This window comes from Daucus carota, chromosome 8, assembly GCF_001625215.2.
Source record: "Daucus carota subsp. sativus chromosome 8, DH1 v3.0, whole genome shotgun sequence".
NCBI lineage: Eukaryota > Viridiplantae > Streptophyta > Magnoliopsida > Apiales > Apiaceae > Daucus > Daucus carota.
In genome coordinates, this window is record NC_030388.2 from 23,151,572 (window position 1) to 23,211,409 (window position 59,838).

At 34.2% G+C, this 59,838-nt stretch overlaps 5 protein-coding genes and 5 pseudogenes across 7 annotated transcripts; 4 read left to right on the top strand and 6 right to left on the bottom strand.

Annotated features, from left to right (window-relative positions):
- Positions 1-6,776: 6,776 nt before the first annotated feature.
- On the bottom strand, positions 6,777-9,066 carry LOC135148520 (rust resistance kinase Lr10-like; annotated as a pseudogene).
- Positions 9,067-9,260: 194 nt separating this feature from the next.
- On the top strand, positions 9,261-17,294 carry LOC108198380 (rust resistance kinase Lr10-like; annotated as a pseudogene).
- An 87-nt stretch (positions 17,295-17,381) lies between these two features.
- Positions 17,382-20,455, bottom strand: LOC108199373 (rust resistance kinase Lr10). 2 transcript variants are annotated; one of them, XM_017367158.2, is made up of 3 exons: positions 19,209-20,455; positions 18,960-18,995; positions 17,382-18,663 (listed from the first exon to the last, which is right to left on the bottom strand). In XM_017367158.2, exons 1-3 carry the CDS (start codon positions 20,020-20,022, stop codon positions 17,600-17,602), a joined length of 1,914 nt encoding a protein of 637 aa, XP_017222647.1. In that variant the 5' UTR covers positions 20,023-20,455; the 3' UTR covers positions 17,382-17,599. The 2 variants fall into 2 exon arrangements, with proteins under 2 accessions (XP_017222647.1, XP_063939346.1); XM_064083276.1 differs by having other exon boundaries at positions 17,382-18,705; positions 19,209-20,452.
- Positions 20,456-23,400: 2,945 nt separating this feature from the next.
- Positions 23,401-26,047, top strand: LOC108199374 (LEAF RUST 10 DISEASE-RESISTANCE LOCUS RECEPTOR-LIKE PROTEIN KINASE-like 2.3). Its single transcript, XM_017367159.2, has 4 exons — positions 23,401-24,294; positions 24,398-24,439; positions 24,587-24,613; positions 24,729-26,047. The coding sequence occupies exons 1-4, from the start codon at positions 23,484-23,486 to the stop codon at positions 25,763-25,765; spliced, it is 1,917 nt and encodes a 638-aa protein (XP_017222648.1). The 5' UTR covers positions 23,401-23,483; the 3' UTR covers positions 25,766-26,047.
- Positions 26,048-26,919: 872 nt separating this feature from the next.
- Positions 26,920-30,994, bottom strand: LOC108198381 (rust resistance kinase Lr10-like). Its single transcript, XM_064082448.1, has 3 exons — positions 29,961-30,994; positions 29,502-29,528; positions 26,920-28,184 (listed from the first exon to the last, which is right to left on the bottom strand). Exons 1-3 carry the CDS (start codon positions 30,778-30,780, stop codon positions 27,355-27,357), a joined length of 1,677 nt encoding a protein of 558 aa, XP_063938518.1. The 5' UTR covers positions 30,781-30,994; the 3' UTR covers positions 26,920-27,354.
- A 1,185-nt stretch (positions 30,995-32,179) lies between these two features.
- LOC108198382 (protein NRT1/ PTR FAMILY 1.1-like) lies at positions 32,180-33,748 on the bottom strand (annotated as a pseudogene).
- A 3,115-nt stretch (positions 33,749-36,863) lies between these two features.
- Positions 36,864-38,312, top strand: LOC108198383 (rust resistance kinase Lr10-like; annotated as a pseudogene).
- A 41-nt stretch (positions 38,313-38,353) lies between these two features.
- Positions 38,354-42,728, bottom strand: LOC135148521 (rust resistance kinase Lr10-like; annotated as a pseudogene).
- A 7,004-nt stretch (positions 42,729-49,732) lies between these two features.
- Positions 49,733-52,495, bottom strand: LOC108198384 (rust resistance kinase Lr10). 2 transcript variants are annotated; one of them, XM_064082447.1, is made up of 4 exons: positions 51,575-52,495; positions 51,377-51,406; positions 50,130-51,238; positions 49,733-49,923 (listed from the first exon to the last, which is right to left on the bottom strand). In XM_064082447.1, exons 1-3 carry the CDS (start codon positions 52,422-52,424, stop codon positions 50,133-50,135), a joined length of 1,986 nt encoding a protein of 661 aa, XP_063938517.1. In that variant the 5' UTR covers positions 52,425-52,495; the 3' UTR covers positions 49,733-49,923; positions 50,130-50,132. The 2 variants fall into 2 exon arrangements, with proteins under 2 accessions (XP_063938517.1, XP_063938516.1); XM_064082446.1 differs by lacking the exon at positions 49,733-49,923 and having other exon boundaries at positions 49,958-51,238.
- A 1,348-nt stretch (positions 52,496-53,843) lies between these two features.
- Positions 53,844-56,499, top strand: LOC108198775 (rust resistance kinase Lr10). Its single transcript, XM_017366545.2, has 4 exons — positions 53,844-54,835; positions 54,924-54,965; positions 55,087-55,116; positions 55,220-56,499. The coding sequence occupies exons 1-4, from the start codon at positions 54,013-54,015 to the stop codon at positions 56,290-56,292; spliced, it is 1,968 nt and encodes a 655-aa protein (XP_017222034.2). The 5' UTR covers positions 53,844-54,012; the 3' UTR covers positions 56,293-56,499.
- Positions 56,500-59,838: the final 3,339 nt, after the last annotated feature.

The following is a 59,838-nucleotide window of genomic DNA, read 5'->3' on the forward strand; positions in this document are numbered from 1 at the left end:
AGCAAATGTCCGAAGAGGCGGAGGATGACCAAAATTTACAGGTAAATATTATCCCATTATTATTTTCTAAGTAGTAAACAGTAATTACACATTATGATTTCTCAAAATAACGTTGTTGTTGGATACAATGGCAGGACATGGATGCTGAAACAGAAGGCTCGCATAATGTTTCGAAGCAACAAAAAAATTCAGCCAAAACAGACAGACAGAAGAATGACAACGCAGGCGTGATTTCATCACAGAAATCTTCATTCAACCGAGAAAAAGCTATCAAGATTAAGAAGGTTGTGTGGAATTTTAGGCGGTTGCTCTATATATTAATTGTTCACAGTTTAACAGGTTTACATAACATTTGCACAGGAAAAGAATCCGATCAAGGAAAAAAAGACAGTTCGTGCAAGGGAGCAGTCAAAGTTGGCACCCAAAAAAAAAGGAAGGAAGCTAATCGAAGTCATAAGCGAGAGTGAGGATGAAGACATGACATTAAACAGCTACCAACTAAAGAACAAAAAACAGGTAAACTATTAATCATACCTTAAATCTTACATAATCCATTTATCGAACATGAAAACTTCAGCTTAATTTATTAAACAGGGGAGCAAAGGCAGTCAGTAATACTGAGGACTAAGGACGAAAATTGGCGTCTATTCTATTGTATCGTGCTCTGGAAAACCTAAGAAAATAGCTCTTTGACAGATAGTGCCTTCACAAGTTTTCATGCTCTTCTCTATCAAACTTTTGCTACTGTCAGATTAGCTTTAAATTTTGTACTTAACAATTTCAGTACTACGTCTGCAATGTATTTTTCCAGGACCTTTGTCCATCGGTTAATATTATGGACTGTAATATAACCTTAAAACTTTTCCAAAAATCTATCAAGATCTAACAGCATCACATCAACATAAATAATTGATTCACCAACTAAACCGTCCACCATTATTACCACCTCCAATATAGATTGGTAAAAAACATTTTACAAAAACCAGGTTGTGGAAAACATATTCCAGAGAAATGTCTTTATCAGATTTTAACTGTTTGTCCGACCTCACTGCCGGATCTTTCAACTGGAAAATTAAGGTTCGAATCATAAGAAACTGGAAGGGGATTTCAACGTCGGGTGATAGTTGGAAAGGAATAAACCTTCTTTTTCTTGATGATAAGGTTTGAAATATATTTTTTCCTATCATAAATATTTTCTATTATATCATTCTGTGCCAAATACAAATCATAAAAACATATGTTATATTATGCAATTTTTTCATACAGAATTTTAGGATGCATGCTTTTGTGCCCGGAAAGGTTTTTGAAGAGCAGGAAACAAAGCTCAAAGATGGAAATATATGCATCATTTCAAACTTTACCATAAAAGAATACGATTCCTCTGAAAAGTTTAGATGTGTTAACCATGATAAACAAATTATCCTAACCAACTTCACTCAGATTGAAAAAGTAGACCTTGAAGATGGATTGATCCAGAGAAACATGTTTGATTTCTACGATCTTATCCAGTTAGAAAACATTGCAGACCAGAACCTCTATCTTACAGGTGATAATACTATTCTGTGACATATCTTATTTCCTACAAAGTTAATTTCAAACATAAAATACTAAATTCTTTATTCTATTGCATCTCTAGATGTTGTTGGTATCATAGAAAGAGACACACCCATAGGTGATTTGGTAAATCGCTTTGGAAAAAAGCAAAAACAAGTAAAGTTCAACATTGTCGATGGCAGGTAATGATTCGGCCGTAAGGTAGATTATTATACCACACATAATCATAGAAATATAATTTGACAAAATATCTCCTATTTTGAAGAACATCTGTAAATGTTTGTTTTTGGGATGCTATGGCTGAGAAATTCAACGAGGCAATCCAATGTGTTGAAGAGTATCCAACTATAATCATCATAGCAAGTGCAAAAATAACCTCATGGCAACCACCAAGGCAGAATTCAAAGCAATATGAAGTGGCAAATGTGACAGCAACAAAATTCTACATCAATTATGAGGATGAGAGCGTGGCGGTTTTAAGGAAAATGTAAGTTCATTACATATACTCCAACCTATTTGAAATATATATCTAAAAAATTCAATTATGCCGAGCATTTTTTTAAACAGGTATGCACAGGGGAAGTTTTCCAAATACAATTTCGTGAATCACGTTAAGCAAAAAGATGAAACACTTACATTGGCTGATGTGAAGAAACTACCAATAAATTATGCTGAGGTAAAAAGCATACTATTATGTTCATAATCCTTCAGGTTATAATTCTATAACATTTAACAAAAATGTCGTTTTCCAGAAAGAGATTATCTGCAAAGTTAAAATAAAAAAAGTCTTGGAGACGGGAGTATGGTTCCGCTACCACTGCACTTCATGCTACAAAATCATTGAGATGAAGAATGGAACTCTAAAGTGTTATAGATGCTCTGATAGAAATGTGCCAGAACCAGATTTAAGGTATACAATTACTACATAGCTCATAACGTTATATTACGTTTTATACTTTAATATGTCATATATAAACTTCTACTGTCATACAAACTTAATAATGAAAACTATTAAAAAAACAGGTGGGAAATACATGTTCAGGCAGAGGACAAGACTGGAGAGATTGATATACTTCTTCTTGATCGTGAAATCAGGACTATATTCAATTTGGCTGTGATTGACTTCGATGAGGAAGTGAGTGACAGTTAGATTTTATTTCCTATTCAAAACTATTGTTTTATCTGTTTTATACAACATCCATGGTTGCTCTAAAAATAGGTAATACAAAACACGAAAGTACCGCAAATTATAAAGGCCTTGGAAAACCAGCATTTCGCAGTTAAACTGGAGATTAAAGACTCTAATATTTTAAAACAGCTTGGTACATACTACGCTACTGGCATTTATGCATGTCCAACAAACGACACTATAGCTGAAGAAGAACTCCTTACTCCCCAATCAACATTCCCAACGACAGTCACTCAGGTAATAAATAGGAAATGATTACAACATAATTATTTCTCTAAGGCTAATGAAGATATTTATTTATTTCCCACAGGATTCAGGTCCAAGCTATCATATCGAAGATTTCTCCGATCCAAACATCAAAAGCCCAGAGGTTGATAAGAGGCCAAAAAGAAAGAAAAAGCTCACCAAAAAATATTGCGAGTAGATATATGAGACTATTAATCATCTAAAGAGCACATCAAGTTTGAGTCTGTAAGTTTGAAGATATTCATTCCTATCTTATAAGATTATTGATTTACCATGATGTACTAAGATTCAGCAGCAAAGTCTTACCATATTTACATAATTGTTTTGATTAATACTTCAGGAAATTATAGACAATTCAACACAAACAGAGCAAATTAATTTTCCCAGAAAAACATCTAATAAAGATTGTTAAATGCACACGGTTTACCTAGCTATAATTCGTCATCAGAGCATAACCAATCAAAAATAACATCAGACACAAACTAACATATCTTCTAATCATCACACCACAAAGATTTTAATACAACATCACCTTCAAACATGATGCCTATATACCTCACAATTAAATTTAAAATTCGAACCTGCCCTCCTGAAAACACAGATATCGCCAGGCAGCAATCGCAGAGATTTCCACAGCAAAGTCCACCCAGTATGGAGTTCAACCCTGTTAGGTCTCTTCTTCAACAGCACGTTCCAAGAATCATTACCATGCTTTATTTTAATAAATCCATTACAATCAATCTTGGACAAAAGGGACTTGAACTTTGCAGGAATTGTCTGAATATTATTGTTCAATTAACCCGTATCAGTAACAAAACCAAAATCTAACCAAATACTCAGAAGTTCAATAACAAAACTTACCACCCCAAAATCATACTCTAGAAGATGAGATGGCTTCAGTTCAACTTCAAAGAAATCACCAGAATCACCTAAATATTGAAATTAACAAGAACAATAAGATAGTATAAAAAACAATGTAACACTAATAGAGAAACAGTTTCAATTCAATCCTTACTGTTCACATTCTTTGGCATACAGTCTTTTCCAAAAGCATTCACAACAAACAAATCAACTCCAAGGTATGTGAAAACCAGGGGCTCAAAAAATGACAAGTTATAGAACTTATAAACTGGTTGCAGACCAGTTATGGTGCCATCCCCTTTATCATAAATCCCCCCTAAGAAACTGCCGTCGCTGACTTGGAATCTTATTTCACGAGGAATTTGAGATCCATACTTGGAAATAAATTCCTCAGACAATCTCTGAATTGGGATTTTAACTGTTTAGAACCTCTCCGAAAATAACAAAAGGAAAAATATCTTCACATAAGTTAAAAATTATAAACAGTTTACCAAAGGTTCCCACTTGCTTGACAAATTTGGGTAGATTCTAATAAACATGCACTGAAAGGGAGAAGCAATTCCTGAAAACATAAATATATTCAGTACATTATACACACTTAGGACAAATTAAACAAGTTGTAACCACATACCGGATATCCCATGCAAATCATATTTTACATCTAACAGAAACACTTCAAAATTAGGCCCTCCAAGGTACTTGAAATAAAAAAACTGACATTCTTTAGGGAGCAACTTTGACAAAAGAGCATGCATGTCAAAGAAACAGCCATCTTCGGCTGAGAACTTGATTGAAAACCTTTGCTCATCCATTGTCTTAATATTTACAATCTCAGGCAACAAACCCCCAAACCGATCAACAAATCCTCGGGGAAGAAACTGAAAACAAACGATGCATTGGTCTTACTAAAAAACGTAGAGAAAGTAATACAAGTGAGAAAAACATGAGCCAATACCAATTTCTGTGGGAGACTGCCTTTCGGGAAAAATATCAAAGCTTTCAAGAAATCCACAGGATACCTCATTTCAGGTTCCATACCTAAAATCCAAAAAAAAACAAATTACAGGACAACCAGTTGCTTTCAGAAAACAGATTGGAAAACAGTACTTTATTCAACAACATACAAACCCTGAGATTTCTGAAAATAGGTAAAATGAGATTGTTCGGAGAGGAACTTTTACCTAAGTCTGAAGAGAGTATACTCAATCTGGAACAATTGCTTCTGATTTACAACATTAACTGCTGCCAGTTATGGCCCAACAAAGCTGTAAGATTAATCACTCCACTGCGTTACGGCTTCCAAGAATAGTGTTGTAATAAAAGTCAAACTTATTCAACATCAAAACTTTACGCAGATATTTGTAATAACTCTGTTTTATTTTAGAGTAGTGCTAAGTGCACATAATTGTGTACAAAAAATAGGTATGTGGCAAGTGATGTGGTGGGTTTTAATTGGACTGGTTAGTTTAAATGCAGGGGAGGCGTCCAATTAAAATCCGCCATGTGTTATGTACATGTTTTTCTACATAATTATGTGCACCAAGTATTTTCCTTTATTTTATTCATTTCATACATTCCATAAATCATAATCATATGTTTGAGATGAGCTTAAAAACAAAATAGCGACGGAATTTAATACTTTGGTTTCAGCTTCTATTTCATTATTCATTTAGGTTTTATAAATTAACTTCTCAAGCTGTATTTTGCTAAAAGAAAAAAAAAATTCATCTTTTCCCAGAATTTATAAAATTTAATATTAAAAAAAATTTATTTACAAATATAAATAGTCTGTTAAAACAATGCCAACATTATGGGGGCCGTTTGATTTAACTTAAAAGAATTTACTTATTGCTTTTAAGTGATTTCTTGATTAAAAGTGATAAGTAATTTTGTACTTATTAGCAATTTAAGTGTTTGGATAAATTCATTAACATTCACGACTTATTAGGTATAAAAATTGCTAAAATATTATAAAATATCTTTTACAATTTTCATACAAATCATTGTGAACTTAATTTTCAAAAAAAAACACATAAGTCAAAAAAAAAGCTAGCATTTCCAACTTCCAAAAATCCAGCTTACAAATCGACAGAACTGATTATAATTTCTTTAACAAAACACTACGAAATAAGTAGAAGTTGAATTGTAAGATAGAAGCTGGGCTTAAAAGCCCAGCCAAACACCACCTATATTAGCATTCACTTTTGCATACTGTAACAAAATTTAAAGAAACTTTACGTCCCTTAACATGTAATATAAGTAGTTCTACTAATCGCAAAATTTATTTTATTTCTAATATCATTTAAATATATAAGTTTTTGCCAAAAAAATATAATAAATTAAAGCCCGCGGTAGCGGGCACAATCCTAGTTTTATATAATTATTCTTTCAAAATATTAAAAATAAAAATTTAGAATCAATTTTAATTTTATATAATCGTTAAAATATTTTGTTCAATTTTTTTTCCTATATTTTAATACATGTGTCTAAAAATTAGACATTAGTTAAAATGAATATACAAAGTATTATGTCACTTCATTTCAAATAAATGTTTATTTTAAATTTTATGACATATTTTAAAGTATATGAAAAATGACATTGAATTATACTTAAACAAAAATAAAATTGAAAAATGACATAATGTATCATTTTCAAGCATTGATATTGATTATTTTATGTGTCGTCCAATTAAAAGTAGTTATCATTCCCATATTTTATAAAAGCAAATTGCCAAACGTTAAAATATGACATAAAATAATATGGCATAAAATCGTGTCGTCTCCTGCAGGCTACACTTACTATTTGTACAAATTTAAGTAGAGACGACTCACCATCCTAGCAGCTCTCAGTTCGATTCAGAAATATCGTCAAGCTTGCTGCTTTTTTGCTATGATGTTATTTACTTCTTTTTCAATATTTTGGCTTCTCATTTCCGACCCCGTTCAAGCTGATCGAAAACCCATGCTGGAAAATATGCGCTGCTTTTTTCTACACCTACTGAAGTGCGATCCTTTGTTCCAACCACTTCCAGCAACAACATTCCATAGCTATAAACATCTGATTTCGTTGACACTTTTCCGAAATTTCTGGAAAATACTTCTGGTGCAATATAACCTATTGTCCCTCTTGCCATAGTCATGGAGACCATACTTTGTTCTTACACAACTTTGCTAAACCAAAATCTGAGATTTTGGGATTGAAATTTTGGTCCAACAATATGTTGTGAGGTTTAATATCGAAGTGGAGGATTCGCTGGGCACAACCTTGGTGAAGATAAGAGCAATTTTTAGCATCTTTTCCCATCCAAGGAATCCTTCGTTCCTATTTTTCTTAAAGACAAAGTTTTCAAGTGAGTTGTTTGGTTGAAACTCATAAACGAGAGCTCTTCTACAGCCATCAGCGCAGTATCCAACCAGACGAACCATATTGACGTGGTGGACTAGGCCGATTGTACTAACTTCATTTATAAAATCCTCTCCACTTCCTCTGGCACCAAGCTTATCATGTAGGATTTTAACAGCAACAACAACATCATTTGAAAGTTGTCCCTTCCCTTGAACACCGATCTATAGCCGCCTTCCCCTAATTTGACTTAAAGTCGTTGGTGATCTTTCTAATATCAGCATAAGTGTATCGTGAGGGCTTAAGTGCTCTGTAATCCCCCAAAAAGGTTTCGACCTTCCACTAGCATCTTTTCTTTTGTTTATAGGACTTTATAGCATAACACAATGCTACAATCATAAGGAATCCAAAAATGATAGCTCCAACTTTACCTACAATATTAAGAAGATATGTTAGGTTAAGCGACCAGTTCTCACATCCAGGAGTATATGCCAAGAGACCCGGTCTTGGTTTAAGTTTTAGGACAGTTTACTAGGATCATATAAGGATCATTAGGACAGTTTGCTCTTATATCACTACCGAAGGCATGCATATATTTTTGGATCTGTTTCTCCATATACTTATCACAACTATGCGATGATTTACAATTATAATGTCTTCCTTTAGTATTTTGTGTCTGAACTAATGTACTATAGTGCGGAGTCAGTTATCATAACTATGTGATGATTTACAATTAAAATGTTTTTATTTAGCATTTTCTAGTCTCATCTAATGCAACTATAGTGCGGAGTAAGTGTAATTGTGAGTTTAGCAGGGATGAGGATTCACCTGTTATAAGAAGTATATGTGATGAACCTGCAAGAGAAGAAAGACAAAAGTTACTATAACACAGTCGATTAGTTCTGTAATTCACTCTCTCTTTCTCTGCTATAGTTCTATGATCTCAAAGTATTCAGTCTTCCTAGATATATGGTTGTAATAAGCATAGAAATATTTAAAAATTCAAATGCATACCTTTGGGCTCTGTGAAAATCTTGCGTTTTTTTTTTCTGAATTTGCAATACTGTCCTTTGACTTCGCAATCACCACAATCAGGTCCGGACCAAGTCAGCCCTCCCACCGTGTAGGGGACATGAAGGGGACATGAGAAATGTTGTACAACTTGGTGCGAGATGTTAGAGGCACTTCAACAGTGTCCAGGAGAGAACAGATGGCATAGATTTGATGATCATGGCTTCTCAGAGAAGTGACAGTACTTATGATACCGAGAAGGGGTAGATTTATAGTCTGGGCATATCTACTTAAATCACTTGTTGACGAACAATTGTAAAATGTATAGTCATTGCAGCCACGGAGTATCTTACCCCACAGAAGACCGCAAGGCTGGCTGCTCCTGATGAAGATTTAATAGTGCACCTTGATTGTCCTTCAGAATAGACCCCAAGATCTCTTTGAATAGATCTGGTAATTGAGCAAATAGCCACAATACTCCCAGGTATACCTCTAAGAAGTTTCTTTAAAGTAACAAGAGGAACCCATCCGCCACCATAACCCCTATCATCCCCAAGTCCAATAATAGCTGTAGTTCACCTCTAACATGAGCCTGGTGGTCTGCGCAGAGGCAACCCTGGACTAATTACAGACAAAGTTGAGGACGCTGAAAGAGAATTTCCTACACGACTAAGGCTATTAACATGGTTGCCTAAACGGAAAATTCCAGCAGAAGCAGGAATACCAACTCTGTTTGCGGACAGTTGTGTACCTGGACCTGCATTGCTCGGAATTCCCAGACCAACAACACCTGTAAAATTAGGGTCTAAGCCATTCAGTTGTTGAGCAACATGCTCTAGAATGAAGGGGCGAATTGTGGACATGGTGATGGTAACGATCCTCCAGCTAGGCAATTTTAAAGAGAGTGACATATGTGATATGTACAAGTTTCTTGTTAAAAAATATTTAGAAGGAACATGTTGTAAAGAGAAGCATTCACACAGTAGAATGTGCTTCACATCAAGTCATTAGTCTCGAAAGGATACATTCAGTTGTCTAGAGCCCCTTGTTCAAAAGCATGCCAAGTAGTAACAAAAACAGAATATGGCAGCAGGTGGATAATCTCTATAGGGATTTGTTGGAAGAATCAGAAACTGATCATGATGAAGTTGTGGAGGCGAATAAGAGTAATAGTCTAAGTAAGAGCATCCTGAAGGACTGGAATGTATCTCATAGAAGTAATGCAGATCAGAGTCTCGTAAAACTACAGCACAAGTGAGAGTGAAAGAAGAGAAAAAGATTGCAAAGAGAAGGGGATGTATATCAGCGGAAAAGATTAAAGAACTAGAGATGGTGGATGCTTATGATGATGATCATATTATAGACATAGAAGAAGCTCCAAGTTTTATTTGATTGATCCTCCAAGCTATAGAATTACTGTAATGTTTAACTTTGGTGTGTCTGCTTATCATCATCTTCTCACAAGTTCCTAGATTTCATAATGAGTACTCTGTAGATCAACCTGATAAATCACAAGAAAAATCTCTACTTCATATTTTCAAGATGATAAGTTCAACACGGACAAAGATTGATGAACTTGAGCTGAGCATTTCATTTGAGAACCAACTATATAATATAAGCTTGTAAACATAAAATAGGACATAATTTCGTTAATAATAATAAGAAGAAGGTATCCTATCCTTTTCATTTCCAACCTTCTAATCTCAGAATTATGTGTTTTAAAAGTCCTTTTCTTATATATGAGTATCGCATGTTGGCATGTATCTGAACACAGGAATCAGTGAATCACACCAGGTAAGACAAAAATTGACATGCAGATGAAAGGATAAGATTTAGACCTGCACTGTGCACATATCATCGTAAATAGCATGGAGTAAGATAGTAAGGATTGGAACACACAACCTCTCTAACAATGTCAATTGTGTCCTCTACCCACAAGATTTTCCTATCGTAGCTCGAAGAAGATAAGCTTCGTATATAGTTAACATATAGTGAAAAACAAAATATTTGTGCAACTCTGTTTATTCATTTGAATGTCTTCAATCTTCAGTTGTCTAAAAAAGAATCAACACAATCGTTTTAGTTTTGAAAAATTAGTCTTTCATTTTGCGTTTTTTGCGCTGTTTGCTTCAGTGAAGTTGCAATTTGGCATCATACAACTTCTCAAAATCTTGCCATTATGACCACTTGGCATCACAGATTTAGTAGGGATAATCTCATAATTAGCTTGTGTTGATTGATGTCATAATCTTCTCCTAGCATAAGGCCACAATATAAGACTCGTTTTTTGGCATACATATGATCGGATTTCATCTTACAATCTAGATGTTCCAAGTTGGGGAACGTGATCATTCACTGTACATGGTTTTGTTATTGTTTCGCGCAAGCCTGAACCTTAGAAAGAAGGTGAGAGACCAGACACCTTGTCGATAACGGGGACTGTAAAGTCATGCATGTATCATCCTATCATAACTCTAAGAAAATGAACTTCGTATATATGTTCAAGATCCTTTAGACATGCTTAGAATGCATCTTTATATCTATCAGGGTTTCAAACTCCATCGTTTAGTTTAATATCTATCAGGATTTAGATATAGAGAGAGAAAAGGAACAAGTAGCGTCGTAAAATGATCGGGGCGATACTAGGTACCTCTGCTCAAGTATCGGATCATATATTGTTAGCTTATCCAGATTTGGGTCTGTGATCATTTTATACAGATATAAACCCATCCCAGGTAATTCAGATCCGCATCTGAACCGAATATGATCCAGTATCGTATTTTTATTTTTTAACTGAGTAGTTAATGATCCATCGAATATGAGCCGGATATGATCCACTAATATTAAATATCATTATTATTTCAATTATGCAAATAATTATCATTTTGTCCACATGCTGCTCGCTCAATTAAGAAGAGGAAACCAACAGAGCCAAACCAAGATAAAGAGGTTAAATATGTTGATGAATTAATCAAAAGAAAAGACGGTGAGGTAGGAAAGACGAAGTAGTTTAAACTGGAAACATCTCGCAATTGATATATAACTATATAATATGTTTTTTTAACCAACAACCGAGAGAAATAGGTTTAAAAAATTGTTTCCGACAAATAAGACATATACTTTTCACATAAATATGTTAACGAGAAGGAAGTGTTATACTTCAAACACAAAGCAAATGCAGTTAAATAACAAGTCAAGGGAAGAACATTGCAAAATATAGATTAGCCGGGTATAATAGTAAACAAACCTAAAAATAGTACGCTCCTAATACTCTGAAAAAGATAGCAATAGCTCTTACGTGAACAACAATCTGAAATTCTACTTCAAAACTTGAAACCAACACTCCAACAGTTTCACCGATTGAGAACTGGCCTCCCTAAGAATCCAGATTATAAGAAATGTTGCCACAATTTTTGAATCATATATCTCTTCATCACCTTTTCTAACTATATTCAAATATCTTCTATCAAAAGATGTCTCGTTCAGTGCCGATACGAGGTCATATATAATATTTTATAAAAATAATTAATCGATTTATGCTAACTCTTTGAATGATTATATCAAAATCAACTCTAAAATTGTTTTTATATTAGTAACTTTTTCAATACCAAAATGATAACACACAAAATAAAATTTAATATTCATATTTTATGTAATTTTTTACCGTTTCATAATATAAATAAGTCATGTTCACATTCATTAGAATGTTCAATACTAAAATGATAACACATAAAACAATATTTTAATAATCATATTATGTAATTTTTTTACTGTTGCACAACATATAAGTCATGTCAACCTTGATTATAATGTTCAATACCAAAATGACAACACAAAAGAATTTAATATTCAGATTATATAATTTTTTTACCGTTGCACAACATTATCGATAATATTAGTAGTTTCATCTTTTTTCTCAAAATTTTAATAAAATAAATACTCTTTTGGAAAAATGGATCTCTCGTAATCATCAAGACATGACATTTCTTGTTGTTCAAGTCTCCTTTTCATCAAACCTACGAGCTATTATTTTATCAATATGCTCAAACTTGACAAATAGTTTTGCATAACTTAGTACAATCAGCTCTCGTCCCTCTCCAAACGAAAAATCCCCTTTAACTGTAAACCCTGAGGCATATCTTACAGCAAAATTGTCGTCAATCATACCAATAATCTCTCATACAATATATCTATTATCCTCTGATAAAGATATTAAACACAATCAATTCTTTATCACTAAAACACATTTAATTTAAAGATATGTATACACCAATATTCAATTATGAGGTCTTTAACACCCATGTCCAGAGGTCTTTAACACCCATGTCCAGAGTTTTCAAGGGTGAATTTAGGATGTAAATGAAATGAAATGTAACATGTTCGGCATTTGTTTCCGAGTTAAAAAAAAAACATATAAAGTGAAACAACATTAATTCCTGAATTAACAGAAATTCAGTCCCGACCCAAATTCCTATCATGCCTCGTTAGTCTATCTTGTATAAGATCTCAAAAGCATCTTTTACTTCATCAACTGTTCTTATACAATCCAGATATAAAGAAACTACACCTCGCTACATCAAGTCTAAGGTAAGATGCATGCCACTTTTTTCGAAAGAAATAAGACTAAATAATATTTATTTCCAACATCAACACAAGATGCTACAATTAATAAATGAGGAACCTCACCTTGAACTTTAGCATGTAAAATGACTTATCACTAACAATAGCGACCTACTCTCAGCCAGTAAACATTCCGAAAAAAATAAATAGTTTTCAACAGGAAAGTCAGGGACAGAATGAATAGTTTCAGCAATTAGCAGATAAAACAGGTTTTAACAAGTGCTAGAAGGTGTTTGATGAATACTTTAACTATGACATTAATTGTTTGAATCAACCTGCCCGCAGCCCAATCATAGGAACAAATAAATTCTTTTGAGCAAATTTTCAATAAGGTTCCACCATATATACGCTCAGCAGAAAATGATGGCTTGATGCTTTTTTTTCCTGTGAAATATATAACATTATTACAAATATATAGATCATGTGATACGCAATCATGTCATTTAGGATGAAGTTTTCTTTTAAAAAATTTAGACTCAAATGCAAATAGTCATCATATATTGGATAATGTTTGATGAGGAAAGTTTGAAGAACAAGAGGCAAAACAGACGAGAAGAAATGAGTTGTATAACTATAAAAAAGAGCTGCACGTCAGGATAACTTCAGCTGGCAATAATGATACTTTCTCCAACATGCAACTAAACAAGGTTTCAGAGCTAATTTCTCTCTATGTCATACATATTATTTTTATCTTAAAATCGATATAACAAATATACATCAGGCCGAGGGATGATATCAGAGTCTGTCTACGCACAAATGAGTATTTGGCAGAAGGGTAAGAAGAATATATGAAGTTACAAACCTGGAAATCTTTACGACATATTTTGATTCTCGATGCAGTTTCCCTAGCAGCATATTCTCCAGCAGGTGACCAAACAATCTGCAGTGCTGAACCGGAAAACTTAATTTCCCATGCCAAGTCTGTACATATATGGTATTTACCATTTCCAAATACAGCAAATTGCCCATTGGGATTACGCTTTAAGCTCTTGGAGGAAATATAGTATCATGCCGTTACATAGTTGTGAATAAGTGGTCTGTATCTATGATCTTTAAAATTATTATTACGGTCAAGCATTTTACATATAAAGTTTTCTTATATGCATATATATAATATAATGCAACAGGCAAATACCAACCAAAGAAAAATGAAATCCAATCCAAAAACAAAATATGGGTAACTGACTTTAACAAATTAAAAAGAACATATTCAAAATAAATTTTATCTGACACGGGAAGACTACGATACCTTAGTTATGAGTACTGAATACACAATTTATTTATTATTAGACGACCTTGTGAATGAGTATACAAGGATTATATATCAGCAGAGGATAAGTACACAAGGATTATATATCAGCAGAGGATGAGTACACAAATCAATCTGTACAGAAGATTTTATATAATCCTTGTATCACAAGGATAAGAAATTAAGAAGTGTCGCATAAATTAGACATATGAACTTTACCCGTAACGAAAGAATATGAAATAGATGTTAAGCATTGGATTGATGACAGCAAATGAAGATTATGATCGATATGAAAAGAGGATTCACCAAGTTCACATGTAATGAATCTAATGATTCAATATTTTTTCTGTAACTATCTCGATCAATTCTCAGGACTTGTTGATGAACATCTTACAAACTATATATACAAGGACCAACTCACTTGTGTATAGAAATCACAGGTGCCCAACTCCTTAATTGCCAAAGGCAAACTCTCTCCATCAGAAACCTTAAAAGAAAGATGGAAAAGCTTGAAATTTTAATAGGGTGCCTCGTTGAGATATGTACTACAACAGCAAAATTGATCCACTAGGAAATGAGGAGACCTCATGATCTGATTCCACACTAATGTCAGCAGTTTGGATCTTCTTATGTTTTATCCATACAACTTTTCCGCTGATGTCCATACTAGCTGCAGGCTCTTCTCGTCCAATTTTCACCATCACAATCCCCTCAGCAAAACCAATAACAACCCTGTGGAAGAAGAGTAACACAGAGATATTGGTTCGCTTCTGACAGAAATCAGTTTGACACACTCAAACTTGTCAGGCAAGAGAACTGAATATTTTTTTTAATATCACAATCAAGAAAACCACACAGATCAAATCAACTCTAAACTTCAATCTATCACCTCAAGAATTGACTTTTCTACAAGGCTCTCGGAGGAGATGTTGGTTGATAATGCAATATTTGAGGTTTCAAGTAGAGTAATAATCTAGAACTGCAATAATATTGTTAAAGCAACCTATTATCTAACAAGTGATCCCTCTTGTTTACATGAATTGATATTGAACTTGCAATCAGAATTGTTAACCTTGGACATGATTGAATAGTCAGACTACTTAATGTGATTATAATGACCACCAAGAAGCAATGGTGGGTAAGTAAGAAGCAATGGTGAAGGTGGCTTTGGTACAGTATATAAAGGTAAACTTCGAAGTGGAATTGTTGTTGCTGTTGAAGTATGAGTTTATTGCAAAACGCAACCAACTGGATTTCCGAAAAATCACTTTTAGGCATATATTTTATATAATTTCATTTTGCACCCTGTTGGTTCGTTTGACGCGTCACTTTGCACCCCTTCTGTTAAATTTGTCTGTTAAGGTTAAAAATCTCGGGGGTAGTTTGGGAAATTTAAAAAAATTAATTTTAAATAGATTTTATTTAATTTTTTTTGACCCACTAAACGATATTTTTTGAAAAATCTTAAACAACGAAAGTTGTAGGGAACGAAAAGATCTTTTTAAAACAGAAAAAATCAAAATTATTGGAATCTTTTTGTAATTGTTTAATAAATTACAAAAATTTAATATCTTGTAAAAAGTCGTAATGAATTCAATTAATTTTCAATTTCGATGATTTTTTATGATTCGGAAAACACTTTCAATTGCCTATAATTTCAAATTTTATTTCGAAGCTAGAATCAATTAAAACCTATTTTAATTGAATTTAAAACTAAAAAATGAGTTGTATACATTATTTTCAAAATATTTTGAAACATAATATGTGGAAACAACATGAACGAAAGTTATAGGCAATCGAAAGAGTCTTCTGAATCATCAAAAATCATTAAAATCTGAAATTGATTGAATTTATCACGAATTTTTCCAAGATCTCTGATTTTCGTAATTTATTAAAAAATTACATAAAAGATTTCAATAATTTTGAATTTTATTGTTTTAAAAGGATTTTTTTCGTTCTCTACAACTTTTGTTTTTTAAGATTTTTCAAAAAATATCGTTTACAGGATCAAAAAAATTAAATAAAGTCTGGTTAAAATTAATTTTTTAAAATTTCCCAAACTACCCCCGAGACTTTTAACCTTAACAGTCAAACTTAACGGAAGAGGTGTAAAGTGACGCGCCAAACGAACCAAGAAGGTGCAAAGTGCAATTATATAAAGTATATGCCTAAAAGTGATTTTTCGGAAATTCAGTGGGTTGCGTTTTGCATAAAGTATTAAGCAATTCCAGTGGTAGCCGCCACGATTTCACCAATGAAGTTGGTACAATTAATAGGATCCATCATGTTAACATTGTAAAACTTTTTGGCTTTTGCTTTGAGAGCCAAAGGTGTGCTCTAATCTATGAGTTTATGCCTAATAAATCTCTTGATAAATATATTTTGGTTGAAGGAGGAACGACCACTTTAAGTTGTGAAAAAATTTATGAGATTTCATGTGAAGTGGCCTGTGGTATTGTGTATTTACATCGAGGTTCTGACATGCAAATTTTGCACTTTGATATCAAGCCTCATAACATTCTCCTCGACGAAAATTTCAATCCTAAAATATCTGATTTTGGTCTAGCAAAATTACGAGCTACTGATGATAGTATTGTGACTATTTAGAGAGAAAAAAAAAAAAGAAAAAAAAAAGAGAAGTATTGTGACTATGACTGCTGCAAGGGGAACACTGGGATACATGGCTCCGGAGTTATTTTACAAAAATATTGGAGGTGTTTCAAACAAGGCGGATGTCTTCGGAATGTTATTGTTTGGAAATGGTGGGGCAGAGGAAGATTTTGAATCCATTTACGGCCCAAACTGGCCAATTTGACTTCCCTTCATGGATTGATGATCAAATAAGCAAAAAGAATGAGAATAAAATTGAAGATGCTGCTGAGAATGAACAAGAGTTAGTTAGAAAGATGAGTATTTTAGCAATGTGGTGTATACAAATGAAACCAAGTGATCGTCCTTCAATGGACAAAGTTATTGAAATGCTTGAAGGAGACACTGAGGTTTTGGTGATGCCTCCAAACTCTATGATTTATTCGCGTGAGGTGCCAGTCCACAATCAAGAACTCAATCAAATATCTACCGAGTTGATAATCTAGTTATTCGCGGGAGGTGCCAGTCCACAATCAAGAACTCAATCAAATAGCTACCGAGTTGATAATCTGACAGTAAAGGTTATTCGGGGATTATATACTTGATCCTCAAGCTGATGATGTCATTTTATTTCCTTTTTCTAGCCTATATTGAATGTACTAACTAAACTGACTTATACGGTTATACTAAAAGTCAAGTGCTCAAGGATTTCAAGGAAAATAAACAAGAGAAGTATAGTTCTGTGTAAGAGTAAATAAGCTTCTTAGCATTTCATAAATTAAGCGGGCTGTGTTATATGCATCGGATTAAACAGTATTATAGGTTTTCTTTGGCTTCATGAATTATTTCTTTTCAGCGTAGTAGTACAACAATACCATGAAACATCGTGCCATTTCTTAGATTTCTACTTGCACAATGTTACTAGCGGCACCTCATTATCAATCTGCTTCAGAAATAGCTTCAAGCGTGTTGCTGAATGTGGAAACATTTCCTGCAGTGGAAGAGCCAAACGGATTAGGAGGCATGGCTGGGCAATATTCTTCTTGGAGCATTTGAATCACATGTTTCATGGAAGGCCGGTCAGCTGGATGCCAATTTATGCACCAAAGTCCGACAATTGTTAGCTTTTTTGCTATTTCACTATTTACTTCTTCCCGAATCTGAGTTGTCGTTTCCCTGCGGTTATCAAGCTGGTGGAAAACCCATTCTGGAAAATATGCTTCACTGCTGTTTTCTGTTCCTACTAAAGTATTATCCCTTGCTCCAACCATTTCAAGTAGCAACATACCGAAGCTATAAACATCCGATTTGGATGACACTTTCCCGAAGTTTCTGGAAAATACTTCTGGTGCAATATAGCCTATTGTGCCCCTAGCCATAGTCATGGAGACCATACTTTTTCCTTTGGTGCACAACTTTGCTAAACCAAAATCTGAGATTTTTGGATTAAAATTCCGGTCCAACAAGATGTTCTGAGGTTTAATGTCGAAATGGAGGATTGGCTGGGCACAACCTTGATGAAGATACTCAATTCCTTTGGCTATGCCTAAAGCAATATCTTGCATCTTTTCCCATCCCAGGAATCTTTTATTCTGTTTTCCCCTCGAGTAGACATACTTTTCGAGTGAATTGTTGGGTAAATACTCATAAACAAGAGCTCTTCTGTTTCTGTCAGCACAGTATCCCACAAGACGAACCACATTGACATGGTGGACTAGGCCAATTGTCCTAACTTCATTAATAAAATCTTCTCCATTTCCTTTGGCATCAACCTTATCATTTAGGACCTTAACTGCAACAACAACATCATTTGAAAGTTGTCCCTTGAACACCGATCCATAACCTCCCTCCCCTATTTTGACTTTGAATTGATTGCTCATCTTTTTAATATCCGCATAAGAGTGCCTTGAGGGTTTAAGAGCTCTGTAGTCCTTCAAAAACATTTCAATCTTCAACTCGTATCTTTTGTTTCGTTTGTATGACTTGGTAGAAAAATACAGTGCTGCAAAAGTAAACAAAATGAAGAAGATACCTCCAACTATACCTACAAATGATGAGAGGTTAGTATATGTCTATGATGAAACCAAATAGAACTTCTAAATCATCAACGGCCTGTTTAATATAACTCCCAATTTATTTTCTTAGCTCAAAAACTTAAAAATTACTCTGTTTACTAATTAACCGATATAGCATTTTTTGTGACTATTATAAAAAAAGTAAAAAATTACACATCAAATATGTATTCTTGTTCCAAGAAAAATAAAAGGTTGGGGAAAAGCTTTGCGGGATCTCACACACCTGTTTTTGGAAGTTCATGTGACGCAGGACCTCGACCTGCAAAATAAGAAGAGGCCGATCAATAATGATTACTTCTGAAAATCTTTAAATTAAAGAAAATATTATGATAGTTAACAGTTAACACCTAACAGGAAGTTCCACACAATTCTAATAAATTGCTCTAAGCATCACATAACAGAATTGATCATACTTGACTAGTTACTGTTATAATTATTTGGTAAGGTAAAATTAAGAGGACTATATGTATACCTTTGGGGTAGCACTGGGTGACGATGGTACTGTTTTGTTTGAATTTGCAATACTGTCCTTTGGCTTCGCAGTGGCCACAATCAGGTTCGGACCAAGTCAGTTCTGTGACGGTGGTGGAGTCATCAGAAATGTTGTACATCTTGGTGCATGATGTTAAGGGGGAATCCACAGTTCCATAGTCAGAATTGACGACAAAGACTCGATGACCATGGCTACTTAGAGAATCCACGGGTAATGCAACCAAAAGATCTGAAGATCTAGGAGAACTAACTAATTCACTTGTTGATGGACACTTATAAAATGTGTACCCATGTCGAGGATCAGTTAGCTTGTTTCCTGTTGAAGTAAAAGGTTTGAAAGGATATTTGGACTGATATTTGTTATAGTTCTTGTGTGTTCTAGTACTACCGAAAAAAACACCGAATCCATCAAAGCTGAGCTGCCTTGACTTGTAGTCAATATGACTGACAGAAGCTTCGACAGGGAACGAGAGGTAGACACCGGGAAGAGAGGTGTTGACTTGGTATTCATAGGCCATAATCGGAACAAACACACCTGTCCCATATTCGTCGTCGCAGGAGAGTTGAAAGCCAGTTGGGAAGACACACTGATCCTTGTTGTTATGAAGCGCATCTCTGTCTTTCAGATGAAAAGGGAACCTGATTTCAGTTGTGCCACACCATGCCACATTGCACCCATCATTTTGCATCACCGAACCTCCCGGACTAGTGATCATATTACTACAAACAATTACAGCCACCAGGAACTTTACTATATGATGATGATGAATCATTAACATGTTGGAGGAGACCATTATTTCGGATGAGTATCTTTAAGTTTCCTTAGTACTTTTTTTTTTGAGAATGAAGTTTCCTCAGTACGTGTTTCTCCAATTTTGTTTTAAGTTTCCTCTACTTGTTTCTTATACTAGCCATCAAATTTTGGGGTTTTCTCGGTGAATACCAAGTCCTAAATAATTTTTACAAAAATATTATTATTTTTAAAAATATTTTGTAAAAATACAAAATTTTGGAAATATTTATACAAATATAGTGTGCAACCCGTTGTAATCACATGAAAACTATGCTTATAACCAGATGCAACCATACTTGCAACTCCAACGGGTCAACTAACTAAAATAGGATCTAGTTGCAAATTGTATTTTTACAAATATTTTCTAAATAATTACTCCTTCCATCCCCATCAATTGTTTATTGGGGTACGGAGGCTCGGCACGCATTCTAATGCTCTCATAAAATATAGTCTGATAAATTATTTTAAACATTTTTTTTTCTTCTGAATAAAACTTTACTATCCAAACTTTTATAAAAATAAGGAAAATTCAAAAAAAATAAATTAAGGAACTATGTTTTAAATGTCCTTAAAATGCGTGTCGAGCACTGCAAAAAAAGTGTGAAGAAATGAGAGAGACATGGGGAGTAATATTTTAGCAAATATTTTCAAAAGCTAGTAACATCACAAAAAAATTAGAAAAAATGTTAGTTTTGGACTTTCGATAATTCCTTAAAACTTCACGTATTCCAAATGAAAAATGCTTAGTACCCAAAATTTGTTTTCAAATTTTTTTCCCAAATCTATGTGGCAATGTGTGATTGGCTACACTCATACCTATAAATAATAGGATCCCTGTACGCACATAAACCACCCAACTAAAATTCGACACATGTCTGCCACGACATTTAGAAAAAGAATTTGGGGACAAATTTTAGATTTCTAGAATTACTCATTAGTAGCTTATGATTTAACTCACACTAATAATAATACAACCTCCTTACCAAAAAAAAAAAAAAAATACAACCTAACCTCGAATAATCAATTAAATTAATTATCTATTTGCCACACTATTTGGGAGGGATGTTTGGAAACAGGGGTTTGGGTACACTGAGTCAACCCGAACCAATTTTTTCGAATAAAAAATTACCCAACCCAAACCCGATCCGAAATATAAAATTTCCGATCCTAATTGATATTTTCTCAGAGTCGGGTTTGGGTTGTGTCACCCCAACCCTGACCCCTACTACACTCCGCCAATGGGTGTGGAGCCTTCCACTATGAAGAAACATTTGCTTGTTGATTGGTCACACTGGTGCTATGATCAATTTTTGTGGAAAATGAGAATCTTGAACCGAGTCAGTGACCCCCCTTATGGCCCAGATTGTGGAATCTCTCGCTAAAAAGAATCATTGACTTGTCAATGACCTCCTTCTAGTGCTATCTATTGTCTGTGGCCACTTTTGCACTTCAAACTCCACCCAAAAACTGGGCGTTTGTTTAACATTTATAAGTACAGTTTCTGAGATTATAAGTTCAGAGCATTTGTTGTTTGTATAATAAGTCAAGAAGTATTTATAAAATTTAGAAATGCTAATTTTTGTTTCGGAATTTCTACTTATTTTCAAACACTTTAATAATTTATAAGTCTTATTTTGCTTCTAACTTCTATTCCACTTATTTATTTTAATCAAAAAACATTTATTTTAAGTTCACCAAACGGCCTCAACGTCTGATGTGCACCAACGACTTTAATTTCCGGCACCTTAAGCAATACGTTACTCTGTATCTCATTATTTATATAATTGTTTATAGTTATTCTAAAAGCTAACGAAAAAAGATAGACTAATAAAATATTCTAGCATATTATTTATGGATAACTTGAATAAAATATACTCACTCCGTCTCATTTTAGTTGTCACATTTTTATTTTTGTTGGTAAAATTGATTAATTTTTGACCAAAGATTATAAGTCACTCTTTCATTATTTTAAAATACTGAAAATTACATCTTAAAGTAGATTAAAAGTTATTTCCGGTGATATTTTTTTTTATTTTTTCAATTGATAAAATATTAATAAATTTCAGTCAAATTTTGGTCAATTTGACCGGCACAAAACCAAATGTGACAACTAAAATGAGACGGAGGGAGTACATTGTACTACCAGTTATAATTGCAGAACACGTTATGACGTTTAAAAAATAAAATGCTCTCAATAGTTAACAGTTTATATTGTGTGACGGGACTCGACACGTATTCTATTTTTTTAAAAAAATTTCTTTCTTCAGAAAATAATTTGATGCTTAAACTTTTGTGTAGAAAACGAAAATTTTAAAAATATTACTCCTTCCGTCCCATTTTAGTTGTCACGTTTCTATTTTTGTTGGTCAAATTGATTAAGTTTTGACGAAAGATTATAAGTCACTCACTCATTATTTTAATAAACTGAAAATTACATCTTAAAGTAGATTAAAAGTTATTTCCGCTGATATGTTTTTTTTATTTTGTCAATTGATAAAATATTAATAAATTCCAGTCAAACTTCTAACAACTAAAATGTGACGGAAGGAGTATGAAACTATTCTTTAGATGCATCTTTAGCATACATGCTAAACCGTTAAAAAAATGGGTTAATAGGCAAAATGATCACCGAACTCGTGGACAACTTGCAGTTGGGTCACTGAACTCAAAAAGTTTGCAAACGGATTACAAAACTAGATTTAACTTGCAGTCAACTCACTGAACTAATAAAAGGTTGCATTTAGGTCACTGTGCCGTTAAGTATCAGTTGACTTTAACGGAATCCGTTAAAAAAATAAAAAAAACTAAGGAAAAAAAAATAAAAATTGATTTTTTTAAAAAAAATCTGAAAATTTTGAAAAACTATGGAAAAATATTAAAAAAATTTGATTTTTTAAAAAAAACTGAAAACTTAAAAAATTGAGAATTTTGAAAAATCTATAAAAAAATATGGAATTTTTTTAAAAATATGAAAAAATTGAAAAACTTCGAAAAAAATCTAATTTTTTTGAAAGAATAAAAAAAATCTGAAATTCAAAAAAATATATCTAATTTTTTGAAATTAAAAAAATATCAGAATTTTTTGCATATTTGAATTTTTTTGAATTTTTCAAGTGTTTTAAAAAAAATCATATTTTTTTTTTAAAAAAAATCAATTTATATATTTTTTTTTCAAAGTTTTTAATTTTTCTTAACGGATTCCGTTAAAGTCAACTGATACTTAACGGCGTAGTGACCTAAATGCAACTTTGTATTAGTTCAGTGAGTTGACTGCAAGTTAAATCTAGTTATGTGATTCGTTTGCAAACTTTTTGAGTTCGGTGATCCAACTGCAAGTTGGCCATGAGTTCGGTGATCTTTTTACCTATTAACCCTTAAAAAAATTTGTAAAAACTTGAGAGAAACCTTCAGCCGGGATCATAATACTGCTGGTACCGTGTACCTCAAACTTTTAGCCCAGAAATGTCTTCCACGATAATGGTTATAGTGTTGTTTATATCAGTAAGTTGCAGCAGCAGCTACAGCAAATCAGACAATTCTTCTTCATCATCGTCATCTTGTGGAAATATCCACAACATAAGCTGCCCCTTCAGTCTCAAAGGCCATCAACATAATTGTTCGTATCTCATTCGTGAGCTCTCCTGCGAGAATGATCTTGCTTCTATGATATTAGAACAATATACCAATAGTGGCTACTATACCAACCGTGTGTTTTATGTGGAGGCTATCAATTATGAAAAATCTTCTATTCGGATAGTTGATTCAGAACTGGTTCAACAAATTTTTTTATGTTCACCTAATATTGCTCCCTATCGTTTTTCACGTGGTTGGGATTTCCTGGGTAGCAAATTTTATACAGAGTCCCCCATTCCGGAATTTAATACGCCAGTAACATATCTAGACTGCAAAGCTCCTGTCAATTCATCGGCTCGATATTTACCTGTACGCTCTTGCTCATCATCAGCCTCGTCGTACGTTGTTTATGGTTCGATGGATTTATCAGAAGTGGAGAATGATTGTAGGATTCGGTCGACAACTTGGGTGTCATCAGAATGGCCTAGTTTGAATGAAAATTCTTTTTTGGACGATCAAGACAGTCACAGTAGTATCTACGGAACTGAGCTTCCGTTTGATTATCTATACTGCTTAGGTTGCTCTGTTCCTGTTTCTCTATACTCATATTGCTCGAAGCTCCACAATGAAAATTTAAATGTGAACTGTCATTTCTACGGCGATTGTGTTTTCCTGGATCGTAAATTGAGACTAAAATGTGGTAAGAAAGCAAGAAGTATATATTTCTCATTTTTGCATAAGCTTTCCTCTTGTAATCATATATCAGGCGGCCTAACACAATTTTGGATGATGTTTCCTCCTAGGCCTAGCGTACAACCGGCAAATGATCAGATATTGGTTGGACGGTGAGCAATTTCAGTCATTTTACCACTCCATATGATACCTCCGGGCACTCGACTAAACAAGTCTGAGGGGGACGGAGAGAGTATAATTTTGAAGATTCTAAACTTTTTTTGTTCTGTTTTGACATTTTTATGGTTGCTACCGGGCAGATAATCCGTACGTTTTTAAAATCGCATGTAAGAATCTTATAGTCTCCGATTTGTTTTGATATTCTTCTGAAGATCGATGAACATTACTTTTTTTAACTCGATTTGACCCTTTTCTTGTTGGTGATGTTTTATATATATACAGGGAGTCTTCTTGGTGCTAGACAATTGTTTGGAATATCATTAATATTATTTATGGTATATGAATTGAGGAGAAGGCATTTTTTGGCGTATGGCGTCATAGAAGACTTCCTGCAGACTCAAAATAATCTCATGCCTATTAGGTACAGTTATTCAGAAATCAAGAAAATCGCCAATGGATTCGGTGATAAATTGGGGGAAGGTGGCTTTGGCACGGTGTATAAAGGTAAACTGAGAAGTGGCTTTGTTGTGGCTGTAAAAATATTAAGCAATTCTAATGCTAGCGATCATGATTTCATCAATGAAGTTGGTACCATTGGGAGGATTTATCATGTAAACATTGTAAAACTTGTTGGATTTTGCTTTGAGGGTCAAAAACGTGCCCTAATTTATGAGTTTATGCCTAATGGATCTCTTGATAAATACATCTTCTCCGATGGAGGAACAACCACTTTGAGTTGTGAAAAGATTTATGAGATTGCTTGTAAAGTGGCATGCGGTATTGAGTATTTACATCGAGGCTGTGACATTCAGATCTTGCATTTTGATATCAAGCCTCATAACATTCTCCTCGATGAAAATTTTAATCCTAAGATTTCTGATTTTGGCCTTGCAAAATTGCGTGCAACTGATGATAGCATTGTAACTATGACTGCTGCAAGGGGAACAATAGGTTACATGGCTCCGGAGCTGTTTTACAAAAATATTGGAGGTGTTTCGAACAAGGCAGATGTGTATAGTTTCGGGATGTTGCTGCTGGAAATGGCAGGGCAAAGGAAAAATTTGAAGCCAATGGTGGAACAAATTAGCCAGATATACTATCCTTCATGGATCTATGATCAAATAAGCAAAGGAAAGGAGATCGAAATGGAAGATGCCACTGAGGATGAAAGGAAGTTGGCAAAGAAGATGATCATTGTAGCAATGTGGTGCATACAAATGAAACCAAGTGAGCGTCCCACAATGAACAAAGTTATTGAAATGCTTGAAGGAGATTCTGAGCTTTTGGTGATGCCTCCTAAACCTTTAATTTGTCCGTAAGAGATGCCAAGGGAGCAACAAGAATTCCAACTGTCTGCAGACTGATTATCATGTTATTAGTTTGAGGCCTTAAAAGTATGTAATTGCATGTGGGTAATAACTGTGGATGGATCAAATTTCACTTAACGCATACAATAAACCAGAAGAAAGTATAGTTCTGAGCAAGTAGTTCTAGCATTTTAGGGATAGGAGATGGTTCATGTAAGCATCTAGCTTCTACGGACAATAAGCTTATTATTTCTGCCTTTCAGATAAAAAGGGAAGCTAAGTTTAGTTGATCCACTGATGCATTTATTAGTTCTTACAGCAGCACCTTGCAACTTTAGGGTGACTCTTCTACAAAAAACAAATACATCAGAGTTCTTATGATGATCAACCATGACCCTGTTAAAGCTCATGAGTTCTACTACTGGATAAATAGAAATATGGTGCTGAGTGTTATCTACTAACCATAACTGGAATACATACTCATAGCAAGATTATAAACATGATAGAGCCACGTGAATAAGTCATTTACGGACTGAACCAAACAACCATCATCCATCAATGACGCAAAACGAAAGCGTAGGAAATTGAGGGTTAATTTAAGAATCACTCTTACACGAGAAATCCTGGAGCCTATTGAATCCACAAGACCATCCTAAAAAACACAAGGAAGAATTCAATTCACAAGAAAATGACAGAAATTTTTTAAGAGTTATTTTCATTCCGTTGGACAATGGTAATGCAAGGCAGCGGATCAAATACATTATCTTTTTAATCAATCAAATGAAAACAGCACAAATCAGATCAAGTACTCATCAATATTTGTAAAATAAAGTTGATAAGATATGTACATGTATAATTAGCAACAAACTTGATAAAGATAGAGGACAGTGAATGATAAACTGAGCAAGGAAAGGTGTGCTAACGGTAGAATCACAACATTTATCTTTGCTGCAGGTCACTCTCACCAGTTTTCTCTACAGATAATTAATAATAATTAACTAAATCAAACTGCGTTATTTAGTTAACAACAATTAGTAATTTTCTCCCTGTATAAGAGTAGCTCTAGGCTTTATGAATAAGGAAATCGCAAAGCTAAAAGGGGTAAAAGGTATAAACAAAGATGAGCATAGTGAGATATGAGAAAACACTACAGACAGTAAGCCTTCATCTTTATAAATGTAGTGGTGCATCGAATTAAACATCATATGGTGTCATAGCTTTTACATCAGGTACATAATTAGTTGGAATATGCCATAAAATCATGCCATTTCCTAGACTTTCTATTTTGTACAAATTTAAGTAGAGGCAACTCACAATCCTAGGAGCTCTCAGTCTGATTCAGAAATATCTTCAAGCCTGCTGCTAAATGTGGATGCATTTCTTGAGCTTGAACTTGCTGAGTCAAACGGATTAGGAGGTATTGCTGGGCAATCTTCATCTTGGAGCATTTGAATAACGCGTTTCATGGAAGGACGGTCTGCTGGATGCCAATTTATGCACCATAGTCCTACGATAGTAATCTTTTTTGCTATGATGTTATCTACTTCTTTCTCAATATTCTGGCTTCTCATTTCCGACCCCTGTTCAAGCTGATCGAAAACTCATGCTGGAAAATATGCACTGCTTTTTTCTGCACCTACTGAAGTGTGATCCTTTGCTCCAACCATTTCTAGCAACAGCATTCCATAGCTATAAACATCTGATTTCGTTGATACTTTTCCGAAATTCCTGGAAAATACTTCTGGTGCAATATAGCCTATTGTCCCTCTTGCCATAGTCATGGAGATCATACTTTGTTCTTTGTTACACAACTTTGCTAAACCAAAATCTGAGATTTTGGGAGTGAAATTTTGGTCCAACAATATGTTGTGAGGTTTAATATCAAAGTGGAGGATTCGCTGGGCACAACCTTGATGAAGATACTCAATACCCTTGGCTATGCCTAGAGCAATATTTTGCATCTTTTCCCATCCAAGGAATCCTTGGTTCCTATTTTTTCTATAGACAAACTTTTCAAGTGAGTTGTTCGGTTGAAACTCATGAACTAGAGCTCTTCTACAGCCATCAGCGCAGTACCCAACCAGACGAACCACATTGACATGGTGGACTAGGCCGATTGTACCAACTTCATTTATAAAATCCTCTCCACTTCCTTTGGCCCCAAGCTTATCATTTAGTATTTTAACCGCAACAACAACATCATTTGAAATTTGTCCCTTGAACACCGATCCATAGCCTCCTTCCCCTAATTTGACGTTAAATTCATTGGTGATCTTTTTAATATCAGCATAAGTGTATCTTGAGGGCTTAAGTGCTCTGTAGTCCTCCAAAAAGGTTTCGACCTTCAACTGGTATCTTTTCTTCTGTTTAAAGAACTTTATAGCATAGCACAGTGCTACAATTGTAAGCAATCCAAAAATGATAGCTCCGACTTCACGTACAATAAAAAGATATGTTAAGCGACCAGTTCTCACATCCACGAGGATATGTCAAGTGACCCGATCTTAACTTAGGTTTTAGGATGGTTTACTAGGATCGTTAGAAATAATATAATGCACTACTAGAAAGAATTTTCTTGTGTCTGTACATGTGCACACTAACAATCATTTTTTAGGATTAGCTACAATCTAGTTAATAATGATAATTCTTTTATGCACAAAAATCTCTATTGACAAAATTTCACCTAAACAAAAGTAATTGTTAATGTGTGAACATGAGACAGACTAGAAGAAAAATACTTGCCGACTTGTAAATAACAATTAGATTTCTAACACTAAATGAATCATTGCTTCACTGATCATGATGTATGTCATAGAATTTAATAACAACTGGACTCCTAACACTAAATAAGAACATGCTCCTTCCCTACAACTCGTATTTTTGTGTTATTATTATTTAGATCACTTACTTTGTTTCAATGTATCAATTAGATCATCGACAAAATTTTGGTCTCATTTGCATAACTTGTTTCAAATTAAAAAAAAATCATTATAATTTTTTGCGGAGTTAAGTCACAACAAACATTTTTTGTTAAATTATATGATATGAACTTGATTGAAAATTGACATGAAATTGTTGTCACAAGACAATGTGATGATAAAATAATAAAATATCAAATATTTGATAATAGAAATTTATAAAAATAGAGGTCCAATTCAAATAAAAAATAAAGATGAGTAGAAGTTTATATAGTTAGAAAAACTGAAAAAGTTAGAAAGATGTGGTATATCAATATTATAAAAAAACTTCAAATAATCAATTTTTTTCATTTATGAAAATTTTAAAAACCCACTTGATATATTCGAATGGAAAAAGTGATATGATCCAGTTGATAATTAAGCCATATATTTTTAGTTCTATTTCTCGCAAATACTTATTACAATTATGCGATAATTTACGATTGAAAGGTCTTCATTTATGAAGCTATATATTTTTAGATCTATTTCTCGCACATACTTATCACAACTATCCGATGATCTATGTCTTCATTTAGTATTTTGTGTCTGAACTAATATAAGTTGATTATAATACAGAGTAAGTTATCACAACTATATGATAATGCACGATTGAAGTGTTTTCATTTTAATATTTTGTGTATGAACTAATATAAGTATAATGAGGAGTAAGTTATCGCAATTATATTATGATTTACAAGTGAAAGGTCTTTATTTAATATTTTGTGTTCAAGCTAATGTAACTGTAATGTGGAGTAACTGTAATTGTGAGTTTAGCAGGGATGAGTATTCACCTGTTAGAAGAAGTATATGTAATGAACCTGCAAGAGAAGAAAGAGACCAATAATTATTTTAGTAAAACGGCTTTTCTATGGCGTGATTATATACATATTAAGCACCAAATTGTTTCTATTTAACTCATTTTGATTAGCTCGTACTTTTTAATAATGATGGTCCCTCCTCAATATACAATGATCACACCAATCAAAATGAGCTGAATACATAGAATTTGTTTTTTAACATGTGCCATGAGTACAAACTAGACAAGTTGTTAGTAAAATTGAAGAGTAAAGGGAGTTCCATATGTATATGTGAACAGGAAGTCCAACATAATCATGAATAGTTACTATAATTAAGACAGTCGATTAGTTCTGTAATTCACTCTCTCTTTCACTTCTATAATCTCAAAGTGTCAGTCTGCCTAGATATATAATTGTAATAAGCATAGAATTAGTAAAAATTAAAATGCATACCTTTGGGGTAGCACTCGGTGAAAATCTTGCTGTTTCTTCTGAATTTGCAATACTGTCCTTTGACTTCGCAATCACTACAATCAGGTCCGGACCAAGTCAGCCCTCCCACAGTGTAGGGGACATGAGAAATGTTGTACAACTTGGTGCAAGATGTTAGAGGCACTTCAGCAGTGTCCAGGAGAGAACAGATGGCATAGATTTGACGATTATGGCTTCTCAGAGAAGGGACAGTACCTATGATTTCGGGAAAGGATGGATTTATGGAGCGGTGAAATCTACTTAAATCACTTGTTGATGAACAATTGTGATATGTATAGTCATTGCAGCTGTGGACGCGGCCAAATAGTTGAATTTGAATTGATGTGCCGTCAGTTAATACAAAAGGTTTGAAAGTATAATGATTACGATTAGAATGGTTGTTGTGGAAGTGGTAGTAGTTTTGTGTGACAACTACAGATAAAGCTTCAAAATAGAGCTGGCGCGATCTGTAGTCGATAGAAGCAACAGAAGCCTGAACAGAGAATGAAAGGTAGAGTCCGGGAAGAGAGGTACTGGCCTCGTATTCAAACTTTATCGTCGGAGCTAAGACATTTTTGTAAGTTTTATCGCAACTGAGTTGAAAGCCAGATGGGAAGACACAAGGATCCTCAGCACTGTGTTTGAGATGAAAAGGAAAGCGGATATCAGTTTTTCCACACCTTGCTGCCCTGCACTTGCCATTTTCTGTAAAACCTTCTAGCCTTGTTGTGATACTACTGCAAGCTATCACAAATGCAGCCAATTTTAACATCTGATTAGCCATTTCATTAAGATTTACCATCAAGAAAGCAAATAGACATCATGTGCATTATGGATATTTGAATGTGTGGGACTGGGAATGTATTGAAGTGGATCTTATTTATCTATATTAAATTACTAATTCTTTGAAAATGTAAAAGTAGCAAGTAAATTAGTTTCTCGTACTCTTGATAATTTAAAAAATTTAGATAGACCGACTCTATAACAGTCATGTTCAACAGAGATCTCAAATTAATATGAATCGAAGATATTAGTTGTGGCATGATCCACTCTTGAACAAAAAAAAAATTGAAAAGAGAGTATGTTTGAAATATAACATGACACTACTTATCTCAAAATGAGTGTCATGAGATCCGGAACCATATTATTACACCGGCCATATATTTGAAACACCTTACAAATTACAATTATAACATTCGTGAAATTTGAAGTCTTCATAATAATTTACATTATCTTTATTATTCAATACCCGTGAAACCTGATTCTAATTTCTAACTATTATCCAGCCCATCTTCCACTCCCTTGCTTTCTCATCGTCATTGCTCAAGAAACCTTCATTATCCGGTATACAATCAAAAAGTTATACTCTCTCCGTCCCTTTTTAGTTGCCACATTTTTATTTTTGTTAGTCAAATTAATTAATTTTTGACCAAAAATTATAAGTCACTTTTTTATTATTTAAAAAAAATGAAAATTACATCTTAAAGTAAATTAAAAGTTATTTCCGGTAACATGCTTTTTTTATTTTTTCACTTAATAAAATATTAATAAATTTCAGTCAAATTTTAATCAATTTGATCGATACAAATCCAAAAGTACTAACAATTAAAAAGGGACGGAGGGAGTACACACGCAGGCTGCAGGCCTGCAGCCCGCCTTTCATGATTTTTCTGAATTCTTTCTCGATTTTGAACTCTGCGCGCTTAAAAACTTTTTTTGAGTTAATTGCAGAGTGCGTACCTCTAGTTTGAGGCTTGTGCACTTTGTGTACCTCAGTTTTGGTATCTAGCCATGTGTGTACCTCAGCTTTGAAGATGCTTGCACAGTGTGTACTTATGTATGTTTGCAGCTTAACGACGTTAGATTGGAGGGACAGCTGCAGGGTAATTTGACAAAGAAAAAGGGAGGGGCAACGGCTATATGTTTGTATGTGTTATATGCACTCTACTATATGGTCTGTAGTCGGGCTTATGGACCTTCTGTTTGTTGAACAAAAGAATGGAGTGCGTCGCGAGAATGTTGATGATTATGCTACTTCAGGACAAGAATTGTTAAAGAGAAAACCGGCTCAAATAACTGATGAAGGCAATATAGATAAAGAAGTAAGAACCATGAAGAACCAAAGCCACGAGTAACAGTATTACATAGATTCAACTGATCAGACAATGTTGCTGTAAATTCAGATGAATCCTCAATGTTTTCTAGTTCATTATCCTTTCCTGAAGGAACTCTTCTTCTAAAGAAGCAGAACCTTTCGTATCGTCGAGTCTAAAGCCATTCCTTTGTTCAACACAAGGACCGTAAGCCCAACTGCAAACAAGATAGTAGAAGAGGTTTACTGAACTTATGATTGCAAGAAGCCAGTAGTAACTCTCAAAATGTCCCTTGTGTTGATATTACTTGAAGTCCAGCTCTCTTTTCCTCCTTTACTTGAAACATTGTTTACGGTACTCAATATAGCACTAGCTAACAAGTTTGCAAATTAAATGCCATCCCTAGCCCGAACATGGCTGATGCAATGCTGGACATGCTCTTAGGGAATTCTGAATAGTAAAATTCTGTTTGAGCTATTGAGTTGAAAGCCTCGCCTAATCCACTTAAAACATGTTGTGGTACTAACCAATATGCAGACATGTTAACCACACCGCTTGGATTTTCTCTAAAACCTTGTTCGATTGCTTTGGTTCGTCTTATATGTTCCACAATGGCTGAGACAACCATAGCCAAGAATACTATTATCATGTAAAATAATTGAATATAAGAGCAATATCTGTAGAAGTTTCTTATGTAGATACTTTAATGACCAAAGTCGATCACTAAAAAAAATCTTTTGATACCTTAGTTTATCAGTGGGCACAAGTCGTTCTGAATCTTTGAGAGTATACCATGTAATAGTAGAATCTGGAGAAGGAAGTGTCATTCTTCTGTTCTTGTAACAACCGCAATCACTTGCATGAAGATACTAAACAAGTTTGTCTTGACTTTTGGTTTGATATATAAAGAAGATGCAATCAAGAAAAGAGCAGCTGAAAGAAACATGAGAAGGGCTGGAACTCCAAAACCCACTTTCCACCCCAAATGATCTTGAATGTAGACAATGCAAGTGAAAGCAAGCACGACTGCAACAGCTGCGGAAGCGTAATATATACCATCTGAAGAACCGTTCTAGCATCCTTTTATTCATGGGATTGTCCTTGTCATCTATTTGATCAGCCCCAAATGCTAGTGAAGAAGGCCTAACACCACCTGCTCCAATTAACATAAGAACAAAGGACGAGAGCAAAACCAAGTACTGCATTGCAGAAGTATATTCACAGGTCTGGGTTGTAACACATAAACGAGATTCTAGGTTATAAATGAGGAGACAAACAATGTCTTCTGTTGCCGCCAAAGATGAGTAGTAAACAAGAAGCCTCCATTGGAAATGTATGTGCTGCCCTTTGTGAAGTAACGGTGTTAATTATCAGCTGACGGAAGTACACACATTGCAAGCATCTTTAAACTATAGGTACACGGTTTGCTAGATATGAAAGGAAGGGTACACAAAGTGCACAAGCCTCAAAATAGAGGTACACACTATGCAATTTACTTTTTTTCTTTGTTTTCTTCTTCACCTGCCCCCTCGTTTGTGTGTGAGTACAACCTCGCACCTTCTATTGGAGTATTTGTTTATTTCCGGGTTAAATAGCTAATTCATAACTAAGCTGGTTAAAAACTTGCAGTTTGGTGATGTTGTTGAAAAAGCTTACAATCACATAACTTTGCTTCATATAATTTTCAATCGAACGATTGTGTTAACACAAACTTACACGAACGCTTTTAACGTTTTCCGTTAGTGTACCCGATTACCCGACCCGACCCAATCCTATTTACATCTAAATTCAAAATAAAACATAAAACCACGCACGCTTATTATCTCTTACATCAGTTTCTACTTGGGCTTTGAGCGGGAAGCGATGAACTCAGCGGCGATGAACTCGGTGACGATTGAACTCGTCGGCGATTTCTCGGTTCTGTGCATAATGGAGTAAGTTTCCTCCTCTTGTTGATACAAAAAACCCTTTTTATTTTGTATGCATGTATCTATAAACCCTAAATGTATATGTATCTTAGGTGTCTCAAGACTGTTAGAATTGTGTTGTTTTATAATGTTGGGTTTGTTACTCCTGAGTTAACTGGTGTTAGAGAGTACGTGGGTAATGATACAATGTGAATGGGGCTATAAAAGCGTATGGTGCAGGGGTCATTAGGCTACACCTTTATCAAGTGAATGGGGCTGGGGATGATTATGAGTTGTGTGTGAATGCAGGAAAAGGTGTAGGTGAGGAAGAAGTTGGAGGATTTGATCAGGTTGGAGAAGGTGTATGTGATGAAGGAACTGGATGATTTGAGGGTGGAGGTGTAGGTGATGCTTATTATGTTTAGAATTATGTTTTTGCAATATTATTCTTGTTCCGGTGATCTTTTTGAAAGATGACTTATTTCCATTAATGTTTTTAACAGAACTTAAGGGAGTTACTAATATGCAAGTTTTTAAATACTTCATTAGTTGACTGTGAGCTTTTCCAACAACATGACCAAACTGTAAGTTTTAAACCAGCTTCGTAATGAATTAGCTATTTAACCCGTTTATTTCCCATGCCTTGATAATTTATATACTATTTTACTTCTAATGCCCATCCCTAGGCAAGTCTTCCTTCACGTGTTTGTTTGTTTGTTTCTTTGATTTCTTTTTACCAGGCAACTCTCGATGCATGCATAGTAGTTTGTGAAAATAAAGAGAAATATATCAATAATTTAAAAAAATAAAACCAGGAAGGTGGCCGCGAGATCTGAAACATAACTTTGTTCAATTCTCTGTCAGGCTGACCGGTTCAATTTAACATTAATAACTTTTCATATAATCCGGGCTTAAAATAATTTTAGTAAATATTAAGATTTAAAAACTAAAATCTGTTAAATTTTAGAATTGAACCGACCTTGGATGATCCACATCTCAGGGTCAGTCGCGGATGGGTCGGGATTGGGGCATTGGCTAGCCTCCTAGTTCCGCCACACATTCTAATGTGTAAATACAATAAAGTTTCGGAAAATTAATTGTAAAATCCCTGAACTATACGCACCTTTTATCTAGGTCCCTGAACTATAAATGTCAATTCATAAGTAATTCAACTCTTGACTTTTTCCTATCTGGGTCCTTCCGTTAGATTTGGTTTGACGCCGTTAGTTTTTCCAGCGAACTTGGTCGGAAAAGCTCAAATCCGGTGAGCTCGAATTTTTCGACGAGACTAATTTGAACATTAAAAATCACGAAAATTATATGAACATGCTCATAATCACACGGTCTATCAATCTACGTCATTATAATTCGAATAAAAGCTATTAAAATGAAAACTAATATTCAACTCAAAATTCGGAAATTACCAAACTAAATTTTGATGGTATAGATGGATAAGGGATTGAAAAACGAGCAATTTGATTACTCAAGCTTCAAATTTGGATACCGGAATCACCTTCAAAGTTATCTTTGATTCTCATGAACTTAAAGAACTAACGGCGTCAAATCAGATCTAACGGAAGGAGCCAGATAAGAAAAAAATCAAGAGTTGAATTACTTATGAAATAACATTTATAGTTCAGGGACCTACAAAGTGTCTATAGTTCAGGGACTTTAGAATTAATTTTCCCTAAAGTTCCTTGCTTCCGTAAAAAAAGCTCCACTTTCACAACTTCACTCTCATCTTGATAGCAGTACTGATCCTCTGTTCCAAACACAAAAAATGGCGTCCCCATCCGTATTGATCATCATTGCAACGTGGTTGATATCAGTAAGCAGCTGCTGCTGCAGCAATACATTTGCAACCGATAGTTCTTCTTCATCATCATTTTCTTGCGGTAAAATCCATAACATCAGCTGTGCCCTTTTTATCTCAAAGACCATCCACATAATTGTCACAAATTCAGCACTGAGCTATCGTGCCAAAATAATCGTACGTTACTAGAAATGAATGACTCTGTGTTTTATGTGGAGGCCATTAATTACGGAAACTCTTCTATTCGCCTAGTTGATTCAGGGCTAGCTGAAGAAAATATATGTTCCTTGAATCATCCTCTTCATCCTTTCTCAAGCTTAGAAAATATATTCTTTGCATTTTATAATCAGCCTATATCTTCCCCCATTCAAGATTTTAATAAGCCAATAATGTATATAGACTGCCCAGCTTCTGTTAATACCTCAGCTCGATATCTGCCTGCCCCTTCTTGCTCATCATCATCCGTCGTCTCCTCATACGTTGTCATCGGACATATGAAGTCATCAGAAGTAGAGAACAACTGTATGATTCGGAGGACAACTTGGGTGTCATCCGCATGGCCTAATATTAATCAAACATCTTTCTTGAACACTCAAGGCATTCACAATATTTTCTATGGAATTGAGCTTTCTTTCCGTTACTTTAGTTGCCTACATTGTTCATCTTCTAATCCTTCCTTTTCATCCGAATATTGTTTGGGTGTCGGGTGTCCGAGGTGAAAACACAAACCTGCAGTGTCATATCAGTCACTGTGATCAAATCTTTCACATTTCATTCTACTGTGGTAAGAAAAGAAAAATTAGTATGTTTATAATATTTTTCTGCAAGTATGTTCTTGATTAAATGTAAGCTTATATACTATTCATCTACCCTTACACACTATCGGATTATTTATTTCTCTAGGCCTAAGGTTCAACTGGAAATTCATCTCATGGTGGTTCACCGGTGAGTATTTATTTAGATCATTTATGTCCTCCACATGAAATATTCCTACATATATTGTAACTTTCAACCATCTAATCTGTTTTGCTTTTTGCTTTTTTCTGTTACTCCCCGTCAGAACATCGCCAATATGTATATAAGAAGATGGGTAAGATACTACACTCTGCAATAAGTTTAGTTTTGCATATTATTGCAATATAGGATTTCACTTGCTCATTGGTGAATCTTTTTCTAATCTTCACAGGGATTGCTTTTGGTGCAAGATTTTTGTGCGGAATAGCATTTCTATCTGTATTTCTGGCACATAGATTTCGAAGAAGACATATGTCTGTTTATGACACCATTGAAGATTTCCTTCAAGGCCAAAACAACCTCATGCCTATTAGGTTTAGGTACAGTTATTCACATATTAAGAAAATCAACGCTGGATTCAGTGATACATTGGGTGAAGGTGGCTTTGGTACAGTATATAAAGGTAAACTCCGAAGTGGAATTGTTGTAGCTGTTAAAGTATTAAGCAATTCCCGTGCTAGCAGCCACGATTTCATCAATGAAGTTGGTACCATTGGTAGGATCCATCATGTTAACATTGTAAAACTTCTCGGCTTTTGCTTTGAGGGCCAAAAACGTGCTCTAGTCTATGAGTTTATGCCTAATGGATCTCTTGATAAATACATTTTGGTTGAAGGAGGAACGACCACTTTAAGTTGTGAAAAGATTTATGAGATTTCATGTGAAGTAGCATGTGGTATTGAGTATTTACATCGTGGTTGTGACATTCAAATTTTGCACTTTGATATCAAGCCTCATAACATTCTCCTCGACGAGAATTTCAGACCTAAAATATCTGATTTTGGTCTAGCAAAATTACGTGACACTGATGATAGTATCGTGACTATGACTGCTGCAAGGGGAACATTGGGATACATGGCTCCGGAGTTATTTTAAAAAAATATTGGAGGTGTTTCAAATAAGGCGGATGTCTATAGTTTCGGAATGTTATTGTTGGAAATGGCGGGGCAGAGGAAGATTTTGAATCCATTTATGGCCCAAACTGGCCAATTTGACTTCCCTTCATGGATTGATGATCAAATAAGCAAAAAGAATGAGAATAAAATTAAAGATGCTGCTGAGAATGAACAAGAGTTAGTTAGAAAGATGATTATTGTAGCAATGTGGTGTATACAAATGAAACCAAGTGATCGTCCTTCAATGGACAAAGTTATTGAAATGCTTGAAGGAGACACTGAGGTTTTGGTGATGCCTCCAAACTCTATGATTCATTCACGGGAGGTGCCAGTCCACAATCAAGAACTCAATCAATTATCTTCAGAGTTGATAATCTGACACTAAAGGTTATTTGAGGATTATATACTCGACCAAATGTCTTCAGGGCGGATGATGTCATTTCATTTTTCTGAAGCCCTGAAGATTTGTAGTGAAGCAGATGATTTGTAGTGACAATTTTTCAAGCTTCATATCATTTCATTAATTAAGCGGGCAATGTTATATATTTATCCAATGAAACAGTATAATAGGTTTTCTTTGGCTTCATGAATTATTTATTTTCAGCATAGTAGTACAATAATACCATGAAACATCGCCCCATTTCTTAGATTTCTACTTGCACAATGTTACTAGCGGCACCTCATTATCACTCTGCTTCAGAAATAGCTTCAAGCGTGTTGCTGAATGCGGAAACATTTCCTGCAATGGAAGAGTCAAACGGACTAGGAGGCATGGCTGGGCAGCTGGATGCCAATTTATGCACCAAAGTCCTACAATTGTTAGCTTTTTTGCTATATCGCTATTTACTTCTACCTCAATCTGAGTTTCGTTTCCCTACGGTTGTCAAGCTGATGGAAAACCCATTCTGGAAAAAATGCTTCACTGCTGTTTTATGTTCCTACTAAAGTATTATCCCTTGCTCCAACCATTTCAAGCAGCAACATACCGAAGCTATAAATATCTGATTTGGATCACACTTTTCCGAAATTTCCGGAAAAAGAAATGCTACGTCCACAGAATTGGATACATAATTCTGTACAGAATGAGTTGGAGTGTCTGAGGTGTAAAGTTTGTCTGCCACTAACCTCATCTCCCCTCTTATTTCACTTTTGTTTCTTTGTTCTTTATTTATCATTTAACTTTACTTTTCCTACATTACAAAATTCATTTAATTAATTTTTTCTCTTATGTTTTACTTTTTTATATTGTTAATTATTTAATCTCACTCATATTATTTTTAATATCCATTCAATATCTACACTTGAAAAATAATATGAGTGACTCTGGCTAGGGGAGCCATAGTCACAGAGACCATACCTTTTCCTTTGGTGCACAACTTTGCCAAACCAAAATCTGAGATTTTTGGACAAAATTCCGGTCCAACAAGATGTTCTGAGGTTTAATGTCGAAATGGAGGATTGTCTGGCCACAACCTTGATGAAGATACTCAATTCCTTCCGCTATGCCTAAAGCAATATCTTGCATCTTTTCCCATCCCAGGAATCTTTTATTCTGTTTTCCCCTCGAGTAGACATACTCTTCGAGTGAATTGTTGGGTAAATACTCATAAACAAGAGCTCTTCATCTGTTTCCGTCAGCACAGTATCCCACAAGACGAACCACATTGACATGGTGGACTAGGCCAATTGTCCTAACTTCATTAATAAAATCTTCTCCATTTCCTTTGGCATCAACCTTATTATTTAGGACCTTAACTGCAACAACGACATCATTTGAAAGGTGTCCCTTGAACACAGATCCATAACCTCCCTTCCCTATTTTGACTTTGAATTGATTGCTCATCTTTTTAATATCCGCATAAGAGTACCTTGAGGGTTTAAGAGCTCTGTAGTCCTTCAAAAACGTTTCAATCTTAAACTTGTATCATGAGAGGTTATTACATGTCTATGCTGAAACCAAAGAGAACTTCTAAATCATCAACAGCCTGTTTAATATAACTCTCATATATAATTTATTTTCTTAACTCAAAGACTTAAAATTACTCTGTTTACTAATCAACCGATATAGCATTTTTTTAAGACTATTCAACAAAAAAGTAAAAATTTACACATCTAATATGTATTCTTGTTCCAAGAAAAAGAAAAGGTTGGGAAAATTTGTAGATTTAAACATTATTGTTTGACCTCAAGAAGTCATGACTATCGAAATGAGAAGAAGAGTATATACTCCCTCCGTCCCTCGAATTATATACATATGGAATGGATACAGAGATTAAGAAAAGTGTATAAAGTAATGTGAAAGAGAAAAGAAAGTGGGTAAAGTGGTTGGACCCATCAATATTTAATAGATAGATTTGAAAAAGTAGATGAAAGTAGTGGGTGAGTAGAATTTTTCTATTATAATAATATGTTATTTTTAGAAAGTTTTGAAATGTATAGAATTAAGTGGGACATCCAGAAAAAGAAAGTGTATACAAATCAGTGGGACGGAGGGAGTAGAAAGTTTTGCGGGACCTGTTTTTCGAAGTTGGTGCGAAGCAGGACCTCCACCTGCAAAATAAGAAGAGGCCGGTCAATAATGATTACTCCCTCCGTCTCTCTGATTCATATATGTTCACTGTTTGCACGTATTTCGAGGATCCTATAATGTATAGTTTTATAATGTTTTTTAAATATTTTTTTTTAAATAAAAATTTAAACATCAGATTTTATTCGGGGAAGAAAAATTTTAACACAATATAATGGAACTATACTTCAAACGAGCTTTCAAAAGCATGTCAAAAAGTAACATATACAATTGAATGAGACAGAAGGAGTACTTGCGAAAATTTTCAAAATAAAGTAATTATTATGATTGTTAACACCTAACAGGAAGTTCCCCATAATTCTAATAAATTTCTCTAAGCGTCACATAACACGGTTGATCATATATATACATTTTAGGTAGCACATGTTGTCCTTTGTCTTCGCAGTAGCCACAATCAGGTTCGAACCAAGTTAGTGTTAATTGTCAAATTTGAGATACAAATTTGTGTGAGCATTGTTCTGTGCGCACAACGAGTAACGCTTGGAATGCATTCTCTTCTGAGAGATTTTTTTCAAGAGACTTTGAATCACTCAAAATGACTAAAAAATGAATGAGACAGAAGTATTCAAAGTCGGTCTCTTATATTTTGTAAGCTAAGAAACATTCTTACACGTGTTTTAGGTCTATATAGATTTAAACCTATATTAATCTTAAAAATTATTAAACCAAATACCCTTTTCAACTAAAACTCGTAATTTTTTTTATTCTTTACAAACTAAAACAGCAATTACCTTTTTTAACTGAAACATGTTACCTTCTTTACTTTTTCCAACTAAAAACCCCTATTTTCCATGATGCCAGGATCTAATTTATTTTAATTTGCTAATTGCATCTACCATCTACGTATCAAATATCAGCGCATTAAATTTGAACCGTTACGATAGAGATGTGAAATTTAAAGGAATTTTCAGTTTTGTATCAAATATAAAACACAATTGCTTAGCGCATAGATGGAGACTGAAATTTGAAGCCACGAATTACATCCAACTCAAAGTAACTCAGCAAGTAAAGGGATGTGTATTAGTAATTTAAAACATTTACAGACTTATGAGCTATATATTGGAAATTTTATCGTACTGAATACTATTTTCGGTCTAAATTCAGTGGAGACCTCAATTGTTTGGAGTATTGGGGGGAGGGGAGGAGACCAGTGATTTCCGAGTGACGGGATGACTGATGAGAATATTTGACTTAAATTTATGATTGATTTAATGATTTAATATTTGATTGATGATTTGTTTATGAAAGTTGTGACACTTTATTCTTGTGATCCAAAGTTGTTGGCACTCTCTTGTAACGAATATTATTTCTGCATCCTGAATACTCTCTATTATACTTGTTGGGCATTCTGCGCTCACCCTTGCTATTTATAATTTTCAAAAACAGTGAAAAGCAGAGATAATATGATGACTGACTCGGCTAGTCAAGGGAAAGGTAAAAGACATGACCCGCGCTAGGGATCGCGCTAGGGTAAACCACACTTGAATTATTCATAACTTTCCCTGCTTGCCTCACTGTTCATTCATTTTCACTATTCATTATAGTCATAATTTTGTCCACATGTTGCTCAATTAAAAAGAGGAAACCAACAGAATCATACAAAGATAAGGAGGTTAAATATGCTGATGAATTAATCAAAATAAAAGACGGCGAGGCAGGAAAGACGAAGTAATTTAAACTGGAAACATCTCACAATTGATATATACAACTCTATAACTACATAATATGCTTTTTTTTCCAACCAACAATCAGGAGAAAATAGGTTTTAAAAATTGTTTCTCCAGATTTCAAAAAAAATAAAATTATTTTTCCAGATACTTTTCACATCACATAGTAAATATGTTAGCCGAAAGAAAGTGTTATACTTCACACATAAAGCAAATGTAGTTAACTAACAGGTCATGGCAAGAACATGGCAAAATATAAAGTAGGTGGGTATAATGGTAAACAAACCTTAAAATAGTACGCTCCTAATAATCTCAAAAAATGTAGCAATAACTCTCACGTGAACAACAATATGAAATTCTGTTTCAAAACTTGAAACCAACACTCCAACAATTTCACCTCTACTGTTGAAAACTGCCCCCTAAGACACCATCTCTGATCCAGTAATGAGTAAACCGGTAATTTGGATTATAAGAACTGTTGCATCAATTTTTGTTTCATGTATCTCTTCATCATCTTCTCTACCTATATTTAAATATCTTCTATCAAAGAGATGCCCCATTAATCTAGTATCACATGTCTTGTCCCTCACACTTGATACATAATTATCACACCGATAATCGGTGATTCTAAACCTGTCATTTACACATTGATAACACGCATGACCAACAAAATGCGAGCCAACGAAGCTAATAGGACTCCTAAGATAAAATAAATACTCTCCTGTAGAAATATATCTTTCAGGTGCAAGCACCTCGTAATCATCAGTAGACATGACAGTTCTAAGAGCCGCTAAGTTCAACCTATCATCCTAGTATATTAGATTTGTTGTTCTAGTTTCCTTTTCATCAAAACTACGAGCCATTATTTTATCAATATGCTCAAACTCGACAAAATTTAATATTCATATAATCATTTACCGTTACACAACATAAACAAGTCATGTTCACCTTTATTAGAATGTTCAAACAAAATTTTAATAATCATATTATGTAATTTTTTACAGTTCACTACATAAATAAATCATGTCCACCTTGATCAGAATTAATGCTCAATACCAAAATGATAACACAAAAAAATATTGGGGAATTATCTTGTATATTGTTTTTTCAATCTTATTTTCAAAAATACTACCTTATCCAATCTTATTTTCAAATCTCTAAAATATTTTCAAAAATACTACCTTTTTGAAAATATTTTCCAAAAATACGGTGGTTGCATATGCAACCATATATGCAACTACAAATCCTCATTTCCAGTTTCAGTTTTCAAATGTCATTTTCGACCTCATCTTTGGAGTCGATATATATATATATATATATATATATATATATATATATATATATATATATATATATATATATATATATATATATATATATATGATTGCATATGGTTGTATTCAGTTGCATATGATTGCATTCAGTTGATTCTATTGCAATCTAATGGCCCCGCCAGGGGCACACCATACATCCGTTGCAACTTACAATTTTCAGTTGCATTTAGTTGCATATGAGGTTGCATTTAGTTGCATATGAGGTTGCATTCAGTTGATTTTATTGCAATCTAATGGCCCCGCCAGGGGCACCCATACTTCAGTTGGAACTTACCGTTTTCAGTTGCATATGAGGTTGCATTTAGTTGCATATGAGGTTGCATTCAGTTGATTCTATTGCAATCTAATGACCCCGCCAGGGGCACCCATACTTCAGTTGGAACTTACAGTTTTCAGTTGCATTTAGTTGCATATGAGGTTGCATACGAGGTTGCGTGCAACCTCATATGCAACCTCATATGCAACGGAAAACTGTAAGTTGCAACTGATGTATGGGTGCCCCTGGCGGGGCCATTAGATTACAATAGAATCAACTGAATACAACCCATATGCAACCATATATGCAACTACAAATCCTGACTTCAAGTTCCAGTTTTCAAATGTCATTTTCGACCTCATCTTTGGAGTCGATATATATATATATATATATATATATATATATATATATATATATATATATATATATATATATATATATCGACTCCAAAGATGAGGTCGAAAATGACATTTGAAAACTGGAACTTGAAAGCAGGAATTCAGTTGCATATATGGTTGCATATGCAACCACAGTATTTTTGAAAATATTCTAGAGAAGGTAGTATTTTTGAAAATAAGATTGGATAAGATAGTATTTTTGGAAATAAGATTGAAAACTTGATTATTAATAAAAAAAGCCCAAAAATATTTAATATTCAGATTATGTAATTTTTTACCGTTTCACAGCATTATCAATAGTACTAGTAGTTTGATGTTTTTTCTCAAAATCTAATATTCTTCTTTACTCAGAAAACTAGTACAAGACTAGTTATTATACTTTCTTTTTCACTTAATAAATCAGTGCAACACTAATTATTTTACAAACTTTTATGAAGATTAATTTCAATATATGCACCGAGAATAATAAATTAAGAACAAAATTTTAGTGATTATTAAAATCTGATATACAAGGACGATAGGTTGAACTTAGCGGCTCTTAGAACTGTCAGAAAACAATAAGGTGCATTGATGTTCATCCTAGCTAACCGTCCCTATGTGCTTTCATGTGGTGATGACATGCTTATAGTGTTTTCTTTTGCACCGTCCATCTTTTGACACATTCTAGTTTATAATCAAACACACCTATACGTACATTATCTACCGCAGCAACAACCAAATGCTTGCATGGAAAAATTTCACCGTAAGAATACTAATGATTAGGCAACAAACAATTAAAAATACAATCAATCAAATACAATATTTTTATAACACTGATTTCTTAATATTCATAATTTTTTCAAATATAATTTGTAAAATCCAATAAAATCCAAATATTGTTTATTTCAAACTTTTTTTTTATGTTTTCTATGTGTTATTATAGGGTATTTTTGAGGCATATCCATGTGAGAAGATTACTGGTCGACACGCTATGATTGTTGTAGCCTTCAACTTTGTAGAGGACTACTTTATTTTTCGCAATACATGGTCAACAAAGTAGGGAAGACATGGATTTGCTAAGATATGGGCTAATCAGCTGTACCATTTCTCCCGACCGGTGGGAACGGTGTTTGGCATGGTGGACCCTTATTCCGAATTTTCATGTAGTACTATTTTTCATTATTTTAAATCTACTTTTATATATTTTTTAGTTTGTTTGCTGATAACATTAAAAAAAAAATCATGACTCAAAATAGCTCAGTAATATGCTTCATGATAGTTTAAAGTAGCTATATTGTACAAATCATGTTATAATGTATATTAGACAATATGGTCTAATAATTTTTTTTTGTGTTTCAGTGTAGGGTCCACTTACTGATAATTATGGCTCACTCAGAGGGTTGTGGAGATACTTTTTCAAGCTGGACTACGCCTGGACGTTTATTTAAAAGACTTAAATATTTTTATGTCAGTAATTTCTTTTGTAACGCTTACCGCCACTCATTAGACTTAATCCACGTTCCCAAACTAGCTACTGACAGTGCTGATGAATAATGAGCATCTGCAACTGCCGAGTTTTCTATTTTTCACTTTGATTGTAGAGTTAAATGCATAACTTGTACCAATGAAATATACTCCAATTGTTAAACTAAATAGTAGTTATAGTTCTGTGTAGAATTCGACTACCTCCGTCGTCGGAATTTCGATCCGTTAACAAACGTGAGTTCGTAGATGGTGATTTATGAGCTTTATTCTAAAATCGGTAACATCATTCTTTCAATTTATTTGTAATCAAATTCTCTCTGTCTCCTTAAAATTACGTATTTTCTTGAAGTTTGTTGTGTGTTTTGGCTTGTTTTTTTGGTTTTTGTATTTCATTATTATGAAAGTTGATGTACATTATTACATTTTTATTTCTTTTCTCCTCTGATAGAGGTTGCATAGGCTTTGTCCGGTGACCGGATTCATTGATTTGTAACTTTGTTTGAATTTGTTCAGATTAGATTGTGAATCATGTTGAGTTTAGTGGATTATATTTTTTAACATGTTTTTGTCTTGGCCGAATTTATTGTGGTTGGCTAAAATATTGATCGAAAACGGAGTTTGTTTTAATTTTTTTATATATGTGTTCTTGGTGTTCTTGATTGTGTGGATATGTTTAGTGTCTGTTTGATCTTCTGCATTAAAAGTTTTAGTTTTTTAAACTGTTTTCAGGTGCATATATGAATTGATTATTGATTTGTTACAATTCGAATATCAATTGTTTTTAATTATGGTATAGTTTTATATATTATACATGTATACTCCCTCTGTCCCATTTAATTCTATACGTTTCTTTTTCAATGTCCGACACGCACTTCAATGCTCGTATAAAATATAGTTTTGTAACTTATTTTTAAAATTTTCTTTTTTTTGAATAAAAATATAACATTCAAACCTTTATGCAAAAAAGAAAAATCTTAAAAATATGTTATAAAACTATATTTTACAAGAGCATTAAAGTCCGTGCCGCGTCCCCGTCCCCCAATGTATATAACTCAGGGGGACGGAGGGAGTATATGTTAGTGTCCAATAATTTTGGATATGAAGGAATTAAATTCTTCGGTTACATTTGAGATGGAATTAAATATTTGTGTATTTGTGATTTTATATTTATATATATACATATTATGGGTTAATTGATGGTATTCAAGTTTTAAATTGGTTTGTGTTTGGTAAGTGTTTTTAAGTGCATTTATTCGGCTTAATTGGCATATTAAATTTGTTGATTTATTAATTAGTAATGAGAATTTATTGGGTGTCATAATTGACGGCTTTTTTTAGGTCTTGATAATGTTCAAGGAGTTTGTACGAGTTTTTAATGGTCATAATTGGTGACATATTTTTTTGGACCAATATGGGTTGGCATGATTATTGTCATATATGAATATTGTGCGGAAATTTTTGTTCTTGGATTGATAATTAGAATTAGAATTTATTAATTCTTAGAGCAACTCCAATGCATCCACTCCTTACCTATATGTAGTCTACATGGACAATATTTGAGGATTGAGAACAAAAAACACAACTCCAACGCAACTCCCTATCCCTCATTTATTTTAGGTGAGAGAAAGTTCAACCCCTTATTTGAGGGATGAAAAAGCAAACCCCTATATTCTCCATGTCATCACCAGCTCATATATCCTCTTGTTTTTCTGTCATTTATCACTGCAATTTCTCTCTCTATTTCAGTTGCATATATCCTCTCTATTTCTCTCTCATATAGGGGATCAATATAGGGAATACCATTGGAGCAAAACAATTTTTTTGTCCCCTATATTTTAGGTAACCATTATTATATAATATTTTAGGGGTTGAAAAAAGGGAATTGCATTGGGCTTGCTCTTATACTTTGTGATGCTATGATATTGACTAATTGGATAATTAAAAAATAAAATAATGTTGATTAGGATATAAATATTATTTATTTTTTTTAATAAAATATTTTCATAAAGAGAAGGATTTATTCTTTTTCTAACATAATATTTAAATATTTTGTTTATGTATATTTGTTTTCATAAGAAAAGATTAGTATATATAATAACTTTTTTAGTATTGTGTGTCTAACCAAAGTCCTTGCTTTGGCATGGGAAATTAGTTTTCTTGAAATTTTTAAGGAGCTTGCATATTCAACTCAACGTACAGGGATCCTTTTCACAAAATATCATATCTAAATTTAAGGTGTATTGGAGCCAATCCTTCCCCCTCTTCGATCTTCTCTTCTTTCACACACAAAAACACACACATATATCAGTGTGCCTCGGCTACACTCTCGCCACCGCCGCGGTGTTTTACTTCGTCTACAAGCTGGAATCGCCGAAGTACACAGTCGATTCGATCGCAATCACCGGCTTCAATCTCTCTTCATCTCGCCTTATCTCACCAGAGTTCGACGTCAGTATCAGCGCGAACAATCCGAACGACAAAATCAGAATCTACTACAAGAAGAAAAGCTCCGTACAAGTCTACTACTCCGACGGAGTTCTCCCCGTCTTTTATCAGCCGGTGAATAATGTAACGGTTTTCAAAACGTACGCGTCTTTCGTTCAATTATTTTCCAGTTGAATGAACTTTTTTTGTTCGATTAAATTATGATTAATTGCTGTTGATTATAGTGATTTGTTTGATTTTAATTAAACTTTTGTTTGATTTGTGCCTGTTGAGTAATCGGTGGACAATACGAGGTTATGGTTTTGCGGTCGTGTGCGAGGGAGATAGCGTAGCAGTGGTGGAAGCGGTGCCTGAGAGTTCCGGCAACGACAGATCCGCCTTCAGAAAGGAAAGCGTTAATTGTGCCTTAAAGGCGTTATTTGTGCCTCATAATTGAGGGCGTTATGGGGCTCATAATTGAGGGCGTAAACGGTACCTCATAATTGAGGATGTTATTTGTGCCTTTTTAAAGGGCGTTAATGTGTCTTAAATAAGGGCGTTAATATTTTATTAATTATTAATTGTGCCTTAATTAAGAGTTTAATTGTCTCAATTATGAGTTATCATAATTGTGTAAATTTTTTGATGAGCACATGCATTTACACGTAATATTATTAATAATTAATTATTGGATATATTTTTATAATTTATGTAATCTAATATATATCGTCTTATATTTTTCTTGTTTCCTTTGTTTTATTTTCAGGATTCTTGGAAGAAGACCGGTTTTTCTTTTCAGATATTGAAATTTTATTGTCTAAATTTCCCCGGTCATCTTGCATGTGCGACGGTTAGATAGTAAGGTTTCTTGAATGAAAGAATTATCACGGTGAATTGCCGATTCTTGTTTGTGAGATTTATTCTCATCTTCAAAAAAAAAAAGTCCTTGCTTCAGTTAGACATTGTAACTTTTCATAATTGTATCATTTTTTTTCTTATAGATTCTAATATTCTTATTATTGTATAAGATGTTATATTATTATATTTTTGTTAGAAATTATATGTCATAATTGGTTTTAGGCCCCCCTTCCCCGCCGCATATACTTTGTCTTCTTAATTTATCATCCTTATGTTTATTTTTTCTTAATGTCTTATTATCTAAACGTCCGGAGATATATTTGCGTATCTTTCGGTTAGATGATAAATTTTATTGGATGAAGTAATCTCTAGTATGGCTGTTATATTTATGATACAACTCATCTACAAGTATGTAGATCCGAAAAAAAAATAAAATCAAATACAATATTGGGTAGCTCAGATAACAATTAGCATGTCCATACAGACTTTCATATGCGAATCTTGCCATGGTTTCCATAATCCTGTTACAGTGAATAACTGTGTAAAAAATCACAATTAATTAATAATAGTAACAATAACGACAATAATAACAATATGCAATACCTTATAACATATGAAATATATATATATATTAATTTTTAAAATATATATATAATATTATATAAATACTTATATTGATATTCCTTCAAAACTTTAGTATATGATTTTAAATATAAAATTATTAATTTATCAGTATTATATAATATCAAAAATTATCCATGGTGGACATCCTCAAATTAGCCAATTCTGTTACCCTTCATGGATCTATGAACAAATAAGCGAAGGATAGGAGAAGAAAATGGAAGATGCCAATGAGGCTGAAAAGATGTTGGCAAAGAAGATGATAATTGTTGAAATGCAACCAAGTGACCTTCCCTCACTGACCAACATTATTGAAATGCTTGAAGCAGACTCAAAGCAGCTTTTAGTGATGCTCCTAATCAATCATTAGTGTGTCTTCAGATACCTAATTAAGCCAATTGAGTACCAAGACCTATCAAATGTCTTCAGACTAATAATGCAGTGCCATAGATTATTTAATTTAAGAATATTAAATATATCATAAACAGATTATGTGATGTCATTAATCATTATTATGAAGCCCTGAGGATTTGTTTGCAAGTCAGCAGCAAATCATGTGTCTCCAGTCTCTAGCTCAATTTTTACTCATCTTCTGAGTTTCTTAAAGATGCTCCTATCATAAAAACCAAGAAAAGGATTATGGTAAATCCATTTTAAATACACACACATTTACACATACAAGGCAAGCAATTGTTACATGCATCAAATAAAAAGAGTATTCCATTATTTGCAGACATGCAGTAGTGCAATAATACCATATAAGAACATCCTATTTTTTAGAATTCTATTTGCAGAATATCAGTAGAGGTGACTCATTACCACTCAGTCTGATTCAGAAATTGCATCAAGCATGTTGCTAAACATGGACGCCGTTTTTTCACTAGCAGAGCTAAACGGATTAGGAGGTATGGCTGGGCAATCTTCTTCTTGGAGCATTTGAATCACATGTTTCATGGAAGGGCGATCTCCTGGGTGCCAATTTATGCACCAAAGTCCCACTATAGTGAGCTTTTTTGCTATGTTGTTATTTACCTCTTCCTCAATCTGGCTTCTCGTTTCTCTCCCTTGTTCAAGCTGATGAAAAACCCATTCAGGAAAATATGCTTCACTGGTGTTCTCTGTTCCTGCTGAAGTATGATCCCTTGCTCCAACCATTTCAAGCAACAACATACCAAAGCTATAAACATCCGATTTGGATGACACTTTCCCAAAATTCCTCGAAAATACTTCTGGTGCAATATAGCCTATTGTCCCCCTAGCCATAGTCATAGAAACCATACTTTGTCCTGTGGTGCACAACTTTGCTAAACCAAAATCTGCTATTTTTGGATTAAAATTGCGGTCCAACAAAATGTTGTGAGGTTTGATATCAAAGTGGAGGATTGGCTGGGCACAACCTCGATGAAGATACTCAATACCTTTGGCTATCCCAAGAGCAATATCTTTCATCTTTTCCCAACCAAGAAATGCTTTATTTTGAATTTCCCTAGAATAAACATATTTCTCCAGTGAATTGTTTGGTTGAAACTCGTACACAAGTGCTCTTCTACAGCTATCAGCGCAGTATCCAACTAGGCGAACCACGTTTACATGGTGGATTAAGCCGATTGTACTAACTTCATTTATGAAATCTTCTCCACTTCTTTTGTCGTCAACCTTATCATTCAGGACCTTAATGGCAACAAAAACATCATTTGAAAGTTGTCCCTTGTACACCGATCCATAACCTCCTTCTCCTAATTTAACATTGAAGTTGTTGCTGATCTTCCTAATGTCGGCATAAGAGTACCTTGAGGGCTTTAGAGCTTTGTAGTCCTCCAGAAACACTTCAATCTTCAGCAGGTGTTTTTTCTTTTGTTTATATGACTTGGTAGCATAATACAACACTACCAGAGTAACCAACACCATTGAGATACCGACCACTTTACCTACATGTAAAACACAAATGGGTAACTGCCAATGATCCCCTTCAAGGGAAACTATAACGCAAAAAACTGTAATTTATTTCAGTAACAGTGTAAAGCATTGTCAGAATGTAATATAGAGTTTTCAGAGTGAAAATTTACCAGCCATAAGAAGTTGGTATGAAGAATGACCTGTGAAATAAGCGGACATTAATTATTTCCCGAAGCTTGTGAAGTTCAGAAGTTGCAAAGTAATGAGGTTATGAGCAGGAAGTTCAACTTAATATGTTTAACTCTATAATAAACACTTTTGAATGTTTGTGTGTGTGTAATGAGACTAGAATTCTACATGAATCTTACCTTTGGTGTGGCATTGGGTGAGAATAGTGCTGTTTGGTTTAAATTTGCAGTACTGTCCTTTGGCCTCGCAGTCACCACAATTAGGTCCAGACCAAGATAGCCCTCCTGCATTATAGGGGACATTGGAAACGTTGTACATCTTGGTGCAAGATGTCATGGGATATAGAATAGTTTCCAGTGGAGAATAAACGGCATAGACTTCATAACCACGACCTCCTAAAGAAGGGACAGACCATATTAATATATTTCCACCAGCATTCTCACCAACAATATCTTTTGTTATTGAACAATTGTAAAATGTGTAGTTACTATAGATGCCGACTTCTAAATCATGAAGTTCACTATTAGTTGATGGGGTGTCGGTCAATGTAAAAGGTTTGAAAGGGTACTTAGGCAAGTTGTTGTAATTATAATGGTGGCTGTTGCGGGAGTAGTAGTGTTGTCTGATATCACGGCCGTATTCAGGGGAATCTAATACGAACAGGAGCTGCTGTGATCTGTAGTTGATAGAAACGACTGAAGCATTAACAGAGAGTGAAAGGTAGAGACCGGAATGAGAGGTGTTGACCTGGTATTTAAACTCCAACTTCGGAATAAAGAACTCTTGGTAGACATATTCACAAGAGAGTTGAAAACCAGGTGGGAAGACACAGTGATCTTCCTTATGCTGCTTATCTCTTTCTTTGAGATGAAAAGGGAATCGTATTTCAGTCGATCCGCACCGTGTTACCCTGTTGCACGCTTCATTTTGTGCTGCTGCACCTTCCAGCCTCATGAAAATACTATAACTGATTACAAATACAAGCAACTCAAAAACATGCTCAACTTTCGTCAAAAAAAAAAAAAACATGCTCAACTACTGCCATATTGAAATCTAGAGGTTCATCTGTTAACTGTTATGAATATATGTTGAATTTTAGTTCATTTTTAATTTGGTTTACAAGATCATATTCAAAAGACGAGGGAGATTAGATTAAAGAATACTTATTTATTACTATCAACTAATTAAAGAGTTGGCATACGAAACATTCAATAGAATATCCGTATTAAAAAATAGATGTTGGAGTGTCGAAGCATCTTAGCTAAGATGATACTCCTCCATCTTTTTTGATTCAATTTCTTAGAACAAATACTTATTAAAAAATATTATTTGAATTATTTATTTATTTGTTTTTTCTTATAATAATGTTAATTTAAATTGATTGAGTTGTATATTTAAATTACTTAACCATTGAAAATTGTGAAATAAAAGTATTTTTTGGAGAAGCATTCAGAAAAGACAACTAAAAAGAGTACAAAATAATGATTATTTTGGGTGTCGTACTATCATGAAGTTGCTTCAATTTTAAAAAATAATACATTATTATTATTTCAAATTTTTGTGAATAGAATTTGTAATTTAAATTGATATGATGAAGTGGACCAACTTCAAGTCTATAAAATATAATAAAATCATTATAGTCAACTTCCTTTTATACGATGATGTAAGAGAATTTAAAATTTATATCAAAAAGTCCTTGTCGATTGATTAAAGATAGAGAAATTCTCATTTCACAACTTTAACGCTTATAATATTTTAGATAGATGTAATAAAATATTATTGAAGACAAAATGTGACATTTATACTAGAACTAATTACAGAACTATTTGTAATTTTCTGTGATGCTTGTCAAATTCTTACAAACTTGTAAAACACCAGAAATAAATGGATGAGACGGAAAATTATAAGGAATAAACTAACAGGAAAGATGTCAGCGGTTGAATACGCAAATTATCACATCAGTAAAAGAACAAATTCAGTTATGTATGTGATTAGATTATTTTAGATAATTATATTTTGGATGTGTGGTTTGTTAAAAATATGGTCTATTATCTTTTATTTTTAAGTTTCATACTATAATTTTATGAAGCACACTCTTTAAAATTTGCAAGAGGAGAATATGAGAAAACACAATTTTTATCAGATTAATGTAGCATTTTTGGACTTAATATAACATTGTGTTTAAGTGAATTTCTCCTAAAATAAAATAAGATAACTTTGTAAACTAAACAGGAATTGTCTTATATCTTGTATATCACGGGGGAATGCAACAATATTGTTAATTAATTATTTCCATTCATAATATATTTATTTAGTTATAAGCACCGAAAATAACTAAAGAGAACACTAAATTTATGAAATAATTAATTAATATATTGACTAGAAAATTGAGGTTGTGACGTAGTATAAGAACCCGAGGAGAGAAATTTTGAAATAATTGATCACCAGTATTAAATTTAATTCAAGTTCCTCCTGAATTAGTCATCAGGTTGCTTTGTTGATACCGGCAAATAATTTATTCCAGTACTAAATTTTAGGGAAGTTCTACTAGTCCAGATTTGAGAAAGGTTACCGGTACTGACTAGCTTCATCACCCATCCACAGTTCCAACTAAAGAATGTCATCTTCCTTGTTATTAGCATGGCAGATATTGGTGATCACTTGCTTCAGTAGCTATAGCATAGCCTTTGCATCAGAAAATTCTTCTTCTTTCACTAATATCCATAACATAAGTTGCCCCTTCTATCTTAGAGGCCAGCAACATGATTGTCAAAATTTTAGCTATGAGCTCTTCTTTCACAATAATCGTACTTCATTACAATTTCCTGCGACAAACTTTCCATTTATAGAAGAATCAGAGCAAAACTTGTTAGTCTATGTGGAGGCTATTGATTATGAAAAATCTTCTATTAGGATTTCCTATCCTACTGAAGGAAACTATTCATGTTCCTCGGATATTTCAGTTTACATTTTTTCATACAAAAACTATTTCATCAGTTTTGACAGGTACCACCGTATTTCTCCAATTCGGGAATATAATACACCAATAACATATGTGGACTGCCCCTCTCCTGTGAATTCATCGACTCGATATATACCTGTCCCTCCCTGCTCATCATCATCATCCATGTCCTCGTATGTTATTATTGGAAAGATGGATTCATCAGAAGTAGAGAATGATTGTAAGGTTCGGTGGGTAAATTGGGTGTCAACCTCGTGGCCAAATATTAATCAAACATCTTTCTTGGACACTCAAGATAGTAGCATGATGTTTTATGGAATCGAGCTTCCATTCCATTACTTCTATTGTCTGAATTGTTCTGTTGATTATACTCGAGATACATATTGTGGCGGAGTTCAAAGTGAAATCGGATATATGAAGTGCCCGTCAACGATCGATTATGCCTGCTATTATGACGACCATGTCAACTTTGACTGTGGTAAGAAATTTAAAGAGTCTATCAAAGTTATGTATTTTCTCACTTTAGAAAGCTGCCTGCGGCGACCCTAACATCCAATCTTTTATAGGCCTGACTTTCAACTGGCACGTCTTCTCACGGTGGTTCGGAGGTGAGTAAATTTAGTTCTTGCTGTAGTTATTATGTTCGATGATACCTTCACACACAGAACATATGTACAGACATACATCTGAAGTTTTACTGACAATTCTTTTATTGTTACAACATGGCAGAACATAATACATCTATATATAAAAGCACAGGTAAGATATCACTACTCTACAATATTTTCTAAATTCATTAATACAAGCGAAAAACATTGGTTAAAGTATACTATTGTTCTCATCATGTTCCCTGCATGTGTAGGGAGTGTTCTAGGTACACGATTTTTGTGTGGAATTGCATTTTTATCAGTGTTTCTAGTAAATAAATTAAGGAGAAGACATTTGTCTGTGTACGACACCATTGAAGACTTCCTTCAGGGTCACAACAATCTTATGCCTATTAGGTACACTTATTCACAGATCAAGAAAATTACTGGTGGATTTAACGATAAATTGGGTGAAGGTGGCTTTGGCACCGTATATAAAGGAAAACTTAGAAGCGGCCTTGTTGTGGCTGTTAAGGTATTAGGCGACTATAGTGCTAGCGGCCATGATTTCATCAATGAAGTTGGTACGGTTGGTAGGATCCATCATGTTAACATTGTGAAACTTATCGGTTTTTGCTTTGAGGGTGAAAGGCGCGCTCTAATCTATGAATTTATGCCTAAGGGATCTCTTGAGAAGTATATTTTCCCCGAACAAGGAGGAGAAAGAACAGCCACTTTGAGTTGCCAAAAAATTTATGAGATTTCATGTAAAGTGGCCTGTGGTATTGAGTATTTACATCGAGGCTGTGACATCCAAATCCTACATTTTGATATCAAGCCTCATAATATCCTCCTCGATGAAAATTTCATTCCTAAAATTTCTGATTTTGGCCTTGCAAAACTACATGCTACTGATGATAGTATAGTCACTATGACCGCTGCAAGGGGAACATTAGGCTACATGGCTCCCGAGCTGTTTTACAAAAATATTGGAAGTGTTTCAAACAAGGCAGATGTATATAGTTTCGGAATGTTGTTGATGGAAATGGCAGGACAGAGGAGAAATTTGAAGCCATTGGTGGACCAAATCAGCCAAATTTACTACCCCTCGTGGATCTATGATCAAATAAGCCAAGGAAAGGAGATTGAAATGGAAGAGGCTACTGATGATGAAAGAAAGTTGACAAAGAAGATGATTATTGTAGCAATGTGGTGTATACAAATGAAACCAAGCGAGCGTCCATCAATGAACAAAGTTATTGATATGCTTGAAGGAGACTACGAGCTTCTGGTGATGCCTCCTAAGCCTTTAATATGTCCAGAAGAGGCGCCGATTGAGGATCAGTAAATCCATCAAATGTCTTCAAACTGATGATTGTGGAGTGGTGCTGGTTAGGAACTCAACCGACTGTAAAGTGATTTATGTGATTTTTTTTTGTCCCCTGTTTTACTTGATGAGTTACCAAAAAGAAGAAGATGATTGTATCTGCAATATCAGTCTATTTGCATGATAATGGTAAAGTTGTTCGAATCAAAATGTAATAAAATGGTAAATACTAATAGTAGGTCGATCACCCAGTAAAGAAACACAGGTGACCAAAATAAACAGGACACTGGAAGTCATATAAAGAGGTGGGAGAACACAAAGGCTTTGTGTTCTTCCTACATAATCATTGATAAATTAAAAAGATTGGAGATGGCTTTGTCTTCCACAGGTTTCGGTGCCAACTTGCCAGTTTCATTCATTGAGAAACTCATTTTCATATGTACGGTCAACAATATTCTATGTGGTTCTATGGAGTGTCTGGAGTCCGTATTTAAACTCGAAATTAGACGCCCATCATAATTTTTTAATTCAGTCTCAAATAATTTTTTTGATTATTCAAATTTTACAATTTATCATTTATAAGTAATCTTAAACATAAATATTAATTAAACATTAACAGTTTTAACAATCATTTAGATCACTTATGGTTATATTATAGAACATATCATCATCTTTTGATTACAACGATTATGTTAGTAAAACATAATCACTAAGTTGTCGAATGTTTAAAGATATCGTAAAAACAATTAAAATTAAATTAACTATATATTTTATCCAATTTTGGACTCAAACAATCCAATGTTTTGTAGACTCCATAAAACTTGTACCTATAAAAATAATAAAAAAAATTATAATAAAATTATTTAGAAAAACAGTTATTTTTTTTAATAATTGAATGTCTTCATAATATTTATTTGTAATTTATTGAGACACAAGTAATATTCACTCATATAAATCCTTCCAATCGGTGATAATTTACGATCAAAATACATACAAATCCCTCCTATCTGATATTATTACAGTGATATTACTTGGGTGAAGGATTTATAGTGACATCATCTATTATCTGGTTGAAGGATTGCAAGTCCAACAAGCAAAAGCAAGGGATTGCAAGTGCAGCAGTTGATTAGCATCAAGTCAACTGCTATTTAATCACTCTTTTGGAGTGTAGATTTGAAGGATTCAACTAAAATTCTCTTATTCTTCACCCTCCTTATTTAAGCCTTCATTTCAGTTTGAAATGGTCTTTATCATTAGAAAATGAGTAGATATTGTTAACGGAGGAATTTGGTAGTTAACAAAATTCGAGGTTCGTGGCCGGAATTAAGATCTATGATGGTGGCTGAGCGGTGGTGATGAGATTTTAGGGGTGGCTGAGATTAGGGTTTCGAGTTGCCTCCAGATGCTCCCAACTCGTGTCCCCCTAATTTGCCTACGTACCCCTATATTTATAGGGGATCAAGCCAGTACGTAGTTCTTTTCTCCTTAGGAAACCTAAACCTAATAGGATTAGGCTTCCCCTTCTGCTATCTTCCTCCTGAAAGGGGCCCAATACGATGAGGCCTAGTCTTGGGCCTTGTAGACTCTCGAGCACCCAAGACTTACCCCAAATGCAAGGACGCTTCTCTACTCCCCGACAGGGACAACCCGCCAGACTACAGAGATAGAGCCTTCCAGGGTGTATCTTCGAGAAGGTTCCACAAGCTCCCCGACAAGGACAACTCGCCAGACTACAGAGCAAGGCCTCCTCTAATCTTCATTCTCTATCTCCCAAGGAGGGCAACTCCTCAGACTACAAGGTAGAGTCTTCGACAAGTTAACAGTAGGATCTATACACACCCAAGGGCGTCCCCCTAGGTAAAATATGTCCCCTTCTGCCTTTCAAATGACGATCTTTCTCTGTAAGTTTCAACTTGGCGCGCCCTAAAGATAAGGCGCGCCCAATCTTCTTGAAGTGGTCTCTTCTGACTGACATGGCTAGCTTGGGCTTGGTCCACTCCTGAGCCCATCATACTCTTCTTTTATGGGCCGGGTCTTCATGGTGATTTTTGCGTATAACAACTACCCCCCAGATCTTGGTGGCATTGAAGATGTCGACGAGATCTTGATGTCCTTCATCCCCTGAGATGTCCTATCTTGGTTGTTCTTTGTTAATGCAGAAAATGTTGACGTTCTTTAAATAGGCGCTATATGTTGAAGAAATTTCCTCTGAATCCGATGTTGAAGAAGTTGTTTGAAGATGACAATGATTCTGCCTAACGGAGGTGAAGGCAGTGTTTGCTTGATAGAGACAATGACGAGGTTGCTGAGGAAGAGGCCGCGGAAGCCGAGGCTGAGTTGATGAAGATGAGGCCGCGGAAGCCGAGGCTGAAGGAGAGGCCGCGGAAGCCAAGATTGAGTTGATGAAGATGAGGCCGCGGAAGCCGAGGCTGAAGGAGAGGCCGCGGAAGCCAAGATTGAGTTGATGAAGATGAGGCCGCGGAAGCCGAGGCTGGAGTAGAGGCCGCGGAAGCCAAGATTGAAGGAGAGATGAGGCCGCGGAAGCCAAGGCTGAAGGAGAGATGAGGCCGCGGAAGCCGAGGATGAAGCAGAAGAACGTGCCTTCTACCACGTCTTAGATGAGGATGAGGCGCGCCCTTCTTATCCAAATCCTTCTTCTAATCTGTATGATCACCCCCCAGTTTCGGAGTATGAGCTTGACTTGAAGATGCAGGTTGAAGAAGACAGTATTGCGAAGTTGTGCTGTGACGTATATTTACTCTGAATCTTGAAGACTGGAGTGTTGGACGTGTCTCTGTATACAACATATATACACAATTATATTTAGCAAAATAATAAGGTTAGTATTTACCTCATGGCGCGCCCTGTTAGGGGAAGGCGCGCCTCTCGATAATTTCAAGAAAACGCTGTTCGGGGGAGACACATCTTGTAAATATCCTCGATTCACATTACTTTCATCCTGAGCTCACCTTACGAATTCTTTTCCTGTCTAAAAATAGCTAATAAATAAAATATTAGGTTAGAGATACACAATATTTATTATATAAACACCACACATAAATATATCAATATATTAATAATAATTCATACTCGACAAGAGAAATATATAATTCGATTACGCATAAAATATTTAAATTTAAAACATACATATCCAAGAATAAATATATGCATGACAAGAATATATATACCAAATGAAAATTACAAAAAATGAAAAGCACTTATCTTTACATTGAACATAAGAATCTCCATGTACCTGCACTTATATTAGTTCAATACGAGAATAATTTTCTATGACATGAGATAAGAGTTTAATACGTAATTATTTTAATATAAAGAACTACTAATGAAAATTTCGTGCCATAATAAATTAACGAGTTAAAATGCATGCAATATTTTATTTACAGAAAATTCACAAAAATATACCGAGTACTTAAAAAGAATTACTTATCTCAACAAAACATGTTGCAGTTTCTTCTGGTGTTTGCTTGCACCATCGCCGCATCTTTTTTTAAACTTATATCTCTCGAGCTAAGTATATAAATAATGATGTACGTACCTTTTTAGCGC

What these genes read in the sequence shown, in the direction of transcription:
- LOC108198384 (XM_064082447.1), bottom strand. Translation starts at nt 52,424, where the DNA reads ATGTTTTTTTTTTTTTTGACGAAAGTTGAGCATGTTTTTGAGTTGCTT. An exon ending in CACCCAATGCCACACCAAAG is followed by an intron (nt 51,407 to 51,574) that starts GTAAGATTCATG and finishes CTTATTTCACAG; the next exon opens with GTCATTCTTCATACCAACTT. An exon ending in ATACCAACTTCTTATGGCTG is followed by an intron (nt 51,239 to 51,376) that starts GTAAATTTTCAC and finishes TTTTACATGTAG; the next exon opens with GTAAAGTGGTCGGTATCTCA.
- LOC108199374 (XM_017367159.2), top strand. Translation starts at nt 23,484, where the DNA reads ATGTCTTCCACGATAATGGTTATAGTGTTGTTTATATCAGTAAGTTGC. An exon ending in TAAATTGAGACTAAAATGTG is followed by an intron (nt 24,295 to 24,397) that starts GTAAGAAAGCAA and finishes GTTTCCTCCTAG; the next exon opens with GCCTAGCGTACAACCGGCAA. An exon ending in GATCAGATATTGGTTGGACG is followed by an intron (nt 24,440 to 24,586) that starts GTGAGCAATTTC and finishes GCTACCGGGCAG; the next exon opens with ATAATCCGTACGTTTTTAAA.
- LOC108199373 (XM_064083276.1), bottom strand. Translation starts at nt 20,022, where the DNA reads ATGGTCTCCTCCAACATGTTAATGATTCATCATCATCATATAGTAAAG. An exon ending in CACCCAGTGCTACCCCAAAG is followed by an intron (nt 18,996 to 19,208) that starts GTATACATATAG and finishes CTTATTTTGCAG; the next exon opens with GTCGAGGTCCTGCGTCACAT. An exon ending in ACATGAACTTCCAAAAACAG is followed by an intron (nt 18,706 to 18,959) that starts GTGTGTGAGATC and finishes CATCATTTGTAG; the next exon opens with GTATAGTTGGAGGTATCTTC.
- LOC108198775 (XM_017366545.2), top strand. Translation starts at nt 54,013, where the DNA reads ATGTCATCTTCCTTGTTATTAGCATGGCAGATATTGGTGATCACTTGC. An exon ending in CTTCTCACGGTGGTTCGGAG is followed by an intron (nt 54,966 to 55,086) that starts GTGAGTAAATTT and finishes ACAACATGGCAG; the next exon opens with AACATAATACATCTATATAT. An exon ending in ATCTATATATAAAAGCACAG is followed by an intron (nt 55,117 to 55,219) that starts GTAAGATATCAC and finishes CTGCATGTGTAG; the next exon opens with GGAGTGTTCTAGGTACACGA.
- LOC108198381 (XM_064082448.1), bottom strand. Translation starts at nt 30,780, where the DNA reads ATGGTAAATCTTAATGAAATGGCTAATCAGATGTTAAAATTGGCTGCA. An exon ending in CACCGAGTGCTACCCCAAAG is followed by an intron (nt 29,529 to 29,960) that starts GTATGCATTTTA and finishes CTTCTCTTGCAG; the next exon opens with GTTCATTACATATACTTCTT. An exon ending in ACATATACTTCTTCTAACAG is followed by an intron (nt 28,185 to 29,501) that starts GTGAATACTCAT and finishes TTGTACGTGAAG; the next exon opens with TCGGAGCTATCATTTTTGGA.